The sequence below is a fragment of the Mustelus asterias genome, chromosome 5 (assembly GCF_964213995.1).
Source record: "Mustelus asterias chromosome 5, sMusAst1.hap1.1, whole genome shotgun sequence".
Taxonomy (NCBI): Eukaryota; Metazoa; Chordata; class Chondrichthyes; order Carcharhiniformes; family Triakidae; genus Mustelus; species Mustelus asterias.
Genome location: NC_135805.1, coordinates 74,041,390 through 74,105,824, shown reverse-complemented (window position 1 = coordinate 74,105,824; position 64,435 = coordinate 74,041,390). Strand labels below are relative to the sequence as shown.

Sequence of the window (64,435 nt, the reverse complement as noted above, 5' to 3'; positions counted from 1 at the left end):
GGAGTTTAAGGTCCAAGAGGGTGATTCATCTTTCCATTGAGGATACACCACATGAAGTCCTGTTGTTTTTTTGGAGGTGTCCACAGTGTTTCTAGCGGCTGAGCAGCATTCAGATCTTAGTTCCACTGAACCCACTATTGCCTAGCCCAACTCCTGTTGTCCATGAAAAATCTTCCACAGAAAATGATTTGCCTGAGTCCATTTCAGATTCTGTAGAGGATTACACTATACTTTCCAGGGTTGAAAGTCAATTGCCACCTACACTTCATTCCCAGCTGAAAGTCTTCTTCCCTCCCAAGCTGTATGTCAGCACAGAAGTTGCAGAATCTTTCGCACTTCTGGTGCTGCAGAATCCTGTACAACAGTCTTTTACCAAGTTGATACTCTACAGGAATTAATCTCATTACAGAAGATAAGTTTGTTTTGTCTCCATACTCTCAGCAATTATTCCCACTCTCCATGGTGGAGCATCCTCACATGGAGAAAAGTGTGGCTCTCTTATCACTGTCTACAGAACTTCCAGTCCTCCAGAAATATCATTAGAAAATCCTCTCTTCTTTACTGGACAGTTCATTGTTGGTTGTTTTTTCCTTTGTCGTCTAAGTTCATTGAAATCTCAGATGTTCAATGACTTTCAGTCTTTGATACAACAGTGGATGAAACAGCTGTGATCATCTTTCCTGGGTTTGAAGATCATTCCTCTTCTGAAGCTCTTTCCCTGTATGTTCAAGCTCCTCAGAGTGTCCTGAGTTCTTCTCTTCTGGGCCCAGACAGTCCAAAGATCGATCCTCTTCCGGTTTCTCTCTTGGATCAACCCTTTGTTGAAGAGTCTTTGTTGTCCTTGAAATTCGGTCATCCTGGCACCTAACCGTTGTCTCCTGGCAATGTTATTCCATTCTGCAGATGATGATGTTCTACTAGATTCAGAAGAAAGCCTTCATGTTTCCAAGATGTCTTCCCTAAGAGCTGAAAATACTGTGGGAGATTGAATCTCCTGGGTCTGTGACTTTTGGATTGGAAGAGTAGGAGTTGAAGTTGGGTAAAATCTGTAGTTGTGAAAAAGGGAGTTACAGAAGTGCAATGTAAATAGTTAAAGACACGGGGCAATCTTCCAGTCTTGCCGTGCCAATCCCGGAAAATTGCCTGTGGGCCTGAAAACGGGTTTCATGCCCACCACAAAATGGTTTGCTATAGTCCCAGTCCCTTTCTGCTGGCCCAAAAAGGGTCCAAGGTCGATTAGCATATTTAAGGAAGCATTTAAATATGCTTAGCCCGGATCTTCCAACCCTTGGACACAGCGCGGGCCCGGCAAGAATCACTACTGGTCTCCACTAGCAGAGACCTGGTGTGATGATCAGGTCGGGGGGGCTCAGAGGCCTTTGAATCTCCTGACCTCATGTAATCCTAAACATCCCAGCCAACCACCAACCAGCCCACAAAAAAATCTTAATTTCATAGTCTTTAAAATCTTAAATGAAAATAAATTCCAAGACTTCTATAAATCCTGGCAAACCATTCAAATTTTTTGTGACATTATTCAGCAGTCCGTGGGGATGGTGCTGTTAACAATCATAGCCTCCACATCAAGATCTACATTTTTTATATACCCTGCACATATCAATACTGATAAGCCAGTGATGCTTCACCTCCTTATTGAGACATATGTTGAAGTCTTCATCACAAATTTTAGACATTTCTTCCACTCATCTGCATTTTGCACAGCCATCAAATTTTCTGTGTGCAAGTAAATTGGTGTTTTCAAATGGTTTTATTTTACTTAGCTCATCAGTTTTATAGACTGTCCAATACATGTTCCTATATCCATGCACTTTACCATTTTAAGTTTTTAAAAGTATTTAAAAGGTTTAACTTCTCCTTCCTACTAACATGTATTACTTCACGCTTCTATGCATTAGACTTCACCTGCCACTAATTCCACCTGCTTGTCTATGATTTACTGAAATCTATCACTATAGTCTTCATATTTTGAAGTATTTCCAAGTTTTGTGTCATCGGCAAATTTTGAAATTGTGGCCTGTACACTCAAGTCTAGGTTCTAGGATCTAGGATCAAAAAAAGCTGTGGTCCAAAAGCTGACCGCTGGGAAACACCATTCTGCATCTTACTTCAGTCTGAAAAATAGCCGTTCACCATTACCCCCTGTCTTCTGTCATTCAACCAACTTTGTATCCGTGTTGCTCATTATTCAATGAGCTTCAACTTTGCTAGGAAGACTAGATCTATAATCGCTGAAGTTTTGAAGAATGAGAGATGATCTAATTGGAGCAAATAAAAGTCAAAGAATTTGACAGGGTAAATGTCAAGAAAATTTTGCCCCTGATTGGTATTTCAAGAACACAGTGGTCATAATCTCAGAATAACGGGTCGGCCATATAGGACTAAGGTGACGAGAAATTTTGTCACTCAATGGGTAGTGGACCTTTGAAATCCTCTACCTCAGACAGCCTCAATGCTTATTTGTTAAGCTTCTTCAATAAGAAGTCTCACAACACCAGGTTAAAGTCCAACAGGTTTATTTGGAATCACAAGCTTTTGGAGTGCTGCTTCTTCCTCAGGTGAGTGGCACTGCTCCTTCCTCACTCACCTGAGGAAGGAACAGCGCTCCGAAAGCTCATGATTCCAAATAAACCTGTTGGACTTTAACCTGGTGTTGTGAGACTTCTTACTGTGCCCACCCCAGTCCAATGCCGGCATCTCCACATCAAGTTTCTTCAAGACAGAGGTCAATAAAAGTTTTTCAGGGACTAACAGAGTTAAGGGATCAGTGATAGCGTGAGGAAGGTGAAGTGGCAGTAGAACATCAGCTTTGATCTTGTTGAATGGTGGATCAAGTGCAAAGGACTTAATGGCCCAAACCAGCTCCTATTTCTTATGTTCTTACATTATTTTCTCATGGTTTTAGCTTGCTTACTTTCTTGCAAGAATTTAAAAGTAAAGCAATTCAACAAGCTTCTGGTTCCAATTATTGGTTCATCATGTTTCCAAGTTCAAATACATTCCTGGAAACAACAGTTTGATTCACCCATAATTGGATTTGCTTTGAATGAGAATTAAAATGTTATTTAATCTCTGATGGCTCAGTGAATTTATTTAGTTTGAACCAGCAAAGTATCAGTCACAACATTTAGTCCGTGCTGAGTTAGCTGATCTCTGCTGAAGTGACAGTGGTGGTATTATTCTACTGCAGTTTCCTGGCAATGAAACATAGCTGTCAATTGCTTGCAAATTAAACCAGCTTCCGAAATGCTGAGCCTATTTTTATAGCTGCTTTTAGCTATAGCCTTCAAACATCCTGCATTGTCTGAGACATCCAGATTTCACAGTCCCACTGTGCTGTACAGAATACCGACAGTGCAGAAGGAGGCCACTCGGCCCATCAAGTCTGCGCCGACTTTCCGAGAGACCATCTTGACCACGCCTATCTCCCTAACCCCGCTAATCTCCCTAACCTACACATCTTGGGACACTAAAGGGCAGTTTTTGATTTGATTTGATTTGATTTATTATTGTCACCTGAATTAGTGTACAGTGAAAAGTATTGTTTCTTGTGCGCTGTACAGACAAAGCATACCGTACATAGAGAAGGAAAAAAGAGAGTGCAGAATGTAGTGTTACAGTCACAGCTAGGGTGTAGAGAAAGATCAACTTATTACAAGGTAGGTCCATTCAAAAGTCTGATGGCAACAGGGAAGGAGCTGTTCTTGATTCAGTTGGTACATATCCTCAGACCACCGTGCCAGCTCTGGATCTTCTTCCATCCAGCATCTAAACATTTGCCTTTCCAGCAGGGCTGATACAGGGACAGAATCATGAACCTTATGTATTTTAGGAATACTGAGGCTCATTTCACTGCCCTGGGTAAAATTTCACTGCTCTTCACAGATCAGGAATCTGATGTGGGCTTTGGCTGTGAAACCACATGATGTCTTGCCGCTCAGGTACCAGGCCAAAGGATATCAATGGGAAAGAACAAAAATTTTGAGGGGGAAAGCGAAACAGCCTGAAAGCATAGTTCAAATGAGAACCAATGACATAGAGAGGGAAAAGGTTAAGGTCCTGAAGTCAGAGTTTTAGAAGCAAGAGATGAAGCTAAAAAGCAGGGTCTCATTGTAATCTCTGGATTACTTAAAGTGCCATGTGCTAGTGATTATAGTAATCCCTCACTTAATGTTATTGTGTTCCTGAAAAGTGCGACTTTAAATGAAGCATGTTTAAGAAAATCAGATTTCCCATTACAACCAATGTAAAAGCTCATCAGAAAAGAAACATTAAAACATTGTACAGCATAGGAATAGTAGGACAAAACAAGTTAATACATGGCTGGAGAAATAAACAAATAATTGTTTCAGATTGCTGTGCCATTGGGACCAGTCCTGGTGGATGATAATGAAAGGTATTGGAGCCATGTGAGAATATGGAGGAGGTGTTTGAACAAATTTGGTAGGGGACTGAGCACCAGGATGAAACATTGGAGAAGAGAAACAAGCTCATAGTGGGTTGGGTGATGCAAGTTAAGACAGAATAAAGGGGAGGTCAGAAATAAGAGGGATCGCATAGGGACAAAAGCGAGACAATTTAAGTGGGCTTCAGGTGTAGGAGATCTAGGGGGTGAGGTGGCATTGTGGTTATGTCACTAAACTAGTAATCTCGAGGCCCAGGCTCATGCATGTCAGGCTCCAGAACCTCCCTACGGAGCCTCATCCCCTTCACTCTGCACAGAGGGGTTTCCAGTACAGGTTGTCTATCACACCCTCCACTTACTCATCCTGTTGGCCATTTGAATACTCCATGGCATTCCATCCTGCCAGCTGGAGGAGGTGGGATCCCTGATAGAAAGTTCTCTATAAGATAGACCTCGACAAGTATACATGAGACCTCCTGCTACTGCTGGGCCTCATCGGGATTCGAGTGTGTCATTCTTGCTGGAAATGTCACTTTAATTTGATTAGCTAATCTTCCTTTAAAGATTTTTGTGTGTTCTTTTTATAATCCATTATGACAGACCTTTCAAAAGCAGCACTTAGTTCCTGTTTATTGACAAACTTTGTTAGATCAAACAGGTATGCAAGTTCAGTCACTAAACATATCTGCTGCTGAAGCTTCTTTGTAGCCAATGCCTGCTGTCTATACTTTTCCAATTCAATCAAATCAAATCCAATTCAGAGTCTCAACAAGTTGAGACATTTCAGATCTATGCAACTCAGGAACATCCCACTTATAGTTCTTTTGAGTTTGACAGGATTTCTTTCAATTTTAGTTACTTATAATTAAGAAAGAATGTACAAAACAGTAACAGACCTTTCAACCCAAATATAACAGACTTTTGAATGTACAAGCACAAGAAATATTAAATTTGAATATAAATGTGACATACACTTCACATATTAGGCAGAACTTTCAACTTTGGCATGGTGTAGAACTGTTAGCATATGCTGATTGTACACTCCATTGATTTTTCTTTCCATTCAATTCAGTATCAGAGCCAATTGCAGCAGTTTAAATTGGAGAGATCATCACACAGATGACCTGAGAACCAAACTGTGGAAATGAGATAAGTGTTTGTGGATAGGACCAGATTAATCCATTACAGACTTCAGAGCTGAAGAACAAAGAAGAAGTAGGAAACTCTGAGCAAAATGAGGATAGTGAGAAAGCCTGTGCCACCTTCTGTGCCTTGACAAATTACAATTCTGCTGCATGTTTACCAAATAAAATCCATGATTCCCTGTCATGAGTTTATTTGCAACAAACCACATATGGATCAATATGTTCACTTACACACACCAAGGGGTGAAGAGTTGGGGGCTGGAATGGTTTAACTTCCAACATGTTCCTGTTAGTTTTGAGTCTGCCAATGAATATATGAGGACTTACAGATTTTAATTACTAGGCCTCACCAACATGCTGCAATCAACTTGCTGCTCAGGATGGGCACGAAGTTTGGGGAAAATGACATTCAAATATGGCAAGAGGGTTTAAAGAGTTGCTGGTGAAAGGAAAAGCAATGAAAGGTCAGGGGCAAGGTAGGTCTAAAATTTCCCTTTGGCATCAGAGAAGCACTGCTTTATCCATGATCCTCTTCACTTTGGCCTTTACCTGGTAGGAAAGCTAAAGCAGTTTCCCATTCAGGCTGAAGTTACAGTTGCTGTCAGGACCCTTTGTTGTCATCAGATCCCAACCACCAATTGTGAATTAGAAGTGGCCTGTCCAGAAGCCTCACAATTGGAAACTGAAAGATCCAGATGACTTCTTAATGGCAGGTTAGTAACCCAAGCATTTTAACTACTGCTCCACAAATTGTTGCTAAATCTAGTGTCAATTTTGTTGAAACAAACATTTGGTTCATTTTCAGAAATGATATGCTGTAACTTTTACATTTATTCGGGGAAATAAACAAAATGTCTTGTGGGAGTGCAAACAGTTTTACCAGGTACCAACACAAATGGACTCCAGGACCGGAATTCTCCCAAGCGCCTTTTTTTAGCATAATCAGCTCCCGTGCCGGAAATCGGCGCAGAGCTGATTATCATACGGAAATCTCCATATCCATACAATTAGCAAGCCCGGGATGGTATTCTCCAGGCCTGCTAGCATCTTCCCCTCCGTCGGGAGTGGTTCCCTTCAGCGGGGTTTACAACTAATGGTCTAATGGCCTAATCCATATGTTCGTTTGTCCCTAATTCATATGGCTTTGCCACTATCTCAGCTAATCTGCTGCCGAAATTACCTCTGGGCTCCACAATTCCAGTGCACTCCTAGCTGGCCTTCTTCATTCTAAACTTGAGGTAATCTAAGGTAAAAGCAAATTACTGCAGATGCTGGAATCCAAACCAAAAACAGAAAATGCTGGAAAATCTCAGCAGGTCTGACAGCATCTGTGGAGAGAGAATAGAGCTAACATTTCGAGTCTGGATGACCCTTTGTCAGAGCTGTGTGGCTGAGGTAATCTAAAACTGCTGCCTTTATATTCACTCGTTCCAAATCCTGTTATTCTATCACACATACGCTTGTTGACATCCATTGGTTCCTGGTCAAGCAACGCCTTTGTTTTAAAATTCTCATCCTTTTTCTGATATATCTCCAGGCCTTGTCCCTCCCTATCTCTGTAATCTCCTCCAGTACCACAACCCTCCAAGATAGCTGCGATTCTCCAGTTCTGGCCTCTTGTGTGTTCCCAATTATAATTGCTCCACCATTGGTAACCATGCTTTCAGTAACCTAGACCCTAATCTCTGGGATTCCTTCCCTATGTGGAGATGCCGGCGTTGGACTGGGGTAAACACAGTAAGAAGTTTAACAACACCAGGTTAAACTCCAACAGGTTTATTTGGTAGCAAAAGCCACACAAGCTTTCGGAGCTCCAAGCCCCTTCTTCAGGTGAGTGGGAATTCTGTTCACAAACAGGGCATATAAAGACAGAGACTCAATTTACATGAATAATGGTTGGAATGCGATGCAATAAATGCGATGGAATAAATGCATTCCAACCATTATTCATGTAAATTGAGTCTCTGTCTTTATATGCCCTGTTTGTGAACAGAATTCCCACTCACCTGAAGAAGGGGCTTGGAGCTCCGAAAGCTTGTGTGGCTTTTGCTACCAAATAAACCTGTTGGACTTTAACCTGGTGTTGTTAAACTTCTTACTGTATTCCTTCCCTACACATCACTGCCTCTCTACCTCACTTTCCTCCTTTAAGACATTCCCTAAAATTCACCTCTTTACCAAGCATTCGGTCATCTGACCTGATATCTCCCTGGTGTCACACTTTGTTCCTGTGAATGACCTCAAGATATTTCATTAAAGGTACAATATAAATTTAAAAAATTATTGTTGACAGGCCTAAGAGAATCAGGAAGCCAGTTAAAACTTTAACAAGAGTGAAATAAAAGCGTTTTTAAAATTAAGCAAAATGCTCCATTTTAATTTAAGCAAATGCAGGGCACGGCACAGACATCCTGAAAGAGCACCAGAAGGGGGCAGGATTTAATAGTGTCTAAATCGTAGATGTTGACCCTGCATCGAAACAACAGGCAGGGAAAATGAAAGGAAAAATTGCCGGGCTTCTGAAGCTTTATCTGCTGCTTTCAGGCGGCGACTGGGCTCTTCCGTGTTTTTGTTCTGCTTTGCGGAAGCTCACTAATAAATGCCATGAGCACAGTTTTCCACTATTAGAGAAAGGGGAGGCGAAGAAACTCTTAATTGTCCACCTTCAGAATGAAATGAATGTCAGCCTGTGTGTGTGCATACAATATACATTAGATGCAGATTCTTACTGCACTGCACCAAATAGAAAGACAATTTGCCAGTTCTTTTTTAACATATAAAACTTGGTAACATTGGACTGCGGACTCTGAGGCCGCCAGACTCTTGCAGCAGGTATTTAGTGCTTAGGGTTAAACGCTTGCCACGTAGCGTTAGCAGCGGCACAGGCAGCTGTAGGTAAATAGGCATTGGCTTTGTAACTATAAAGATGCAAGCAGATAAACAGAAAGATATTGAACGCAGCCATTACACTATGTCACAGTATCTACAGAGTCATTGAGTGCTGATGTTCTCGACTTCCCTGGTGGTCTAGTGGTTAGGATTCGGCGCTCTCACCGCCGCGGCCCGGGTTCGATTCCCGGTCAGGGAATTACATATTTTGTTTCCACAGAATTTTAATAAATGCCACGTTTCCAATTATCAGGTCTTTTTTAAATTCCACTAATTAATGTGACGTCCAACATTCGTATCTTTCTTGGAAATCTAGTGAACCTGGTCTTCTGCCTGCTGTTAATGGGAGTTGTTACCCTACCATTTCGCATTTTAGTACAATCGCTACTGTACAGTGCATACTCACCGCGTGTATAATCTGCTATTCTGTTAGTTTCATTTGGCTGGTAGGACAGAACTAAAAATACCAAAAATATTAAACTACAAACAATTATTCAAGTGGACAGGACATTTCCTGCAAATTTCAAATGTTAATTTATTATAATTGTCTTTTATCTCCTTTCCCCCGTTATTGCATTAGTTTACTTGTCATTTATATCGCTTGCATATTTTTAGTTAATTTTGCATTCATTTGCAACAAATTACTTCCCTAGACACCACTTTATTTATTCTACTTCATTAGAATATAGCTAAATTCATAGAATCAGCATAGAAGGAGGCCATTCGACCCAATGTGTTGGTGCTGGCCCTCTTAAGGAGAAATTTAACAACACTGCCCAGTGTTTTCCCCATAGCCCTGTAAATTGGTCCTTTTCACATCATGACCTAATTCCCTTTTGAAAGCCTCCCCACCATACTCTTAGGTAATTTAAGATCCTAATAGTCTTAGTTGGTCGGATGTGTGAAAAAGGATGTTGGTTTTTTTGACAATTACCTTTAGCAGGGTGCTAAATTGGGGGAAGGCTGACTATAGCCGGATTAGGCAGGAATTGGTGGATGTTGATTGGGAGAGGATGTTCGAGGGTAAGTCCGCATCTGGCATGTGGGAGTCTTTTAAGGAACTATTAATAAGGCTGCAGGATAGGCATGTGCCTGTAAAAAGGAAAGATAGGAAAGGTAGGATTCGAGAGCCGTGGATAACCAGGGAAATTGAGGATCTGATTAAAATGAAAAGGGAGGCGTACGTTAAGTCCAGGCAACTAAAAACAGATGGAGCTCTGGAGGAATACAGAGAGAGTAGGAAAGATCTCAAACGGGGAGTTAGAAGGGCAAAAAGAGGTCACGAGATGTTCTTGGCAGGCAGGATTAAGGAGAATCCTAAGGCATTCTATTCATACGTTAGGAACAAAAGAGTTGTCAGGGAGAAAATCGGACCTCTCAGGGACAAAGGAGGGGAATTATGCTTAGAACCCAAGGGAATAGGGGAGATCCTAAATGAATACTTTGCATCGGTATTCACGAAGGAGAGGGGCGTGTTAACCGGGAGTGTCTCGGAGGGAGGTGTTGACCCGTTAGAGAAAATCTCCATTACAAGAGAGGAAGTGTTAGGTTTTTTAGGGAACATTAAAACTGACAAGGCCCCAGGGCCTGATGGCATCTATCCTCGACTGCTCAGGGAGACGAGAGATGAAATTGCTGGGCCTCTGACGGAAATCTTTGTCGCTTCTTTGGACACGGGTGAGGTCCCTGAGGATTGGAGGATAGCGAATGTGGTCCCGTTGTTTAAGAAGGGTAGCAGGGATAACCCAGGAAATTATAGGCCGGTGAGCTTGACGTCCGTGGTAGGGAAGTTGTTGGAGAGGATTCTTAGAGACAGGATGTATGTGCATTTAGAACGGAACAATCTCATTAGTGACAGACAGCATGGTTTTGTAAGAGGGAGGTCGTGCCTTACAAATTTGGTGGAGTTTTTTGAGGAAGTGACAAAAACGGTTGATGAAGGAAGGGCCGTGGATGTCGTCTATATGGATTTCAGTAAGGCATTTGACAAAGTCCCACATGGCAGGTTGGTTAAGAAGGTTAAGGCTCATGGGATACAAGGAGAAGTGGCTCGATGGGTGGAGAACTGGCTTGGCCATAGGAGACAGAGGGTAGTGGTCGAAGGGTCTTTTTCCGGCTGGAGGTCTGTGACCAGTGGTGTTCCGCAGGGCTCTGTACTAGGACCTCTGCTATTTGTGATATATATAAATGATTTGGAAGAAGGTGTAACTGGTGTAATCAGCAAGTTTGCGGATGACACGAAGATGGCTGGAATTGCGGATAGCGAAGAGCATTGTCGGGCAATACAGCAGGATATAGATAGGCTGGAAAATTGGGCGGAGAGGTGGCAGATGGAATTTAATCCGGATAAATGCGAAGTGATGCATTTTGGAAGAAATAATGTAGGGAGGAGTTATACAATAAATGGCAGAGTCATCAGGAGTATAGAAACACAGAGGGACCTAGGTGTGCAAGTCCACAAATCCTTGAAGGTGGCAACACAGGTGGAGAAGGTGGTGAAGAAGGCATATGGTATGCTTGCCTTTATAGGACGGGGTATAGAGTATAAAAGCTGGAGTCTGATGATGCAGCTGTATAGAACGCTGGTTAGGCCACATTTGGAGTACTGCGTCCAGTTCTGGTCGCCGCACTACCAGAAGGACGTGGAGGCATTGGAGAGAGTGCAGAGAAGGTTTACCAGGATGTTGCCTGGTATGGAGGGTCTTAGCTATGAGGAGAGATTGGGTAGACTGGGGTTGTTCTCCTTGGAAAGACGGAGAATGAGGGGAGATCTAATAGAGGTATACAAGATTATGAAGGGTATAGATAGGGTGAACAGTGGGAAGCTTTTTCCCAGGTCGGAGGTGACGATCACGAGGGGTCACGGGCTCAAGCTGAGAGGGGCGAAGTATAACTCAGACATCAGAGGGACGTTTTTTACACAGAGGGTGGTGGGGGCCTGGAATGCGCTGCCTAGAACATAGAACATAGAAAGCCACAGCACAAACAGGCCCTTCGGCCCACAAGTTGCGCCGATCACATCCCCACCTCTAGGCCTATCTATAGCCCTCAATCCCATTAAATCCCATGTACTCATCCAGAAGTCTCTTAAAAGACCCCAACGAGTTTGCCTCCACCACCACCGACGTCAGCCGATTCCACTCACCCACCACCCTCTGAGTGAAAAACTTACCCCTGACATCTCCTCTGTACCTACCCCCCAGCACCTTAAACCTGTGTCCTCTCGTAGCAACCATTTCAGCCCTTGGAAATAGCCTCTGAGAGTCTACCCTATCCAGACCTCTCAACATCTTGTAAACCTCTATCAGGTCACCTCTCATCCTTCGTCTCTCCAGGGAGAAGAGACCAAGCTCCCTCAACCTATCCTCATAAGGCATGCCCCCCAATCCAGGCAACATCCTTGTAAATCTCCTCTGCACCCTTTCAATGGCTTCAAGATCTTTCCTGTAATGAGGTGACCAGAACTGCGCGCAGTACTCCAAGTGGGGTCTAACCAGGGTCCTATAAAGCTGCAGCATTATCTCCCGACTCCTAAACTCAATCCCTCGATTAATGAAGGCCAGTACGCCGTACGCCTTCTTGACCGCATCCTCCACCTGCGAGGCCGATTTAAGAGTCCTATGGACCCGGACCCCAAGGTCCTTCTGATCCTCTACACTGCTAAGAATGGTACCCTTCATATTATACTGCTGCTTCATCCCATTGGATCTGCCAAAATGGATCACCACACACTTATCCGGGTTGAAGTCCATCTGCCACTTCTCCGCCCAGTCTTGCATTCTATCTATGTCTCGCTGCAACTTCTGACATCCCTCCAAACTATCCACAACACCACCTACCTTGGTGTCGTCAGCAAACTTACCAACCCATCCCTCCACTTCCTCATCCAGGTCATTTATGAAAATGACAAACAGCAAGGGTCCCAGAACAGATCCCTGGGGCACTCCACTGGTCACTGACCTCCATGCAGAGAAAGTGCCTAGTAGGGTGGTGGAGGCAGGCACGCTGACATCGTTTAAGACTTACCTGGATAGTCACATGAGCAGCCTGGGAATGGAGGGATACAAACGATTGGTCTAGTTGGACCAAGGAGCGGCACAGGCTTGGAGGGCCGAAGGGCCTGTTTCCTGTGCTGTACTGTTCTTTGTTGTTGTTCTTTGTTATCTGTGCTCTCTGCTTTTTGATCCAATGGGAAATTCCCTATTTACACTGTACAGATCCCGAATGATAAGAACAAAGAACAAAGAAAATTACAGCACAGGAACAGGCCCTTAGGCCCTCCAAGGCTGCACTGGCCATGCTGCCCATCTGAACTAAAACCATAGGGACCATATATCTCTATTCCCATCCTATTAATGTATTTGTCAAGACGCCCCTTAAAAGTCACTATTGTATCTGCTTCCACTACCTCCCCCAGCAGCGAGTTCCAGGCACCCACCACCCGCTGTGTAAAACTTACCCCATATGTCTCCTTTAAACCTTGCCCCTTATACCTTTGACTCTTCCACCCTGGGAAAAAGATTCTGACTATCCACTCTGTCCATGCCCCTTATAATCTTGTAGACTTCTATCAGGTCGGCCCTCAACCTCCGTCGTTCCAGTGAGAACAAACCAAGTTTCTTCAACCTCACCTCATAGCTAATGCCCTCCATACCAGGCAACATCCTGGTAAATCTTTTCTGTACCCTCTCCAAAGCCTCCACATCCTTCTGGTAGTCTGGCGACCAGAATTGAACACTATATTCCAAGTGCGGCCTAACTAAGGTTCTATAAAGCTGCAACATGACTTGCCCAATTTTGGATCTTCATTTATCATAGAATCCCTACAGTGCAGAAGGAGGCCATTGAGCCCATTGAGTCTGCACCAACCACAATCTCACCCAGGTCCTTTTCCCACCCCACATATTAACCCTGCTAATCCCCCTGACACTAAGGGTCAATTTAGCATGGCCAATCAACCTAACCCGCACATCCTTGGACTGTGGGAGGAAACTGGAGCACCCAGAGGAAACCCACGCAGACACGCAGAGAATGCGCAAACACCACATAGACAGTGACCTGAGGCCGGAATTGAACCCTGGTCCCTGGTGCTGTGAGGCAGCAGTGCTAACCACTATGCCACCGTGCCAGCCTTCTCAAAGGAAAACAGTTTCAATTTTTCTTGTAACTGAAGTTCCTCATTCCTAGAACATTTTTCATGAATCTTTCCTGTGCCCTCTCTAATGCCTTCATATCTTTCCTAAAGTGTGGTGCCCAGAACTGAACCAGATACTCTACTTAAGGCCAAGCCAGTGTTTTGTGCAGGTTTAATATAATTTACATGTTTTTGTACTTTATACCTGTACTGATAATGCCCAGGGTGCATTATACTCTATTAACCTCTCTCTCAATTTGTCCTACCATACTCAATTATCTATGCACATAGAGTGTAATATTTACACTACCCAAGGCCTCTTGCACCACCCAAATCTAAGGAAAATTGGAAAATTCTGGCCAATTCCACCACAATTTCTACTCTTACCTCCTTTAGATCCTTGGATGCCTCTCATTCAGTCCTGGTACTTTATCAACTTTACGCACAGAAAGCCCATCCAATACTTCCCCCTGATTAATTTTAAATCTTTAAAATGGCTAAGCAACCTTTTCTTTCACCATGACCTATGCAGCATCTTCTCAGTATCTATAAAGACAGATGCGAAGTTTTCATTTAATACCTCAGCCGTTTGCCCTGCCTCCATACGTAAATTCCCTTTTTGGTCCCTAATCAGCCCCACTCCTCTTCTTCCCAAGCTTGATATGCCTATAGAAGACTTCTGAGTTCATTTTATATTAGCTGCCAGTCTCTTCTCATATTCTTTCCTTGTTCTCTTGTTGTTTTTTCAATCGAAATCAAAATCCTCTAAATTCAATCTGGTCCTCAATTGTATTATCCACCTGACTGCCATAAGTACATTTTTCCTGCTTCATCTGAATCTCTAACTCTTTTCAGTGTCATTTTGATATTTGCATCTGAAGTGAATGTTTTTTGGTAGTTTAAATTAAAAATATTTCTTTCAGTGCGCCCCAGAGTAATAGCAGGCACAGATACACTTGATGCAATCCAGTAAACCAGCCAATCCAACATGTGGGGGTTACCTGGAGGTCCAGGTGGGATTGTGATTTGAACCCTTTTATCTACAAGGGGGCATGCAAATCAACTATGCATTGTTTCTAAGGGGGTTCTGGTGATCCCCACGTCCCCAGCAAGGCCGCCTGCTTGATGGACCAGTAGAATGGGCATACATGTGAAATTTATTGCATAGAAGTGTGATGTAATACAAGTTGGTTTGGAGAGGGTCAGCATTTATTGCCCATCCCTAATTGCCATTGAGAAGGTGGTGGTCCGCTGCCTTTTTGAACTGCTGTAGTCCATTGTTGTATCACACAGTGCTGTTAGGGAGGAAGTTCCAGGATTTTGACCCAGTGACAGTGAAGGAATGACAATACGTTTCCACGTCAGGAAGTGCGTAGCTTGGAGGGGAACTTCCAGGTGGTGGTGTTCCCATGTATCTGTTGGCCCTTCTCCTTTAGATGAATCCAACCGACGGAGAGTTTCCCCTTGATTCCCATTGACTCCAATTTTGCTGGGGATCCTGGCTGCTACACTCAGTCAAATGTGGCCTTGATTTCAAGGGCAGTCACTCCCACCTCCCATGTTTGAATCAAGGCTGTAATAAGGTCAGGAGTTGAGTGGCCATGGCAGAACCTAACCTGAGAGTCAGTGAGCAGGCTATTGTTAAGTAAGTGCTGCTTGATTACACTTTGATGATTCCTTGCATAACTTTACAAATGATCGAGGGTAGATCGATAGAGCAGTAATTGGCCAATTGGATTTGTCCTGCTTTTTGTGTACACCGTATACCTGGGCAATTTTCTATATTGCCAGGTATACCTGTGGGATATATGTGCAGAATGTGACAGGGCAGGTTAAAAGTGTGCAGGGAACTCCAGGCTTTATAAATAGAGGCGTAGAAGACAAAAACAAGGAAGATGAATCTTTATAAAACTTTGGTTCAACCTTAACTGGAGCATTGTGTCAAATTTGGGGTGTTGCATCTTGGGAAGAATGTGAATGCTTTAGAGAGAATGCAGAATAAATTGATGAGAATGGTTACACGGATGAGGGATTCCAATCAGATGGATAGATTGGTGAAACTGGGATTGTTCACCTTGAGGAATGTTGAAAGGAAATTTGATAGAAATCTTAAAAATCATGAAGGGTACATAGATGGAAAGTGTTCCCATTGGCAGAGAAGTCCAGAGCCAAAGGTCAGCTTCAGAGGCGATTGATAAAAGAACCAACAGAAACATGAGGATAAGTTTTTTCATGCATTGAGTAGTTACAATTTGGAATGGAATATCTGCGAGTGTGGTAGAGGCAGTTTCAAATGTGGCTTTCAAAAGGGAATGGTTAAGCAAGCTAAGAGAGAAAAATGCAGGGCTATGGGGAAAAGGTGGGGGAGTAGTAGTAGCTGAGGTGCTCTTGCAGAGAGAGCTGGCAAGGATTTGATGGGTCAAATGACCTATTCTTATGCTTTTAAATGGTTTATGCTTCTATTCTAACTTTCTCTTATGTCAGCCACCCCAGATGTATCCACAGTGGTCAGTTACACATGGTCAAATTCCCCTCCAACTTGATGTTCAAGTATGCTGAAGGCACCACCATAGTGGGTCAGATCTCAAACAATGACGAGATTGAGTATAGGAAAGAGATAGAGAATCTGGTGAACTGGTGCGACGACAATAATCTCTCCCTTAATGTCAACAAAACAAAGGATATAGTCATCGACTTAAGGAAATGTAGTGGAGAACATGCCCCTGTCTACATCAATGGGGATGAAGTAGAAATGGTCACCAGCTTCAAGTTTTTAGGTGTTCAGGTCACCAACTACTGTCTTGGTCCCTCCATGCTGATGCTATCATTAAGAAAGCCCACCAATGTGTCTATCTTCTCAAAAGACTAAGGAAATTTGGGATGTCCGCTATGACTTTCACAAACTTTTACAGATGCACCATAGAAAGCATTCTTTCTGGTTGTATCACAGCTTGGTACAGCTCCTGCACTGTCCAAGACCACAAGAAACTACAAAGGGTCGTGAACGAAGCTCAGTCCATCACTCAACCAACCTCTCACCCATTGACACTGTTTACACTTCCCGCTGCCTTGGAAAAGCAGCCAGCATAATTAAGGACCCCACGCACCCTGGACATACTCTCTTCCACCTTCTTCCATCGGGAAGAAGATACAAAAGTCTGAGGATCCTGACCAATCAAATCAAGAACAGCTTCTTCCCTGCTGCCATCAGACTTTTGAATGGACCTAACTTATATTAAATTGATCTTTCTCTATACCTTAGCCATGACTATACCCCTATCCTTCTCTATGTATGGTATGCTTTGTCTGTACAGCACACAAGAAACACTCTTCACTGTATACTAATACATGTGACAATATTAAATCAAATCAAATCAGAAAATGTTAGATAATCAAGTAACCTTTGATAGGGACTGCAAAGATTCAGGGTGGAAGCATCTCAGGACTTACACTAAGATTGCTGGCTCACCAGATGTTTTGGCCCATTGTATATTAGATTTGGATATCATTCAGAAGTGATACAAAATCGATCTGTGCATTTTCTTGTTGCATGACATGAAGTCTTCCTTTATGATTTAATTAATCATTCATTCATTTCAAAAAATTTTATTTATTTTCAAGACGTATGATCATGGAAGTGAAAAATATAATGAAATTCTATCCTTTGGCGTGAGATTTGTTTTGAAATTGTAAGCTGAAAAACATTACTTTGTATTTTAAAAGTTCTTGATTAAATAGCCTCATGATTGCTTGAACAATTAAAAAAAACTAGGAGACTTATCATTTTGGGATAATGTATAAAAATACCTAAAAATACCTCATTATTATTGTAATTATACTTTGGGGTCTAATTATACTTTGAGGGTTGTGGGGGTGAGGATAGGGCGGGGTGTGGGGGGAGTTGGTGTTGAAGGGACGGGTGTCCAATTCCTTAGAGTCGAATGCTGAGTAATTTGATTCCTCTTCAACTAACAGAATAGGTATTACCTTGACAATCTGGAATACAAGTGGATTAAATCCTTAACACTCCTTAACAAATTGGTATGATTTGCAGCAGTTATTGCTGGCATTCCTGTTGTTGTGATACTTTCGTTCACTAATTTATAGTCATAGAGTCATAGAGGTTTACAGCATGGAAACAGACCCTTCGGCCCAATTTGTCCATGCCGCCCTTTTTTTAAAAACCCCTAAGATAATCCCAATTGCCCGCATTTGGCCCATATCCCTCTATACCCATCGTACCCATGTAACTATCTAAATGCTTTTTAAAAGACAAAATTGTACCCGCCTCTACTACTACCTCTGGCAGCTTGTTCCAGACACTTACCACTCTCTGTGTGAAAAAATTGCCCCTCTGGACACTTTTGTATCTCTCCCCTCTCATGTTAAACCTATGCCCTCTAGTTTTAGATTCCCCTACCTTTGAGAAAGATATTGACTATCTAGCTGATCTGTGCCCCTCATTATTTTATAGACCTCTATAAGATCACCCCTCAGCCTCCTATGCTCCAGAGAAAAAGTTATTCGAAGACCTGATTCCTTGGCCAGCTAAAGTCTAAAGAAAGCCAAACCTTTAATCCTGCAGTGGTCACAAAGTAGACTGTATTGCTCTGAAAAGTGGCCCTGTGTATGAAAGCCAGTAAATGAAACCAGACATGTAATCAGGAACCAGCAGAGGCCATAGCGTGTTCACCAGAGCTACATGTGAACCATCCAAATCATATCTAAAGTGAAGAGGATACCAGTCTGACTCCAGCATAAATTGTACAGCCATTTTGGAGCCACTCAGATTTAATATTTGCTCCAGAATACTTTCCTGTGGGCATCTTGACCTACATTAAGCTTAATTATAATATGGTATTTTGGTGTTAAATCTAATTTCCATTATTATTTTTTGGAGGAATGCAGGAAATTCTATTTGAGTAGCACCAAGCCAAATTGGTTTTGTTTAAATTACTTGCAGGAGATGTATATTTTCTTGTTTTAGCTTTTAACCTTAGATCAGTTCTGTTGTTTAAACTGGAAAATTCTCATATTTTATGGGTAAGAAATGTTACAACAAAGCATTTCAGCTCAGAGCAGTTTGCTTTCATTCCTTGTGTCATGAGTCGGATTCTTGAACTACAGATTCGGGTACTACAAGTAGTTGCATCACATTGGTTGTTGGTTCAGTTCAGTTCCAACAATGTACAGCCTACCAGAGTTGTCAGGTACAACAGCCTAATGATGGAAAGGCCACTATCTCAGGTACACTGGGCCTAGGTAATAAGCTTAACCTGAAAATGAGTCCTGGGCAGGTTAGGTGGCACGTACACTGATGGCAGTCAAACACACAGACAGGAAAGGAAAGAAAATCTGTTTCTAGGGTCTTGATTATAATGTGTGTATTAATATGTACAATCCATTGACTAACTGAATTGGTATTTCAATGCAGAGGTAACTCGCAATGCATCTTCTACCACTCTTAGCGCATTGACCTCTTAAAAAAGCTTTACCTAAAAAAATCCTAAATGTGTAGTTACTAGTTTGAACCCATGTCCCTTCTACCCTTTTAATTTAAAATAATTTTCCAGATTTACATTTTGAATACAATTTAATATCTTATAAATCTCTAATAAGATTCCCTTTAATGGATTTTCCTTGTAACTTTAGATTTAATTGAGAACAGACAGCCTCAATAAAGGAAACCCACTCAAAATAAACTTACATAATTTTGTTTTATAAAAACAAATCTCAATCTCAGCTGGCTACTTTGCTACTATATCCCAAAATCCCTTCTCTTGCCAGAAACAAATATTGGGAATAAAGCACTATTTACAATTAGTCAGCTGTATACTACGAGTACCAGAGTAAAAAGTAAAAAGTTGCCATTATCCCAGATGATTATAGGCTGCCCTTTGAGGATGCTGTTGGTATTGCTCTGCATCATAAACCAGCTGTCCAGCCAACTGAGGTAAATCAACCCGTAGTACAGGGTAGCATTTTGATAGAAACATAGAAACTAGAAGCAGGAGTAGGCCATACAGCTCTACGGGCCTGCTCCGCCATTCATTTTGATCATGGCTAATTAGCGAATTCAATATCTTGATCCCCCTTTCCTCCCATATCCCTTGATCCCTTTAGCCCCTAGAGCTATATCTAATTTCTTCTTGAAATCAGACAATGTTTTGGCATCAACTACATTCTGTGGTAGAATTCCGCACGTTCACCACCCTCTGGGTGAAGAAATTTCTCCTCACCTCAGTTCTAAAATGGTTACCCTTTATCCATGATGAAAAGTACAAACTATCATGGTGGGATGGTAGCAGGCCCTAAACCATAGAAAAAGTGCTTTGAATTGACACCAATGTGTGCATTTTTCTGTAAGGAGATTGGCTCAGATATAAGGGACACAAATTGTTTATTAAAGCACTCACACAGCATAATTTCAATTTTTAAATAGTTGCAATAAATTTCTGTGCCATCTTTCTTTGCTGGATATGACAACTAAATATTCCTTACACTATGCCAAAAGTTCTATCTCTTTAAAAACAGTGGCCCTGAAACTCAATGGTGGTGCAGCTGTTTTATGAAGTGGCCACCTAAGGGCTCAATATGGCTGTTGCCTTGTTTACGCTCATGCTGTGCCAGACGTGTATTTCCCACATTAATTAGGGCTGCTCAGTGGACATTCAGTGGGCATGTCTGGCATGTTCCCCTTTGCCGAATTGGACTGTAAATGGTTGTAGCTTGCGCCATGCAGCATGTGGTCAATTTCTTCAGGTGCTGGAGGCTTCCACCTGAAAGCTAAGTTAAACTTTTCTTAAAAGCAAAATGCAGCAATTGCTGGAAACATGCAATAAAAAGAAAATGCTGGAAAATCTCAACAGGTCTGGCAGGGTCTATAGAAAGAAAAACAAAGTTAATGTTTCAGGGCCATGTAGAAGAGTCCTACGAACTCGAAATGTTAGCTGTTTCTCTCTCCACAGATGTTGCCAGACCTGCCGAGTTTTTCCAATATTTTCTGTTTTTATTTAAAAGTTCCTTACTTAGCTTGTGGTAGGAATGATTATCCTGACCCTGTATTAAAATAGCAAATCACCGCAGCCTACTGTTCAATTTTGGGCCAGAGGCTTGTCACCCAATCTTGCTGCCCTCCTTTTACCTCTAAACCAACCTGTGACCAGTGAGTTGCCTCTTGGACCCGGAATCATGCCCGAAGCTTGCTGATAATAAGGAAATGAGGCCAGTGAATGAAGTTGGTATTCCAGCTGCAAGCCTCTTCAATGTGTACTGCACTAGCATTGCACCCAATTCAGATGTGATCCAATTCCTTGGCCAATTTGCCTGCCTATGCTGCTCTGTTTGTGCCTCTTCACAAGGTTGTTATGGACTGCTGAAGAAGTCATTGACTCAACTTTTTCTCTTTGCAGACTGCTGCCAGACCCGCTGGGTATTTTCAGCACTTTCTTTTTTTATTCAGATTTCCAACATCCACAGTATTTTGTTTTTATTTAAGGAATACTGAAATTAGGTATATTTCCTCCAATTTTAATTTTATTAGTCATCATTCCTTAGTTAAAGGAAGGGTAAGCAACCTGACTTCATCCCTGCCAAGTATTCAGCCAGCCATTCAGAGATGACAAGCTGGCTTCCATTTTTGACTCATTCTTGTGAGAAAATAACTCCCCCTACTGGCATATGAAACCCTACAAAGCATCCTTGCATACTGATGGTATCCTGGTTCAAGGGAGTAACAAGCTACTTGCAGATCCCCATTCCACTTAAATGTAAATCTGAATAGCTGAATCCCTTCCTTTCTGCAATGGGAAAGAGTTCTACAGCACTCAGAGGCTTGAGTGGAACCGCAACACCAAATAAAATGAACAAGACAGAACAATACACAGAGGTTGCATGCATACCCCTCTTGAAAAAGAAGGAATGTAAGAAAAGGGATAACCAGCCATGGATAACTAAGCAAATAAAGGAGAGTATCAAATTAAAAACCAATGCATACAGAGTGGCGAAAATTAGTGGGGAACTAGAAGATTGGGAAGGCTTTAAAAAACAACAAAGAACTACTAAGAAAGCAATAAAGAAAGGAAAGATAGATTGTGAAAGTAGCTAGCACAAAATATAAAAACTGATAGTAAAAGTTTTTACAAATATATAAAACGGAAAAGAGTGGCTAAAGTAAATGTTGGTCTCTTAGAAGGTGAGAAGGGGGATTTAATAATAGGAAATGAGGAAATGGCCGAGGCCTTAAACAAGTTTTTTGTGTCGGTCTTCACAGTGGAGGACACAAATAGCATACCAATAATTGACGGTCATGGGACTGTAGGGGGTGAGGACCTTAAAACGATCACTATTACAAGAGGTAGTGCTGGGTAGGCTAATGGGACTAAAGGTAGACAAGTCCCCAGGTCTGGATGGAATGCCTCCCAGGGTACTAAAAGAAACGGCAGAAGTAATAGCAAATGCCTTAGTTGTAATTTATCAAAATTCACTGGACTCTGGGGAGGTGCCAGCTGATTGGAAAACAGCTAATGTAACGCCACTGTTTAAAAAAGGAGGTAGACAAAAGGCAGGTAACTACAGGCCAGTTAGCTTAACATCCGTAGTTGGGAAAATGCTGGAATCTATCTTTAAGGAAGAAATAACAGGACACCTGGAAAAGAATGGTTCAATCAAGCAGACGCAGCATGGATTCATGAAGGGAAAGTCATGTTTGACTAATTTACTGGAATTGTTTGAGGATATAATGAGTGCGGTTGACAGAGGGGAACCGGTGGATGTGGTGTATTTAGATTTCCAGAAGGCAGTCGATAAGGTGCCTCACAAAAGGTTGCTGCATAAAGGTAGGGAGATAAAGGTACGGAGTTGAGGGTAAAGTGTTAGCATGGATTGAGGATTGGCTATCTAACAGAAAACAGAGAGTCGGAATAAATGGGTGCTTTTCCGATTGGCAATCAGTGACTAGTGGCATGCCGCAGGGATCGGTACTGGGGCCTCAACTATTTACCATATACATAGACGATCTGGAGGAGGGGACCGAGTGTAGGGTAACAAAGTTTGCTGTTGACACAAAGATGAGTGGGAAAACAAATTGTGTGGAGGACACAGAGAGTCTGCAGAGAGATTTGGATAAGCTAACTGAGTGGGCAAGGATCTGGCAGATGGAGTATAACGTTGGTAAGTGTGAGGTTATCCACTTTGGAAGGAATAATAGTAAAATGGACTATTATTTAAACAGTGAAAAATTACAACATGCTACTGTGCAGAGGGACCTGGGGATCCTTGTGCATGAATCACAGAAACTCAGTTTGCAGGTGCAGCAGGTAATCAAGAAGGCAAATGGAATGTTGGCCTTTATCGCGAGAGGGATGGAGTATAAAAGCAGGGAGGTCATGCTGCAACTGTACAGGGTACTGGTGAGGCCGCACCTAGAGTACTGTGTACAATTTTGGTCCCCTTATTTAAGAAAGGATATATTAGCTTTGGAGGGGGTACAGAGAAGGTTCACCAGGTTGATTCCGGAGATGAGGGGGTGAGCTTATGAGGAGAGATTGAGTAGACTGGGCCTGTACTCACTGGAGTTTAGAAGGTTGAGGGGAGATCTTATAGAGACATATAAGATAATGAAGGGGCTAGACAGGGTAGCAGCAGCGAGGTTATTTCCACTTACAATGGAAACAAGAATTAGTGGGCATAGCCTCAAAATACGGGGGAGTCAATTTAGAACAGAGTTGAGGAGGAACTTCTTCTCCCAGAGGGGCATGAATCTTTGGAATTCTCTGCCCAATGAAGCAGTAGAGGCTACCTCGTTAAATGTGTTTAAGTCACAGATAGATAGATTTTTAACCATTAAGGGAATTAAGGGTTATGGGGAGCGGGCGGGTAAGTGGAACTGAACCCACTATCAGATCAGCCATGATCTTATTGAATGGCGGAGCAGGCTTGAGGGGCTAGATGGTCTACTCCTGCTCCTATTTCTTATGTTATGTTCTTATGTTCTTTCTCAACTTTGCATCTCGCCTGAGGTGTGGTGACCTTCAGGTAAAATCACCATCACTAAGCTCTCCCCACTCAAAGAGGAAGGCAGCCTATGGTCATCTAGGGCTATGGCGACTTTACCTTTACTTCAGACACATTAAGGGTGCCTTTGCTTTTCACACATTTGATACCTACGGTGGGCATATACCAAAGACAGCAACATAATGGCACAGATAAAAAATGCTTCATGTGAAAAGTGTTCTTAGACTATAGTCTTGATCTTGCAATATATATTTGTACTTCATTTCCATTATTCAGTGTAGCTATCTAACTATAACCAAATGTGATTTTAAAAAATAACCATTTAGATCTTATTTTCTTTTTGATGATTAACAACTGAAGACATTTACAAAAAGATTACCATTGTTAACCAGTACCTGAAACCAATTAGGGTAGATCTCTTAAAGTATTCCAGAGAATGGTCAATAAGCAGCACATTTTTTGTAAAACCAGTGTATATTTATAAACATTTAATGCATAACGGGTTACAGAATGCAGGTAAATAAGCAAAAAGTGTCATTTTGTATTGTATCGTCTCCTGCATACAGTAAACTTATTTATTACCACTGTCTTCTCCACACAGCAGAGAATTCAAGTGCAACATATTAACTACAGTGTTTCATCTATACACAAGTACTAATTTCTGACCTTATGGATAAACATATTCTCACCTCATATTTTACATTTTACTTAACAGAGTGAATAAGTTGCATTTGGGACAGAGCTCAAAATTAAATGTCATTTGCTTAGCCTTGGGCCAGTATGTTTAGCAACAGATTAGTGACAGCAGGAATGTGACTGAATAAAAGAACAAAATAACACATCTTGAGGATGATCTAAGATTGTACTTGCACATCTTGGAAGCTTCTTGTATAAGCCTTTTCTCATTACAGATTGTCTTCCATGCACAAACCTCAAAGCATGGAGACATTAAAAAAAAGACTATTCTAGAATTATGGCAGACCTCAGTCTTCAGCTCTGGACTATTCTGTTGCATCAAGTACCTTGCCTTATGTCTCGGGCCCAGTATTAGCTACGGTTTGCTTGCCAGGAAGAAACTGAAGTTGACTGCAGACAGAATTTATTTGATCCAGAAAAATGCCATTGGCCTAAACCCTGATCTGTTAGTTCCAAGTTAAGCTTAATTGGACACATCATTTCACAGTGCCTACTTGTTTTTGCATAGCTTCCATGTCAGCCAGGTGCTATATCATTTCCAAAAGCAAATGGTGTAATCTCAGCTTGTTTAAGAATTATTGTGTGACAACATTTACCGGTTCAATGTGCAATCATCTAATAGTTAGTATTTGAATAATAACTTTCATGCTTCACCTAAAGAATTTGGGGAGCCCCTTCTCCAAAAGAATTATCCTGCAGTAATAATTGAAAAGTTTTATTAAACTAGCATTAATACAAGTATTCTATGCACACAAACATTTGGAAGGTGAAACTAAAATGCAAGAAAGCAGATTTTCTGGCAGGATTCTATTTGCCTTAATTTATCAACAACAATGTTAAAAAAATCTGCATTTTGGTATTTTGTTTGTCATGAACTGCCAATTTTACTGCTGAATAAATTGTCATCCACTTCATTGCCCATATGTTTTAGTTTGATATTATTTAGACTAGTCACTGGGGAAATGATAGGAGGTTGCTACATTCAAAGCAGATAATTAAAATAAAAGAGTGCCGGAAAAGTTCCAAAGAAAGGTGGTGAAAGGCATTTGGGTTTCCAGATACCATTGTATTAACTTAAAGCTTCAAGGCAGAATGAATTATGTCAACAGATCGCATGATGTACTCAAGAAGCTGCAGTATAATAGATGAAGATGGCGGAGTACAGTACATAAAATTAATGAAAATCACATGACATAACTTTTTGCCTGCTCACTTATCCAGACGTGATTGTGATAGAGAGGACGTGGCACTTCGAAGAGGACAGAATGCACACAGCTGTAAATGATAGGAGCGATATTCATAATCACCAAGACTGACACAGATTGTAATCTGATTTAAAGATATGAAGTTGTATTAGTTATCAGGGATTATATTAGTATAGGTCATTTCAAACTAAAATGAAGAATTGCCATTCTAACTGCATGTAATAAATGTGAAGAAGCACAAACAGAATTCTGTTCACTCTATTTTCAGTTTTGTTAATGTCTAGAATGTTTAGAATCCAGGCAAACAGATCTTGGATTTGGATATGCAAAATACGCACAATGGACAAGTGGACAAAGAAGTTAATATCAGGTACTGTTAAGTGCTGTTCTGCTCTTCAGTTTTCTAATACATGAATTGAACCAAACATTTCATTGGATTGTATGAAGTGTCCAATTCAGCTCCGAACTTTAACAAATAAGCCCTTTTCTAATCCAGCGAGAAAATACAGTTGCAAAGATATCGCCATGTATGCTAAATTCACTCCTTGCAATGGGATCGGTGTCCAGTTTGCTGCTAACCATTTCCAAACCAAATTCACGTCAACATCTGTTCAACATTTAGAACGGGAGGCACAGCGGTGTGAGAATGGGATTACTGTTTTTAATGCTACAGGTATGTACGACTTTTGGAGAAACCGCTCGATTCATAGGTTTCAGTCTGCTCCACGCAGTATCCCATCCGTTTGCTTTGGGTGGCGATTGACTGCTTTCGAGTTCCCGTTAACGCCAGAAAAATCTCGAGAATCCCAGCAGAGAAAATTAGGGGTCAGAAGCCTCAGCCTGAGCTCAATTTGAATTATTCCACCGTTCCACCAAACATCTCAGTTACAATGTTCATGGTGCAGTTGGAAAGTCCCGAAAGGGAAAAGGCTTACTTATTTCCAAAGAAAAACCTTGCCTAATTTATAGGAGGCATGTTGCACGGTCCTAAGAGCGAGGTGCTTCCAAAATCAGCGAGGGTTCTTTCACTCATCTGTTGTGTTGTTGTGGAGGTCATGAGGTGTGGTCAACTTGCTGGCGACACCAGAAGACTGTTTACTGCTTGTCCGGCTTCAATGGGCATCAAACTGGAGATCCACCTCTTCAGGGAGATGCTGTCGATTGGCGACAATTTGCGTAAACAAAATAGTCAACATTGGGGTACTTAAAAGCAGAAAGCTCCCGAGTCAAATGGCTGTCGACTTGTTGGTAACAGTACTGGTGGCTCTTGCAGTGGGTTATCAGCCAAGGTCCTGCAGAGAGCAAGTGTTTCAAGCGATTACATTATTGTTTTCATCATTTTGTCTTTGCTTGAGCTGTCAGGTGTCAAATAGTTCAAAAGCACTGAGCAGGTGAACGGGTTTGCCGGCAGGAGTCGGGTGCATTGGAAGGAAGGGGCGGCGGGTGGAAGTTTCCTGCAGCGAGTGCCGGCACCGCTGTGAATGTCCCCCTCCTCCGGGGCTGGGGATAGGGGGAGCGGGAGGAGGGGGGGGGGGGAGCGGGAGGAGGGGGGGGGGGGGGGGGAGCGGGAGGAGGGGGGGGGGGGGAGCGGGAGGAGGGGGGGGGGGGGGGGAGCGGGAGGAGGAGGGGGGGGGGGGAGCGGGAGGAGGAGGGGGGGGGGGGAGCGGGAGGAGGAGGGGGGGGGGGGAGCGGGAGGAGGAGGGGGGGGGGGGGGAGCGGGAGGAGGAGGGGGGGGGGGAGCGGGAGGAGGAGGGGGGGGGGGAGCGGGAGGAGGAGGGGGGGGGGGGGAGCGGGAGGAGGAGGGGGGGGGGGGAGCGGGAGGAGGAGGAGGGGGGGGGGAGCTGGGAAGACAGAGCTGGCCTCAGTCTTTCTCACTCACTCAGTCTGTTCAGAAGGCTCCTATCTCGGTGCCCCAGGGTCTGTAAGGTTTGCCCACCGCGCTGCCGCTGGCCCCGGCGGCGGATTGCGGGATGGCAGCGATGCCAGGCGGGCTGACGGCTGCACCGCCCGGGGTCAGCACAGCGGCAGCGGGGAAAGTGCCCAGGGAGAGCGGGAAGCTGCGGGCGGCGGCGGCCGCGGCGGCGGCGTGCACCGTGGCCGAGAGGGAAAGGAGGGAGGTGGAGAGCGGGGCCATGCGGCCGATCACTCCCCCGCCGCCGGCACCGCCTGCCGGGGCCGCCCTCAGCGCGGTGTCGCTGTGAGCCGCGGCCGCCGCCGCCGCCGCCGCCAGGGTGGCAGTGAGCAGAGCCGAGCCCCCTGCTGGAGGCGGGACCGCCGCGGTACCTGGGTGTAGGTCGGAGGCCGAGGCCAGCAGCCTGTCGCTGGAGAGCCCGTGGTGCTGCAGCAAGGCGGAGGGTAGCTGGTGGAAAGCGGCGGCCCAGTGCTGCTGGTGAGGCTGTGGCTGCTGCTGGCTGTGCTGGAGCCTCTGCTGGTGCTGCTGCTGCTGGTGATGGTGGTGATGATGGTGGTGATGGTGATGAGCCACCGACGAGGTCATCACAGCCGCTTCCCGCTGAGAGGCGTAGGTGTTGAGGTGAGAGACCAGGCGGAGCCGCAGCGGGTCCGAGGTGTCGAGCCCTTCCACCGAGCTCAGGTAACGGGCCACCTCGGCCAGGCACTCTCGGAAACCGATACTCATGAAGTCCATGGCGAGGGCGTGAGCGTCCAAAAACCCTGCAGAGCCCAAACAAAAATATCCCGGGCCAGTTAAGCTGATGTAGAAGAAAGGAGACTCGCCTCGCAATATTGTACAGACTGCACTGTTAATATTACAGGAACATTGCCAAATTCCAATACTTTGACAAAATATACAAAAGTCTGAGATCACGTACCAAGCGACTCAAAAACAGCTTCTGCCCTGCTGTCGTCAGACTTTTGAATGGACCTACTTCACATTAAGGTGATTTTTCTCCACATCCTAGCTATGACTGTAACACTACATTCTGCACTCTCTCCTTTCCTTCTCTATGAACGGTATGTTTTGTCTGTGTAGCGCGGAGGAAACATTAATTTTTACTGTATATCAATACATGTGACAATAATAAATCAAACCAGACAACATTGAGGGTGGCATGTCTTATGGAGGGCTGCATAAATGAAGTGTTTCACGATCGTTTATATATTTTTGATTTGATTTATTATTGTCACATGTATTGATATACAGTAAAATTATTGTTTCTTGCGCGATATACAGACAAAGCATACAGTTCATAAAGTAGAATAGGGGGAGAAGGAAAGGAGAGGGTGCAGAATGTGGTGTTACAGTCATAGCTAGGGCAAGATCATAGCTATAGAGCAAGATCAATTAGGGTAAGTCCATTCAAAAGTCTGATGACAGCAGGGAAGAAGTTGTCATTGAATCGGTTGGTACGTGACTTTTGTATCTCTTCCCGACGGAAGAAGGTGGAAGAGAGTATGTCCGGGGTGCATGGGGTATATGAACATTTTGGGGGGCAATTTAAAGCGTTCGTTCATTGATTTTATTAATGGCCTTTTGGAGGCAGTAGCAAATATTTGAAAATGAATTCTATTGGCCCATTTAAACATTTGCATCTCGCTGTGACCGCGAGATGAAGACTAAACTAGGTTAGATGAATTAATTATCTGCAGCAAGTTATCTCTTGCCAGACCAGACAAAAAGGATCTGTGAGGTTTGTGTGCCTCAGTGTGACTCAGTGTGAACATGAGGTGGCAGTGCGGAGACGTTGCTGGAGGCCCTGTTTGGTGTATTTGTGTTTGTTTTGTCTCCCCGGGCAGGTCTGACTGCTTTAAGTAAAAAAAAGCCCAAACAATCTCTGCATGCGGCTCCCTGGTTTCACAAAGCACTCACTCCCGCAGTGTTAGGAAAGCAAACAGCAGCCGGGGTCAAGTGCTGCCTTTGTCCCGCCAGCTCTTTCCCACGAGCTCAATGATGCTATTAGCATTTCCACTGCACTCAGCCCGGACCCGCCCACAATTGTCAATGTGCTGTTTGCTTAGGCTCCCTCCTTCAAATCGCCCCTGAAGAGGCACTCAATTAACTCCTTACCTTTACCTCCGGTCGCCCGGAGCATCTTTAAATGGTCCACTGTCATCTGAAGTATTTCCGCTTTCTCCAACTTGGCTGAACCCTTGAGAAAGAAGGGAATTGTAGCAATTATTTTGCCGAATTATCTTTCAGATTTAATCTGACCACGTTAGCATTGCCCTCAAGTCAGTGCAGTATTTCACTCAAGCAGCCAGAAAGTAGGGAATATAACACCCCGTCACTAATTAAATCCATTATGAATGTACAATTAGTTTATCGCTGTTATATTGGTGGGGGTTGCAAATAACATTTTGAAAGCTATTTGATCGAGAGCAAAATCGAATACAAATAAAAATCAGCATCGAGTACCTGCTTCTCAAAAGCAGTAGGAACAAGTCGACGGAGCTCTGACAAACTGTTGTTAATACGATCTCGACGTCTTTTCTCAATGATCTGGGAGAAAAATGAATTGTTCAGTTAGGGAGGGTTAAATATTTGAAGGAATAATGGAAGCGTGTACACTGATAGATAAAGCGACGACTCACCCCTCTCCTTTTCTTTCTGGCCATAATTTGGGAAGTTGTGGACGGGGAGCCAGCCCTTATGAGCGCATTGTTGCCCTGACTGTTGAAACAAAAAAGTCGGAACCGTCAGTCTTATTCTCGCTCTGGACGAACCAAAAGCAATGCAGGAATTCGATTAACAGGTGTCACACAAGTACGCGCTACACCAAGTTGCAAACCACCCTAAACTCACCCTCCGTAGTTATTTTCGCTGCCGACGTCTATGGTTTCATCAATGTCACTTTCTGAAGAACTTTCTTCACAAGGGCGCTTCATTGCCGCGGGAGAGGAAAAAAAAGTCGCAGCAGTTGTTGTCAGCGATTTGGATTTTGAAGCGGGGTCTTTGAGCTCAAACCACAGATCCAGCGCGCTGTTGGCAGCCTGAACTCAGTCTAATGCTCTTTCCCACGGTATGAGCTATATCAGTGTTGCAATGTCTCGCTGAGCTCACTCTGCACCCCCCCCACCCCACCACCCGCAGCAAGATGTGATTGACAGGTCGCCCCGCCCCTTTTCCAAGGAGCCTCCTCTCCCATTGGTGCAAATTAGCCATGACGCTGCCTCCCTACGTCAAACACGCGGGTCGAGGAAAGCGTGGGAAAGCTCAGCACCAGAGCTCACTTAAAAGGGAATGGACTGTTAGAGCAGCTTCCAAACCTTTTCCCTGGGAGGGGAAACAGTTATATGTAATGTTAACAGATGTTGCAGCATGTGCATCAAAGTTGTAATGCATCTTTTATAAGAATACTTAAACCTGTAAAATGTAAGTTCATGCATCGCCATGTTCCATTCACCCATGTTTTATTCTTGGGAAATATTAAAACGTCAGTAATTAAGAGACCTGGCTTGTTCATCTGCTGAAACGTGGCTTGGTATTTGGACTGGGCCCTGCTTAATTTAAGCGGCGGGTGACTAATGGAAAGATCTCCTAATGCTGTGCGGGTTCCACTTTACTTTCCACCGTTCATAAGACACAATGGGCCTGGATAACGTCTTCAGAGAAAGATTGTCGTTTAGTTTTCCATTTATAAAATCACAGTTCTATTAAGGCTGAATGTAAGGGAAACGTAACAGTTTAAAACACGAGCTCAGTATCAATATCACAATATCAATATAAAACTGGGCATGTATTCCACTCAGTCCCAAGCCCCGGAGTCAAATCTCAGAGGCGATTATAAACGGATATGTATGTACCGTGTAAGCCAAGCTTGGCTGTTTAAAGTGTCTATAGACAGTGGAAGACAGAAGCACCCATTGATTTTCTTTTTTTTTAAGAGCCGCTTTTGTACTTGGTGCATGGTTAAGCTGTGGTATAACCGTGTGAACAGAAACAGGACACTATTCTTCAGCACTTCCCCTGTAATTTGAACTTTCTGAATTACACGCTGTCTGCACAAGGGATGGTTTGAAAAAAACATTACAGCACCCTCTGTGCATACCTCCAACCAAGGTGTTCTGGGCAAAATAAAAAGAACAGGATAAAACAGTAGAGGCATTGTTGCTCAGTTTAAAGACAGCCGGACTATTGTCAGAAACATACCCACCATTTTATTCATATGCTAATTTACCTTGTTATTACTTTCTTATATAACATGTTTAGAATATATACATCACTGAAAAGAAAAAAAAATCTGAATAATCAACATGTCCAAATGAACCGTTATAATTATTTGGTAACATTAACTTCGCGTTGTCTTACAATGTTTGAATTGTCTTACCGCGTTGGAAAATATAAATAACTGCCACAGAGACAATTCCAAGGTGGAACACCAATCCACCCACAGCGAATACTTGATGCGCATCGTATAGCTTCGTCAGACGTTTTCCTCCGGAACAGTCAATCCATATTTTTTATCACATCTGTCATCTTGACCTCATCTCCCAGACAGTTCCGAGCCGATGTGTTTTTGATGTCTGCATTTACTCGGTTTGCGGGAGTTCTGCAAAAACAAAACTTCTGCAAGTTTATCTCTTCATAGATATGTGTCAGGGGGTGCAGATTGATCGGACTCTTCGGAAAAGTACCCGAGCAAAAAAGTGATAAAAAGAAAATATCCACTGGCGACACTCATTTGTTGAAGAATTAAGGCATGTTGTCCGGCTACTGCTGAATGTTTATGAAATCATTCCGTCGTGTAACTTGTCTCGACTGTTTATGTATGCTATTAACTGCTTCGGAATTAACCACTCTGGCTGCAATTATACCTGGACAATATAAAAACGACGTTTCTAAAGCAAATAGAATAAATGGACACGAATCTTTAAAATATCGGCTCTCAATTAAATGAGCTGTGTGCCACAATGCATTAAAAATTAAGAATGAACTTGTTTCGTAAAAAAAAGCTTCGTGAAGCATACAGATATAAATGTGGTTTCTGCTTTTAAATTACTTCAATTACAAACGATTGAAAAATAAATCAATAATGTTACATTTCCATCCTTGTAACCTTGAGCTCAATTGCTTCAAGAATAGTGAGAGCATTAGCTTTTAAAGATGCGTCTGTGTTTAATACCAGAAGATCGTGTCATTTCATGGATCAATACTTAGTGGAGTCAGGATCAAGAGATGTGTAATTGTTTTGACGGTAACCCCGGATCCAACCTGTTGACCTCGTGATATTTCGATACCAATGTAACGCAGTGATTGCGAATAGGCGATCCAAATGCGCTATTTCTGAGCCCGAGGGATGTTTGTATGTTGAACGTTGGGCATCTCCCGTGTTTTTGTTATGCTGATGCCACTGATGAGGTGGAGCTTGGCCTATTTCACACCTCATTACTCTGCTGGTGTTGCTTTGTACAACGTTTACACAAAGTTTAGGCGCAGTGGCTAACACTGTTGCCTCACAGCGCCAGGGACCCGGGTTCGATTCCAGCCTCGTGTGACTGTGGAGTTTGCACATTCGCCCCGTGTCTGCGTGGGTTTCCGCCGAGTGCTCTGGTTTCCTCGCACAATCCAAAAATGAGCAGATTAGGTGGATTGGCTATTGCAAATTGTCCCTTAGTGTCCAAAGATGTGTAGGTTAGGGGGATTAGCAGGGTAGATTCATGGGGTCTGGGTAAGGTGCTCTTGTTGAACAGTCGGTGCAGACTCGATGGGCTGAATAGTCTTTCTATACTGTAGGGATTCTATGATTTACAGACAACAGGAGGGCGGGTACCAAGCCGATTGTTCACTTGTATTTTCTTTTCCCACGAAGGTCTGCCAAAGGAAATATTTCTCCCATTTTAATGTTTCAATGTATTTTTGATTTCGAGACAGGCGCAATCCTGGCTACGTTAGCGCTCTTTCCATGAATGTTGATATATCTGATGTGATAGCAAAGAAAGAATCAAGAGTCGTTATTAGAACTAAATTGGAAGGCAGTTAGCTAATAATAGCGAGAAAACAAGATAAATACCTTAAATGTTCCTGCTGGGATAATAGATAGAACATTTGACATTTTAAAATAAATGATCGAACATACTGCTCAAAATCATCTCTGTATTAGAAAAAAATAACTGAAAGACTTCAAAGATTGGAGAATAATGTCGTTTTGCGTTCCAATTATGACATTCTCTCTCAGTGATAAATAGCAGTGTTTAGGTATTCATATAAGCCCCGGGGTGCCACGATTAAACGACTTGGGTCACACATTCGATAACAATGTCCTGACAAACTGTAACTCATTCCTTTGAATATGTTAACTCTTTCTCACAGTGTGCCTGCACACTTTCTTTAAATAATTGCATTCAACCAGGAATACTTCGGATGGATAAGACTCCTCCCAGGCCACAAATACATGGTACAATGTAAAAACGGTTATCGGTTAATGAGGACAGGTATCAGCAGATGGAGTTTACCAGGGTGAAAGCTATGTTTAACATAATCTTTGTAACTTAATCTTCATTAATCAGCACGGACCCTTGCTCTTCCACGTCCGCTAGACTATCGCAACACATATTGCATTTTATCCTGCGTATGTAGAATATTTACTTCCTATGCATATGAGCAAAGCCACTTATACTGAAAAAAAGCATTATATATATAGTTTTCCAAATTGCCAAAAAAATGATATACGGCGCAGATGAAAAGTAAGCAACTACACTGCGCAATACCTCAGCAATACTTTCACATTATAATTGCATTCAGCTCAACAGAAAAAATCCTGTTGCATTTGGTCAGAAACATTCGCCAAATTCCTCAAAATTAATGAGAATGGATGACAACATTGTATTCGTTGATTATAGAACCTAACCTTGTACTGATCTGGTCAATACGAGGTTATTAAATAAGAAATATCTGTAAAAACAGAGGGCGTGGTGACGGGCCTTTCATGATTTGGCACCGGTTTCTTGCTTTGTATAGAAAAGCACCGCATGCATTATCAGTAGCGCACACACAAGCAAAAAAACTCAAGAAATATTTATTTCAATAATTTGCAGTATATGAATCAAACATTTGATACATGCGCTTCCTCGGGATACACCAAGATCCTCAATGGTACTTGCAACAAAATCCAATATTTCGAAACCTAACTGCTAAAAGCTCAAAGGTGACCATGAAGGAAGTCAATAAGGACACACATTTTCCTTTAATAATCACAAGCCAAGTCATCACACGATGTATTAACATGATGTCAACAAAAGGCATCTTCATATCAATGTATTGGGAGAGGTTGAAGTCAAAATAAATTTAGAGTTTAAGAATAAAGCTATACACGCATTGATTGTCTGGAAATATATTTATTTGGTACATATTTAGCCACCTAAGAAATGGCCCTTTAAACGGTCTTAGTGTTTTGAAATCTTACTCTTTGGTGTGAATCAGGTGCAAAGTGCTTGGATACGGGCGTTACTAATGGCCGTGGATTAAATTTATGATCCGTAGTAAGGGTTCAGCAGTGGTCTCCGGTCGAGAAGACACGTGTTGCTGTTGACTGGTCACTGATTCTACAAAAGACGACTGTTCCCAGAATAACTGTAACAATGACTGGCAATTACTAAGATCTCAGGGCAGTTCGGGAGTCAACGTATCCTCCACCAGATCCGTCGCTAGCTCTTAAAAAAAATCACCGTAACTTGAGGGTCAAACAATCTGACACAAATCGACTTTTTCTTTGCGCTGATCACAGCATGTATTAGTTTACGGCTCACTATAAAGTGTTACATTTCCAATTTGTTTTTTTTTTAAGAACAACAAATTCATAGCCACGAGCACAGACAATCCCGTAATAAAAATCACGCTGCAACCTATAGGGGGGCAGTTAAGAAACTAGGAGCTGGAGCAATATGTTGATCTGCAGACTGAAGTCAGAGGTAAAGGTGGACCTCGTCAACCTTTCATGTTGAAAACCTATGTAATTTAAAGAAAGTAATGCCGGAGACGAGGGCAGATGTAATTGGAATATAATATTTACATTTGTCAGGCATCTTGGTGACTTTAGCAGGTTGGAGCCATTTTATTGTAAAAAAAAAGTTAGTGATATGGCAGCAAAACTCAATCCATTAAAATATTATGACAAGGCCTTTGCTACTTGTTCTTTGTATCAATGGATCTATTATTTGTGCATATATAAATTAGATATATATGTTTACGGCTGCAACAATAAAATCACAATCTTATTAAAATGGATAAGCATTTTATATTGTAAAATTTGCAAATTGTGACATAGATCAAAATATTGGACTGCACTGGTTTGTTTTTTTAAGAAGCGGTTATTACACTTCGATGTATGGAGAATTAAGTGTTTGTATTGAGTGATCAGTGTTTGCAGTGGTATTGTTCTGTCGCTGGAGTTCGGATGGAGAGTTTTGCAGAGCTGGGATCGGTGCCAGAGTCTTTCCTCTTTCCCACAGCTCCCCCTGACTGCAATGTAACTCTATAGCCGTGTGAGCGCCGTGCAGAGCGTGCGCGTCACTCAGCGGGACCCGCCCAGCGAGGCCCTGGGTCAATCACATAGTGCCGCACATGCATCTCAGAGCCATCAAAGGGCCGCTGCACAATATACACGCACACAGCAACCCAACCAACTGCTGCACTCCCTTCGCCACGCACACAGCAACAGATCAGACTACTGTTGTGCAATATAAAGACACCCAGCAACACATTAAGCGACCATTGTAAAATGCAAATTCACAGAGCACATCCTTAAACTGCTGAAATACAATGAACACCAGCTTTCGACCGCATAGTATAAAGGCACACACCCAGCCACATTACTGTTATATAGCACACAGCACGCAACAACTCAAGACATTTGTTATACTGCACACCATAGAAGGATATTTTTCTTGTGTGGGGTCAGGAGCAAGCTTCCATAGAAAACTTGGATTTTTAAACTTTTATTTGCTTCATTTTCTACACCGGGTTTAGATTTTTAAAATATATTTTCCAGAAAGTATATTACTTTATATAGATGGCATATCTAGCTATGCTACATCCCAAACTAGAACAGTGAATCAGACGTGTTATGGTAATCAGTTAAGTATCTGTAATACACTCTGCACCACAATGAAAAATAATTTGCATTTAGGGTAGTCCTTTTCACAGCCTCAGGATGTCCCAAGCCTTTTTGTGATATTGATTGAGAGATAAATGAGGCACCAGGATAACTTTGCTACTCTTCTTGAAACAATGCCAGAGAGTCATTGTACATCCGCCTAAAAACACATTAAAGTCTCTTCCCGATCAGACAGCATTCGCAAGTCGGGGCGGGGATGGGAGAGAGGATCGCTTGAACACAAAACTTTCAGACAAGTTAATAGTGCTCGCATTGAGCGGAGACTGACACTAAGGCTTTTTGTTGAGCTTAGAAATGGACGCTGATGATATTAGTATGCTATTTCTTTAGCCACTATTTGAACATAATGCCTGTGTTAAACCTCGAGACAAAGTGACACAGGCACACATTTAGAAAAGGCAAGATCAGGCCTGATGTCAGGAGGCACTTCACACAAAATTGAAAAGACTTTTGGATGGGGGAACAGGCAAAAAAATGTTGAAGTCATTCTGGAGCAAGTTAGACGTTATGATATGGTGATTGTGGGCTTCTGTGGAGTGTTAAAGTAGATGGGCCAATTGGGCCTCCTCATCTCTGCTTATTTTTGTAATCCTTGTGATCTTTGTTAAAATAGTATAAAATGAATGTTAAATGAACACATAAAGCAATTATTCATTAACATGTAGCAGCAAATTCTAGGTTTTGGTCTCAAAATGAATAACAAACATAATAGTTAACATAGATAACAATAAATAGATAACAATAAACAGAAAATAGTTACTGATCACAATATTTGTGTCTGAAACTTACAATGCAATGTGCATGTCATCTTAATCTGTCATCTTTTGCCCATTTGCAATTCTGGAACCAGAATGCGATATGCTATTTTGGATTCCTCAGGGGACATATGATACCAAATTTACACAAGTATTAATTGGATTAGACCAGTTAAGCCAGAGTTAGAATATTGTGCAATGAAACACTTCGAAGAACAGTCACATTGGACTTCAAATGCTAATTCGGTTTCTCTCTGCACAGATGCTGCCTGACCTGTTGCTTTTTTCTAGCACTAGAAAACATTATTTCAGATGCCCAGCATTTGCAGTATTTTGCTTTTATTTTCGAATATAGTGTCCATTTTAAGTCATATTCAAGAAATTTGTGCTTAGGAAATATAAAGGCTATTGAAAGGGTGCAGAAGAGATTCACTATTACAATAGTAAAAAATTAGTCAAAATAAGTTGTTTAGGGCCCAAAAAAGGAGGTCCTGTGGAGGCAGAATGCATGGCTACTAAATTAACACTCACATGATGAAGGAACAGCGCTCCGAAAGCTCATGATTCCAAGTAAACCTGTTGGACTTTAACCTGGCGTTGTGAGATTTCTTAGATATGGGTGCTAGAGGACTGGAAGATTGTGAATGTTATATTTCTGTTCAAAAGAGAGAGGGATAAATCCAGCAACTATAGGCCAGTCAATCTAACATCAGTGCTGGAGAAAGTTTCGGAGACATTAGAATAGGACAAAATAAATTGGTACATGGAAAAACTAAGTCAGTCAATGAAAACAGCACAGATTTGTAAAACAAATTGTGTTTGACTAAATTGATTGAGTCCTTTAATGAAATAATTAACAGGGACGATGGCCATGTCAGTTGATATTATGTCTGTAAACCTTCGAAAGGCATATGATCAAGTCCATAATTGACTGATTTGCAACATTGAAACCCATAGGATTAAAGGGCAGTGGTTGTGCGGATATGAAATTGACTAAGGAACAAAATCAAAGGTTGACCCTCCACTGGAAATCAACCAGGATTGGGGCTTAAGCAGGTAGCAAGCAGATTGCTTTGTTCCAAAGTTCTGATAGTGTAAGAACAAAGAAAAAAAAATCTACTCTGATGTTTATATATGTGGTTTGCTTTTTAGAGCATGAGGTCGAATTTTTTAGTGAATAGAAATAGGTTTTCAGTGTATCTGTTGTAATTTTTTTGTTACACAGGGTAAAGAAAGGGAGGTGCTTATATATCGCACATTTCTAACCTTAGGCCATCCCAAAGTACTTTAAAACAATAAGGTTCTTTTGAAGTGTAATCACTGTTGTTTTGTAGGAAACACAGTAAGATGTTTAACAACACCAGGTTAAAGTCCAACCTTTTAAAAAAAAATTCTTTTAAAGTCCAACAGGTTTATTTGGTAGCAAATGGCACTAGCTTTCGGAACAGGCTGTCCCTTCATCAGGTGGAGTGGAGAAATGCTCACAAACAGGGCATAGAGAGACACAAACTCAATTTACAGAATCATGATTGGAATGCAGTCTTTACAGATAATCAAGTCTTAAAGGTACAAACAATGTGAATGGAGGGAGCATTAAGCACAGGTTAAAGAGATGTGTATTGTCTCCAGACAGGACAGTCAGTGAGATTCTGCAAGTCCAGACAAGCTGTGGGGGTTACAGATAGTGTGACATGAACCCAAGATCCCGGTTGAGGCCGTCCTCATGTGTGCGGAACTTGGCTATCAGTTTCTGCTCAGCGACTCTGCACTGTCGTGTGTCATGAAGGCCGCCTTGGAGAATGCTTACCCGAAGATCAGAGGCCGAATGCCCGTGACCGCTGAAATGCTCCACAACAGGAAGAGAACAGTCTTGCCTGGTGATTGTCGAGCGGTGTTCATTCACCCGTTGTCGTAGCGTCTGCATGCTCTCCCCAATGTACCATGCCTCGGGACATCCTTTCCTGCAGCGTATCAGGGAGACAACGTTGGTCGAGTTGCAAGAGTATGTACCGTGTACCTGGTGGATGGTGTTCTCACGTGAGATGATGGCATCTGTGTCGATGATCCGGCACGTCTTGCAGAGGTTGTTGTGGCAGGGTTGTGTGGTGTCGTGGTCACTGTACTCCTGAAGGCTGGGTAGTTTGGTGCGGACAATGGTCTGTTTGAGGTTGTGCGGTTGTTTGAAGGCAAGAAGTGGGGGTGTGGGATGGCCTTGGTGAGATATTCGTCTTCATCAATGACATATTGAAGGCTCCAGGAGATGCCGAAGCTTCTCCGCTCCGGGGAAGTACTGGACGACGAAGGGTACTCTGTCCACCGTGTCCCGCGTTTGTCTTCTGAGGAGGTCAGTGCGGTTTTTCGCTGTGGCGTGTTGGAACTGTCGATCGATGAGTCGAGCGCCATATCCTATTCTTATGAGGGCATCTTTCAGCATCTGGAGGTATCTGTTGCGATCTTCCTCATCCGAGCAGATCCTGTGAATACAGACGGCCTGTCTGTAGGGGATGGCTTCTTTAACATGTTTAGGTTGGAAGCTGGAGAAGTGGAGCATCGTGAGGTTATCCGTGGGCTTGCGGGACAGTGAGGTGCTGAGGTGACCATCCTTAATGGAGATGCGTGTGTCCAAGAATGCAACCGATTCTGGAGAGTAGTCCAAGGTGAGTCTGATGGTGGGATGGAACTTGTTGATGTCATCATATAGTTGTTTCAGTGATTGTTCACCATGAGTCCAAAGGAAGAAAATGTCATCGATGTATCTAGTGTATAGCATTGGTTGAAGGTCCTGTGCGGTGAAGAAGTCTTGTTTGAACCTGTGCATGAAGATGTTGGCATATTGAGGTGCGAATTTGGTCCCCATGGCTGTTCTGTGTGACTGGATGAAGAACTAGTTGTTGAAGGTGAAGACATTGTGGTCCAGGATGAAGCGGATGAGTTGTAAAATTGCATCTGGAAACTGACAGTTGTCGGCGCTGAGCACTGAGGCTGTTGCAGCAATGCCATCATCGTGGGGGATGCTGGTGTAGAGTGCCGAGACATCCATTGTGACGAGGCGTGCTCCTGGTTCAACTGCTCCATGTGTGCTGAGTTTCTGTAGGAAGTCCGTAGTGTCGCGACAAAAGCTGGGGGTTCTTTGTACAATGGGTTTCAGGATGCCCTCAACATAGCCGGAGAGGTTCTCGCATAGGGTCCCATTGCCCGATACGATGGGACGGGCGGGTGTGTTTGCCTTTTGGACTTTAACCCGGTGTTGTTAAACTTCTTACTGTGTTTACCCCAGTCCAATGCCGGCATCTCCACGTTTTGTCGGAAATGCAGCAGTCAATTTACATGTTGCAAACTCCCCACAAACAACAATGCGATAATGACTGGATAATCTTTTTTAGTGATGTTGACTGAAGGATAAATATTGGCCAGGGCAACATGCTCTGCTCTTTTTCAAAAGGGCATCATGGAATATTTTATATAAACCTGTGAGATTAGATGGATCTCGGTTTATTATCTCACCTGAAAGTTATCTCGAATATAGTGGTATACGTGTGTAGGGAAGCAATCCTTATTTTTAATTCTGTGTTTAATGTTGGCTGGGAGGGTCGGGGGCGGGGGGTGGGTGCGTGGTGGAATGGTGATATGGATGGGAGTTTATCTGTTCTTCTGGAGAAGTCAAATATTGTTTTTATTTGATATTGGGGCAGCAGACCTGGCTAGTCTCCTTGCAGTGGATTTGTGGGATTCAGTAGCTTAATGCTATAATAACCTTCACACTCCTGTAAAGTGCTTTCTCTATATTTGATATTGGCTGCAAACCAGCTTGGAGCAATAAGCATAATTTTGTGAAGACAGGTCTTCTTGAGCATGCCCAGGTAGGTGTATCAGGCTCTATTAATGTAGATCCTGGGATAATCACCAGTGTGGATGTAACACTTAATTTGTGATGTCCTGCATTAATTGTTTTTCGCATCTACATATGGCCACGCTATAGGAACCTCCAAAGGAATTCCCATTTTCAGCACTCAGCAAGGTTCAATTGCAATGAAACTTTAAAAAATATTGGTGAACAATAAAAATCTTGCTGTGCAAAAATTGAACCTTTGCAGAGAAAGTAACATTATAACTTATACAATTATTAAATTCTAACGGGGTTAGACAGGGTAGATTCAGAAAGAATGTTCCCAGTGGTGAGGGAGTCCAGAACTAGGGGTCATAGTTTGAGGATAAGGGGGTAAACCTTTTAAAACTGAGATGAGGAGAAATTTCTTCACCCAGAGGTTGGTAAATGTGTGGAATTCACTGTCACAGAATGTAGCTGAGGCCAAAACGTTGTCTGATTTCAAGAAGAAATTAGATATAGCTCTAGGGGCTAAAGGGATCAAGGGAAATGGGGGGAAGGAGGAGGATCAGGATATTGAATTCGATGATCAACCATGATCAGAATGAATGGCTGAGCAGGCTCGAAGGGATGAATGGCCTACTCCTGCTTCTAGTTTCTATGTTTATATGGAACAATATATCAACATACATGCTTGGTTGAAAAATAGCTATTGTCACAACTTTTCAAAATAATTTCCAATTTTAAGAATCTAACTTCTGCATGTTGACGAACTAGTTATATATATATCTTACGTAATAGTGATGAGCTCTGCATGAAGCTCAGCAAAAAAATGACATTCAGTGTGAGACCCCTTTTATACAATATAGATTATCTCCGCTTTGAAGGGATAAATTTTCCACTTTGTGCTCCTGCTGAGGATGGACATCAATAAACCCGGTGCCACATAATTTTTATCTCTCATTTTACTCAGCAATTAGTGCAGTGCATGGCAGAATTTCTGATACTCATTCTTGGCAGAGAAGATTTTCCAGATGAAATGAAGATGGAAAATTGTACTTCAAGTCTAAAGAGTTGCCACACAACTAAAATCTGTCAGATTTGATTTCTGCTGGAGTTATGGGATCACAATTCTAGTGAAATGTGGCAGAAGCTTCTGTTGACCCCTCGCCCATCCAGCCGCATCTGTTTTGTCTACCAGGAGTGATATTCTGTGTATAATGCATCCATCCAAACATGGAAAATTATGAAACACTCAAAAAGTCAGGCAGCATCTATGGAGATTACAGGCATGTTAACAATTGAAATGTGGACCCTTAATTTACATGCTGCTTCTTGGCAACATCATCCAAAGAAATTAGACTGAAGTTTACGGGAAACCATGAACCTGGTTCCCTGTCTAAAAAGTCGTGGGGAGCCCACCATGGCCTTGAAGGTTGCCACACAACAATTTAAAACTTGGAGCAACATTACTTGCTTTAAGGTGAGACATCAACCCTATCTCTTGAAGAAGTCCCACCTTAGAGGGCAGCTGGCCAACTGGATAGCCAGCAGCTCTGGAGTCCCTGCAACACTAAATGGGCATGGTGGCCACTGTAGCAATTACATGGCAATTCCACCATACTGAGGAGCCCAGTAGGCAGGCTGCCCATTGGATTTTAGAACCTGCTAGTGGGGCAGTGTAAAATCCAGCCCATGGGGTCAGGCTCCTCATGTTATACATGATGACATTACCTCTGGGGACACTGCTTTGCCTTTGTGCTGTCAGCCTTGTTTTTTCACATCCATTCTAGATGAGCTATAATTTCCTCCAGTGAAGCATTTGGAAGACCAAAGCTGATATCCCTGTTTTCCCTTGGCAAACCTTTTCCACCAATTTCTTTCTGCTCCCTCGCCATTGTCTCAGGTTGAATTAGACTGTTCTCAACTTTGGAATTGTGTTTGACCTTGAGCTGAGTTATTAATCCCATGTCCTCTTCATCACAAAACCATCCACCATCTCAACAACAGTAAAGTCTGCCTCACCCTATCTCAGCCCATCTGCTACTGAAATCCTCATCTCTGCCTTTGATACCTATATTCAAATCCTTGTGGTGTTTTGCCCAAATGGTGAACCAAATTGTCAGCAGTGTGATTTGACTCTCAGTTTTCCTTTTCACTCATTTGAAACTTTTTAGCCTTTCTAGGCCAGCCAGCTCAATACATCAAAGAGACTCTAATTGTCTCCAACTTATGAATGTTTGACTGACAGCGTCTGATGCAGTTATTGCTAACATGGTTTTTATTTAATTTGTGATACCATTAAAATGTAATGAAGTTCAGGTTTCCAACTCTATCCATCAGCTATGTTTTTCACTACAGCATTTTGATATAACACTACCAAAAACAAATTAGTTGACTATTTAACTCATTATTGTTTATACAATATTCCATTGTGCAAATTGGCAGCTAGATTTACCTGCACATCAACAATGACTATTCTTCAATAATCTATTGTAATTTGAAGCTTTCTCCCTGATATAACTCAAAGTTTTTTTCTTTAATGAATATCAACCAAACCCTCAGGAAAGGATTATAATAAACAAAGTGATGAAGTGAAGGTATTTCTGAGCAAAAATCAGATCCATATTATGTGTGAACTCTTGATGCGCAGGTTTCATGCAGCCAGCTGCAGTCCAAATCCCAGGACTTGCTGAAGCTAATAGCTGGCCAGGCTGCAATATAAAAGCAGTAAATGCGTGGCTTACATAAACATCCAACACAACTAATTAATAGTTTTCCTGGCCATCAAAGCAAATCACAGCAAGTTTGCTTTCAGTTTTCAGCTGGCTACATGAATCCATATCTGAAAGTGACATCGCCAGTACAGATCCTAATACAATATAATCAGCCACTAACAGCAGGAAACAGAGGAGCACCAAGCCAGTGGAAAACTGGCAGAAATAGTGTAGTGTCTCTGAAAACATGGTAAGAGAAAAAAACCATTTGGTGAACAATGTGTGGTCAATAACACAACATGCACAATTTATTTTTAATTTCCTTCCTCTGAAACCCCACCCCCACTCCAGCCAACACCCCCCACCCTCCCCCCACCAACAATATACAGACACACATTTAATCCCCTGAGGGAATAAAAAACAAATTCCTAAAGGCAATGAAGTGAGACTCTGGAATAATCATCCATCTCAACTTTGGCATGAAGCCACCCTGAAGCAACATCCCCCCAGGTGAATTGTGTCCTGAGCCGATGACTGCACTTGAATCAAAACTCCATTAACTGTTTCTCCTGGAAGTCTGGCTCCCAAATCCATAACAATATGGGGTATAAAGTTGTTTTCCAATTTGCTGTATTGAGAGAGATTTGAAAATTATAAACCTGTGTTCTCCATTTCTGTGCTTCTCATATTTTAGGCTGCAGTTTTACAGCTACTATCATGTTGATACATAATGGTTTTGGGCATGCTAAACCCAAATTGGTAGTATAGCTCATTAGTTAGTCCCTAATCTGTCTCTCAAGTGACTCCCTCAGGAACCAATCTCACACTGGCTTGACTTTACATCATGCACAGTGAACTTTATTGTTGTGTTTTCTAACAGTCACATTTCAAATGCTTGGTAATAAAATGACTGTTGAAAGAAAATTTTAATTGAGTCCAGTTAAATTTGATCAGATATACTTTACAGCTATTGAGGTGACATGTTCATAAGAGGCAGATGGCTGTACTGATAGCAACACAAAAAAAAAGTCCTTGCTTCACGAGGATAGGTTGTTCATGTGAATAGCAGCAGCCAGAAACTTCCTGCTACATAATATTGCAGTGGAAATTAAAGCTGACTGAGGTGGAAATCTGAAGTTCATTAATTTTCAATATTATCACAGTTTACTTAAATACATATGAAATAAAAACTACGTAAGCAATAAATGCACCAACACTTGTCAAACAAGCATTAATAAGCAGGATGGAGATATAGCATTCTAAATTTGCAGAGTTCTCAGTTCTATACATATTATATGAATATGAATATAGAGATATCTTATCTAGGCAACATTCTCCATCACACGAATTCTACTAATTACAAAGTTTTTCACATTTTGGAGAGACTTTTGAGTTTCATTTCCAATTTATATTATAGGGCCGATTTTACAAATCTGTCGTTCCAGTGTGAAACCTCTCTCACTGAAACATTGCATTGGTACATTGGGGGTGTGCTTCCCGTATTTTGCCTTTATGGTGCCAAAAGTTTGCTAGCAGTTTATTAATTCAACAAAAAAGTATTAATTCCATTCAGAAAAAAAATTATTATTAATGTATCAGTTGTGAAAACATTACTTAAAGTTTGTGTGTTATCTTGGAAAGCTGCAGAAGTAACTTTTGAAAACCTCCAAAGTTGAGGCAGCACCAAGCCTCACACATCAACACGATTTGCTTCCCTTTGACCCGAAGTGTACACTAGGGGCAGTATAACAATTCGATCTCACCAACATTACTCACTCATAGATGTTTGTATTTATATTTTTGTATCTGTGTGAAGTATTCAACATACAAATGGAATAAATATGTTCATATTACTCAAACAGGCATTAAAGAGTGAAATCATCATTTTTTTCCCGCATAGTTCCACCTTAATCGACCTAGATAATATAATGATGTGCTGTGATGTGACTGATACTAGTTCAGGCACATCAATCTGCACATTGCTGTCACAATGAGCCTGAGCTTTATTTTGGTGCTGCTTTTATTTGAATGTTGTCAGCACCGTTGCAGGTGAGACAGCTCGTCAGTCGGGGCAGGTGGAAAATTGTCCAATTAGCTGATAGTTGAACCTTTCTCGGGAATTGTCCTTCCTTAAGCTGGTAGCAGCCCGGTGATTACTTTGATAAAAGCAAACTACTGCGAGTGCTGGAATCTGAAACAAAAACAGAAAATGCTGGAAAATCTGGCAGGTCTGACAGCATCTGTGAAGAGAGAATAGAGCCAACATTTCCATCTAGATGACCCTTCATTTTCTGTTTTTGTGCCAGAGATTACATTTGTGGCCTCAACAAAAGCACTCCTGTTTCTCCTACCCTCTCCCCCCAAAAAGTGAAAGTTGAAAATATCTTCAGCCATTTTTTGACCGGCTGCTCAAGACCCAATGGTTAGGTAGCCCAATGTCAGTACAAATGAATAGAGTGTTGTCAACACAGGCGCTGCCCATTTATACCTCAAAATTACAATTGAGGTACTATGTATGTCATGGGACCATTATTTTTATATTACCAGTGGATTCAGGACGTTAATGGCAGTGCCAGATTGTCAGTATAATCATGGTGGTAAGTGACTTGCATTCATCAGTCAGAGCATTGAGCACAGGAGTTAGGACATTTTGTTACAACTGTACAAGACATTGGTAAGGCTACATTTAGAGTACTGCGCACAATTCTGGTCGCCCTGCTATAGGAAGTATGTTACTAAACTGGAAAGGGTGCGAAAAAGATTTATAAGGATGTTACCAGCACTGGCAGGTTTGAATTATCAGGAGGGGCTGGTTAGGCTGGGACAATTTTCCTTGGAACATAGGGGGATGAGGGGTGACCTTATAGTGGTTTATAAAATCATGGCCGGCATAGATAAGGTGAATAGCCAAGATCTTTTCCCCAGGATAGGAGAGTCCAATACTAGAGGGCATAGCTTTAAGGTGAGAGAGGAAACATTTAAAAGGGACCTGAGGGGCAACTTTTTTCACACAAAGTGTGGCACGTATATGGAATGAGCTGCCAGAAGAGGTGGTAGAGGTGGGTACAATTACATTTAAAATATATTTGGACATGTAAATAGATAGGAAAGGTTTAGATAGGACAAGTTTAGGGATATGGGCCAAACACAGGCAAATGAGACTAGTTCAGTTTAGGAAACCTGATCAGCATGGACGAGTTGAGCCAAGAGCCTGTTTCCATGTTTTCTATCACAGACTCAATCTGACTCCATTTTCAATTTACATTAGATGGAGGTGCTCATAGGTGCAGTGTACCATCTAATCAATGTCTATAGTTTTCTTTAAATTTTTCTTAAATTTAAATTAATTTAAATTTTTAAAAAATTAATCAAGTCTTAAAGGTACAAACAATGTGAGTGGAGAGATTCGGCCTCTGATATTCAGGTAAGCGTTCTCCAAGGCGGCCTTCATGACACACGACGGCGCAGAATCGCTGTGCAGAAACTGATAGCCAAGTTCCGCACACATGAGGACGGCCTCAACCGGGATATTGGGTTCATGTCACACTATCTGTAATCCCCACAGCTTGCCTGGATTTGCAGAATCTCACTGGCTGTCCTGTCTGGAGACAATACACATGTCTTTAACTTGTCTTAATGCTCTCTCCACTCACATTGTTTGTACCTTTAAGACTTGATTAGTTGTAAGTATTCGCATTCCAACCATTATTCTGTAAATTGAGTTTGTGTCTTTATATGCCCTGTTTGTGAACAGAATTCCCACTCACCTGAAGAAGGAGCTTAAGGCTCCGAAAGCTTGTGGCTTTTGCTACCGTATAAACCTGTTGGACCTTAACCTGGTGTTGTTAAACTTCTTACTCTGTTTATCATAAGCAGCACAAACCCAATTCAGCCAAGATTTTAGTTGTATCCATCAGTTAAGCAAATATTTGCTAAATGTGGCCCTGAATAAATGCGCAAGACATAAATTTTAAGCCATGCAATTTACAGTGCCATTTTATTTGGGGATTTAAGAATTATTTTGCTATTATACATGCAATCATTCACGTGAAAAATGTGTTCAAAAAACATAGGCTTGTTTAATGCCACTTCAATACTTTTTAGTATTTTAAAGAAAATTAAATTTTCTGATCACATTGAAACTTCCTCTGATAAACTGTATACTTCTAAAATTAATGTTGTTCACCCACTGAGTTTTAAAAAATGGAATTTTAAATATAATGGATCAATTGCATAGTTATTCTAAATTTTTGAGTATTAAAATGTATTTATTATTGGCAACCCCTCTGCCAACAGATGGGTACATTCTTGTTCCATTCTGTTGTCAAATTGAGATCGCTCGACTATTGGAAATAGTAATTACAGGAGATCTTTTAGGGAAGTTAATAAATGTGTATTTTACTACTGAGAGTACAATGAACAATCTTCCCTTGATTAAAGAACAAAAAACAGTACAGCAGAGGAACTGACCATTCAGCCCACCAAGCCTGCTCCGACACATGACGCCTTTCTAAACTAAAGACCTTTTGCCTCTATGCGGTCTGTATCCCTCCATTCCCTGCCTATTCATGTATCTGTCAAAATGGCTCATAAACTTGCTATTGTATCTGCTTCTACCACCTCCTCTGGTAGCGCATTCCAGGCACTCATCACCCTCTGTGTAAAAAACGTGCCTCTCGCATCTCCTTTAAACTTTCCCCCCTTTTACCTTAAAACTATGTTCCCTAGTAAATGGCATTTCTACCCTGGGAAAAAGACTCCAACTATCCATTCTAACCATGCCTCTCATCATTTTGTAAACTTCTATCAGATTGCTCCTCGGCCTCCGATGTTCAAGTGAAAACAAACCAAGTTTAAATTCACAGAGGTCGGGTCGGGTGGGGGTGTTGGCCGGAAGGGAGCTGGTGATTTTGACAGGGGTAGGGGCGGTGTTGTGGGATGCATAACTGTAGTTTGTGTGAGTTAATGAAATGATCGCTTTTGCATTGGAAGAGTTAAGGCACCAGTGAGGTGTGGATCACTGCTCCTTCGGCCGCACGGTCGGAATTACAGCTGAAGATTCCCTTCTCGCCCATACAGATCCGTGTCTTATTGCCAACTTCAGAACTCAGACCCCAACTAAACAAACCTCTCCGCCCTCGCCTCCTGTTGATTATTCCCGGGCCGATCAGAAACATATTTCACATCCTCTCATTTTGATTCTCCTGAAATTGGGAGATCTCAGTTTTTGAAAGAGACTGAGATATCACAGCTTTGAATGACCGCTCGATCTTACCCTTAGCCGCTCAGAAGTATTGAAACACATTGAAATAAACGCGAAATTGGATGTGATTCCACCCCCCCCCCCCGCCCCGCGACGCTGAGAAATGTGGGCGAAAGGGAAATGGTTCACTTAGAGGTATCGTTGTGCGACACTTCAAAACGTGCCTCTCTGCATGTCTTTTATGAAAGAAAACATCAAAAAACGTTGGAAGAGTTTTCGGGCAGAATGCAGAGATTGTTTTCTGCGTATTCATGTTAAAAACATTCTTTTCATGCCCTCTCATATATAAAAAAGAGAAAAAAAGGTCGATCCGCGTCTTCGGCTGAGTGAGTAAAGGCTGTACCCCTTGTGTGCCACTCAATCAGCAGTTCCCAAGGCTGGTTGCATGGGAAAAGCTGGATGGAAGTGGTCCAAAATCAGCATTACATGCATTTATTGTTCTCCCAGCACTGATTAGAGAGCACACAATGAAAACAGCGGCTCTATTTTCTAACGGTTCTCCTAACCTCACGCTGCCATTAGTGACTGCAGTTCCATGCCAACTTTCTCAGTGACTCCCAGGCCATATCTGAGCGATATTATGACTCGTTAATTGATGCTTAAGGTCACCGGGAGACACGCAAGTGCATCCTATATCAGGAAATGTAGAATGTCTCAGGAGTGAAATATTTGGCTTTCAAGACAAGTCTGGCTGTGACTCGGAAATCATGGGAAGTTAGTTTAAAGCAGACAGTCTCCAGGCGCCACACTGCCCAGTGTCATATATAATGTAAGGGAATAATAGAGGCTTTCCTGCCATTCACAACAACATATAGCACTTTCATAAATCTCCTGTCAGGGGCTTAAAATTGGGATTTAAAGCTGAAGTATTTATGCTTCACTTCTCAGTCTCCTTAAAGCTGTACTATCCTGTTCTTCCAAAGATTTGTCCATTCCGTCAATACCAGATCAATCAGTCAAGTCAGTGATCTCCCCAGGCCGTGTGCTGCTTTAGGAGTGGGGCCGACTTCATCCAGTAAGTTGATCGGATAATTTAGGTGTAAACAATATGTGACCATGAAATCAGCGGGAAATAAATGATAACTAGCATTCTAATGCCAGCGTTTCTGTTTTAACCGACTGTGATAGCAAAAAAGTGAAAATAAAATCTCGGATGAACTGTTTAAATTATTTTTGTTTTACATACTCTTATCTAGTGCCCAGGATTATCAGAACACGTTTTTTTGAGGTGTGGTTAATATGTGTTGCAAAATATGTGTGCGCCATATAAATACAAGATGTTGCTGAGTGTGTTTGTGTCTCTGTGTGTGTGTCTATCTGTGTGGCTGTATGCAGATAAGTATTCAGTCAGTCTTCCTGCTGTTCAGCCAATAGCAGCTAATACCAATTTTTGGCCACGGTTATTTCATTACTAGCCAGCACTGGTGGTCCTTGCGGCCAGATTTCATCTGTATCAAGCAAAACCGATTTATTTTGTGAAAATATAGTTTGAAAATACATTTCAGCTGAAACATTTCACATTGGCTTCACAAACTGTCTCACTTTCAAAAATGCAGTGACTGATGCTTTGAAGGCAAATGGTCAGCTGGTTTGCTCCAGTAGATGCCACAAGGAGAATTGAGATGATTTGGAAGGTTTTTTCTGCTGTATTTATTGAGGGAAGAATGTTGGCCAGGCAAGGGGAATTGGCACCTCTTCATCAAAAACTACAATGCTTTTCACCTTGTAGGTTGTGACCAAGCCCTCTCCTCAACTCATAGCATGGGTACTGTAGGTCCATTCCCTGATAATCCCTCCTTACCCGTCTGTTCCTTCTCCCTGATATGCTCATGGTGTTGTACATTATTCATGAGAATTTATGATGAGAAGGAAAGATTTGCATTTATATGGTGTTTTTCATGACCATTGGTCATCTCAAATTACTTTACAGCCAATTAAATATTTTTGAAATCGTGAGTAAGGTTTTCTGGCCCCAAGACTGGAAATTCCCATATGAGCTCAATGGATCTTTACTTGGTTCACCAAATTTTCTGTCTCACCCGCTATGATTCCCATGGCAGGTGAAACGAAAAATTTTCCCTGTTGCAATGTTGGAAACACAGAAGCCAACTTTACATACAGCAAATTTGCACAGAAAGCAATGTGATAATGACCAACCAATCTGGTTTTATGATGTGGCATGAGGGATAAATATTCGTCAGATAGTAGGGATGATTCCCCTGCTCTTCTTTGAAATAGTGCTGTCCACCCAAGCAGGCAGATCAGACCTTAATTTAACATATCATCTGAAGGACAGCACCACCAACAGTGCAGTATGTCCTCAGCTGGAGCAGTATGTCTCACCTGGAGAAGATATTTGGTAGCCGGTTTAGCTCAGTTGGCTGGACAGCTGGTGAGTGATACAGAGTGATGACAGCAGCGTGGGCTCAATTCCTGTACCGGCTGAGGTTATTCATTAAGACCCCACCTTCTCAACCTTGCCCCTTGCCTCAGGTGTGGTGATCTCCAGGTTAAATCGCCACCAGTGTTTCGTCATCTGGGACTATGGTGACTTTACCTTTATGCCCTCAGAACTGCACTGGAGTGTCAGCCTTGATTTTGTGGCTCAACTCTTTGCTTGAACTGAGAACCTTATGATGTAGAAGCAAGAATGATACTAACTGAACTCACAGCTGGGATGAAAGGAAAGCATCAGGTACCAACTAAAATTATCTATACTCATGTAAATCAAAATAGATTGTGGGTTGAGGGGGAAATGGGATGTGAGAAGGATGATCAGGCACAAGGGAAAGAACGTAAGAAATAGGAGCTGGAATATACCATTCGGCCGCTGGAGACTACTCTTCCACTCAGTATGAACATAACTGATCTACTGTTGCATCTCCACTTACTGTCCATCTCCCAAAAATATAAATCTCTCCAGAGGTGATGCAAGAGTATTAGGTACTGTATTAGGTGAACCTTCGGCTTTACCCTCCCCTTCCCACTCTACAATTATTTTTAGAAAATAAATATTCTGCATTATTATGAATGAAAGTTCATTTATAATTACAGAGTTATTTTACATGGAAAATGAATACATTATGATATAGATTGTGCATTCTTATTGTTCTTCACTTTTCATTGGATACATACTGGAGGAAATGCACATTATAATGTATAATATGGCTCATGTAATATGTGTTCCTGCAACAGTCACTAGATGATTTTAAGCGTAGTTTACACTATTGATAGAACATAGAACATAGAAAGCCACAGCACAAACAGGCCCTTCGGCCCACAAGTTGCGCCGATCACATCCCCACCTCTAGGCCTATCTATAGCCCTCAATCCCATTAAATCCCATGTACTCATCCAGAAGTCTCTTAAAAGACCCCAACGAGTTTGCCTCCGCCACCACCGACGTCAGCCGATTCCACTCACCCACCACCCTCTGAGTGAAAAACTTACCCCTGACATCTCCTCTGTACCTACCCCCCAGCACCTTAAACCTGTGTCCTCTCGTAGCAACCATTTCAGCCCTTGGAAATAGCCTCTGAGAGTCTACCCTATCCAGACCTCTCAACATCTTGTAAACCTCTATCAGGTCACCTCTCATCCTTCGTCTCTCCAGGGAGAAGAGACCAAGCTCCCTCAACCTATCCTCATAAGGCATGCCCCCCAATCCAGGCAACATCCTTGTAAATCTCCTCTGCACCCTTTCAATGGCTTCAAGATCTTTCCTGTAATGAGGTGACCAGAACTGCGCGCAGTACTCCAAGTGGGGTCTAACCAGGGTCCTATAAAGCTGCAGCATTATCTCCCGACTCCTAAACTCAATCCCTCGATTAATGAAGGCCAGTACGCCGTACGCCTTCTTGACCGCATCCTCCACCTGCGAGGCCGATTTAAGAGTCCTATGGACCCGGACCCCAAGGTCCTTCTGATCCTCTACACTGCTAAGAATGGTACCCTTCATATTATACTGCTGCTTCATCCCATTGGATCTGCCAAAATGGATCACCACACACTTATCCGGGTTGAAGTCCATCTGCCACTTCTCCGCCCAGTCTTGCATTCTATCTATGTCTCGCTGCAACTTCTGACATCCCTCCAAACTATCCACAACACCACCTACCTTGGTGTCGTCAGCAAACTTACCAACCCATCCCTCCACTTCCTCATCCAGGTCATTTATGAAAATGACAAACAGCAAGGGTCCCAGAACAGATCCCTGGGGCACTCCACTGGTCACTGACCTCCATGCAGAGAAAGACCCCTCCACAGCCACTCTCTGCCTTCTGCAGGCAAGCCAGTTCTGGATCCACAAGGCAACAGCCCCTTGGATCCCATGCCCTCTCACTTTCTCAAGAAGTCTTGCATGGGGGACCTTATCGAACGCCTTGCTGAAGTCCATATAGACCACATCCACCGCTCTTCCTTCGTCAATGTGTTTGGTCACATTTTCAAAGAACTCAACCAGGCTCGTAAGGCACGACCTGCCCTTGACAAAGCCGTGCTGACTACTTTTGATCATACTAAACTTCTCTAGATGATCATAAATCCTGTCTCTCAGGATCCTCTCCATCAACTTACCAACCACTGAGGTTAGACTCACCGGTCGGTAATTTCCCGGGCTGTCCCTGTTCCCTTTCTTGAATATAGGGACCACATCTGCAATCCTCCAATCCTCCGGAACCTCTCCCGTCTCCATCGACGATGCAAAGATCATCGCCAAAGGCTCCGCAATCTCCTCCCTCGCCTCCCACAGTAACCTGGGGTACATCCCATCCGGTCCCGGCGACTTACCAACCTTGATGCCATTCAATAGTTCCAACACATCCTCTTTCTTTATGTCCACATGCTCGATCCTTTCTGTCCACCGCAAACCAGCAGTACAACCACCCAGATCCCTTTCCACCGTGAATACCGAGGTAAAGTATTCATTAAGCAGCTCCGCCATTTCTAACGGTTCCGCACAAACTTTTCCCCCTTCACCTTTTAAGGGTCCTATGCCTTCACATCTCATCCTTTTACTCTTGACATATTTGTAGAAAGCCTTGGGATTCTCCTTAATCTTACCCGCCAAGGCCTTCTCATGACCCCTTCTCGCTCTCCTAATTTCCTTCTTAAGCTCCTTCCTACATCCCGTATACTCCTCTAAATCCTTAACACCTCCTAGCTCTCTGAACCTTCTGTACGCCTCTCTTTTCTTATTCACCAGGTTCATCACAACCTTCGTGCACCACGGTTCCCGTACCCTACCAACACCCCCCTGTCTCATCGGAACGTTGTCATGCAGAGCTCCAGACAAACATTCCTTGAAAATCCTCCACTTTCCTTCGGTACTTTTCCCCAAGAATGCCTCCTTCCAATTTACCCGTCTAATTTCCTCCCTGATGACACTGTATTTCCCTTTACTCCAGAGAAACACTTTCCTAGCCTGCCTGATCCTATCTCTTTCCAATGCTATCGTGAAGGAGATAGAATTATGATCGCTATCCCCAAGATGCTCACCCACCGAGAGATCCTCCACCTGTCCAGGTTCATTAGCCAGCACCAGATCAAGTACAGCCTCTCCTCTAGTAGGCTTATCCACATACTGTGTCAGGAAACTCTCCTGGACACACCTAACAAACTCCTCTCCATCCAAACCCCTAGCCCTAGGGATATTCCAATCTATGTTTGGGAAATTAAAATCTCCCATCACGACAACTCTGTTATTCCTACATCTCTCCAGGATCTGTTTCCCCATCTGCTCCTCAACATCTCTGTTACTATTGGGCGGCCTATAGAAAACACCCAGCAACGTTACCGACCCCGTCCTGTTCCTAACCTCCACCCACAGAGACTCCGTAGTCAATCCCTCCACGGCGTCCACCTTCTCTACAGCCGTGACACTATCCCTGATCAACAGTGCCACTCCCCCCCCTCTCTTGCCTCCCTCCCTGTCCTTCCTGAAACATCTAAAACCCGGCATCTGAAGCACCCAGTCCTGTCCCTGAGACATCCAAGTCTCCGTAATGGCCACCACATCACAATTCGAAGCAGCAATCCACGCTCTAAGCTCATCCACTTTATTCACTACACTCCTGGCATTAAAATAGACACATCTCAGACCTTCAGCCTGAGCACTTCCCTTCTCCATCACTCGTCTAACCTCCCTCTTACCCTGTTTACATTCCTTATCTATTTGCGAGCTAACCTCCTCGCTCTCAGTCCCCTCATTTCGATTCCCTCCTCCCAACCTTTCTAGTTTAAAGTCTCTCCAGTAGCCTTAGCCAACCTTCCCGCCAGGATATTGGTCCCCCTGGGATTCAAGTGCCACCCGTCTTTTTTAAACAGGTCACACCTGCCCCTAAAGAGGTCCCAATGATCCAAGTACCCAAATCCTTGTCCCTTGCTCCAGTCCCTCAGCCACGCATTCATTCTCCACCGATTCCTGTTCTCACTCTCCCGCGGCACAGGCAGCAATCCCGAGATTACTACCTTTGCATTCCTCTTTCTCAGCTGTCTACCTAACTCCCTATATTCTCTTTTCTCTTTATATTATTGATAATCATTACAATAGAGTGGGCTCAGCTAACTTACATTCTTTCATGTTATTTACTTGTGCATAGTTTTGGAATAGTCGTGTAGATGTACAAATTTGCAAAACTCACATATACAGAATGAGGAATACAATATGAAATTTTGGGAAAGACTACAATGTAGATACATAAAAGTCGATGTCATTTGTGCGTGTGGATATTTATCAATAGATGTAGACCTTTCATTCCCACTGCTGAAACTTATTTGTTTACTTACGTAATTTAATGAATTATTAGTTCAGTTTTGTGCCACACCCCTCCCCTCAAATTTCTCTGCTCTAGGTGACTGCTTAGTTTGCCGAGTGGTTGCTCTGGCCATGCTGTCTTCACTGGTACTCAAATCTAAGCCTCAGTACTGAAAGCAATAAAGCCTAAGTACTAGACCATCAGGGAATGTTAATGCCAACAATTTCAATAGTTTCAGCCCTGTTGTTAGTCAAGGCCAGCCACATCAATGATGGTTATCGCTATGTCCTCCATGGGGATTCCACACTGATGACGTCCTACTGCCTCCAATTATTTGCCAACTTGTCCTGCAAGAAAAGGGAGTGTGGTGCAATTGGTTTGGATGATGTGGCTGTCATGGATGAATATGTGGTAGTGTGTTCAAGCTGTGGCATGTGGGTGAGTGGCTTGCAGCAGTACTAAATGTGTAGCTATGAATATTAGGTATGAATTCAGATTGAAGGAGATTATTGGTGAGTGATGGTGTGTGGTGCAGTAAGAAATGTGTGCAGCTGGTGAGACAGTATGTAAGGATATGCTTTTGAAAATAGATTGTGTGAGGTAATGAACTTTTTGCCAAATCTTTAGGGCTGATCGTGTTTCAGATTTCAGATCATTTCTGTTTTTGGATATTGCATATAGGCCTATTTACATTACAATGGCCTAAGCCTAGATTAGCTTTGGGGGAGATCTTACCAAAAAATGGCAGAGTATTGGTTCCAGTGAGAAAAATGGTGTGTTTCTCCTCAGAGAAGCACACTGGTTTTCTCCCTAGATCTGTCACAAAAAGAAACAGTTGGGCGTGTTTCACATTGTCATGTAGCGGGACCTCAACACCCCGGCAAAGAGATTAGGTAGCCACGTTTAAAGGGCTCCCCCATCAAAGCAAAAAGTAACAGCCACCACTCTCATCCCCCCATGAGGCTCCCACTGGGGTTGCCCCTGGCACTGCCCTGGCACAGATTAGCACTGTCAGGTTGGCACAGCCCCAGCACAGGTTGGCACATGGGCATAGTGCCAACCTGGCAGTGCCAATCTGTGCCAGGGCAGTGGTAGGAGGCATTTCCAGGCCATTTCTAGGCAACCAACATCACATCAATGTGGTTTGAAAAGAAAGCGGGGGCACAGTATCTGGAGGGGGGTTCTTTAATCATATGGAAATATATGTAAATATATGTAAATCAGGTAACACCAATGAATCCAATTACGTCATTGGTGATGGGTGGCGAAAATCAGAAATCGTGATCTCACCAGCGAGATTCATGACTTTCGGGTTCCGCCAGATTTGTGCCTCAACTCTAGATGACCCTTCCTCAGAGCTAAGAGCTCTGTGTGCCCCCCCCCCCCCCCCGACACCACCCCCCCAACACACACACAAAACCTCATAGTATAAATCTCTGCTGATTCTCTGCCTCTATGCTCTTAGCTCTGACGAAGGGTCATCTAGACTCGAAATGTTGGCTGTTTTCTCTCTCCACAGATGCTGTCAGATTACTGAGATTTTCCAGCCTTTTCTGTTTTCCGCCCTGAGTATAAAGTGGATAAAATGACCAGAAATGTAAGATGTATCACTGAATAATAACTGCAGGGTACGTGTAATAAGTTCCCACATATGGCACCATCAGTAATTCTGCTTTTAGGAGAGGATTAGGGGCTAAAGATCTGGGTGTTGTTGATGAGATTCGTGTTACCTCCAGTCAGGGACTTGCTGCACGAAAGGTCGAGTGTGGTTGATGTGATTCGTGTTGGCTCGGATCATGTCGGCTCGGGTCAGGGACTTCCCGTGCCAAACGCTGGGTGTGGTTGGCGAGAATCATGTTGGCCCGGGTCATGTTGGCCCGGGTCATGTTGGCCCGGGTCATGTTGGCTCGGGTCAGGGACTTCACGTGCTAAAGGTTTAAAAAATTGCAGTTTTTGGATCTGTTCAGTTTTTTGATTTATAGATGAAGGTTACTCGAACCAGATTGACTATTATGAGTATCTGGTCACACTGCCTTTGTAACATTTGTCTGGAAGGCCTCTTCATTGCCTATGGATAGATCATATCTTCCTCCTCACCACCTGCTGCACCACCTGTGCAGCATTGGAAATTCTTGGAATCTGCTGTCTGTCATATTGTGTCATTAGTCAGTACACCCAAGCTCAAAACCACATTTAGAATTATTTCCAGCTCCAAATTGTTCTTCCCCTTTCAGAGCTTCAGACGATCTTGAACGTGTGCTAGCCTCTCATGGTTTTGTACCTCCTGTTCAGGCATGCAGCTATTCAACAGCTGGCTCTGGCTCTTAGCACTGGCTCTTCACTTCAAACATTTAGGTTAGCATTAGAGGCAATTGGGTAATACTGCATCATTATCCCCGTGTCTGTTGTTGCATTCTGACTAGCTTTGCCCTCTTGGTGTTTTTCTTCTCTCCTTAATTTCTCTCTAGAACATTTAGTAACAAGCAAAATGAATTTTCCATTTATTTCAGTGGTCTTGCATCAGCTTTCATAGAAGTGCTTTTGAAATAATAATTACTTTTTTCAGGTTCATCGAAATTGGTATTTCCAGTATCATGTGTGTAAGGACAGTTGGAAGTGATGTCAACATGACACAGATTAAAATGTCTCATGGGCCAGCTGTATTTTTCCTTGATTTAATATAATTTTCTTATGATATATGTTGTAGAAAGTGTATTATAGTTTCAAATGATCAGGGATGTATTGGTTTATTACAAACTGTCTGGGACCACTGACTAGTCTCACATTACTTTGGCTATGCAATTTAACTAAAATTTAACAAGCTCTCAACACAGATTCAGTTTTGATTTGATTTATTATTGTCACATGTATTAGTATACAGTGAAAAGTATTGTTTCTTGCACGTTATACAGACAAAGTATACCATACATAGAGAAGGAAAGGAGAGAGTGCAGAATGTAATGTTACAGTCATAGCTAGGGTGTAGAGAAAGATCAACTTAATACGAGATAGATCCATTAAAAAGTCTGATGGCAGCTGACTTTTGTATCTTTTTCCCAATGGAAGAAATCATTGAAACCCTACAGTGCAGAAGGAGGCCATTCGGCCCATCGGGTCTGCACTGACAACGATCCCACCCAGGCCCTATCCCCACAATCCCACACATTTACCCCACTAATCCCTCTAACCTACACATTCCGGGACACTAAGAGGCAATTTAGCATGGCCAATGCACCTAACCTGCACATCTTTGGACTGTGGGAGGAAATCGGAGCACCCGGAGGAAACTCACGCAGACACGGGGAGAATGTGCAAACTCCACACAGACAGTGACCCAAGCCGGGAATCGAACCCAGGTCCCTGGAGCTGCGAGGCAGCAGTGCTAACCACTGTGCCAGCATGCCACCTTGGAAGAGAGTATGTCCGGGGTGCGTGGGATCCTTGATTATGCTGGCTGCTTTTCTGAGGCAGCGGGAGGTATAGACAGAGTCAATGGATGGGAGGCTGGTTTGCGTGATGGACTGGGCTTCATTAATAGTGCATTGTTAGAGAGTTTAAAAGAGTGAGAATAGAGATTTAGAAGCATAGAATGAGACTAAATGATAGAATGAGAGGGTACGCTGGGCACAGCTCGCAAGAAGTCACCTTGCTCCGGTGCCATCCAGGAAAGATTCGTTCTGATATTTAATATTTCATTACCAGACAGCATTTACACGGCCTTTAAAATTTGTATGAATAGCGCTTTGTTTTGTCAGAGCGCAGAGATGCATGAAAATCTATCCCCCGTTTAACAGCCTCCAAAAAAACCTACTGGGGAATCCACATAGGTCGAACTTTTTCTAACCAATGTAGATCATGCAGTGTATCCCCAGAGAGAAATAGCCCACACATGCAGATCCAGAGGCCTCCAGCACAAATTGGCACAGCCAAGGCCCAGTGACCCAGAAGTGTGCACCAAGTTGCTGCTAGCATCCAACTGGCTCACACTGTGCTACCTACCAGCAAGGAGCACCGGTAAGCTGCTGCTTGCCTAGCTGGATCTACCCAATTTAGAAATTATGTTGTGGGATTATGCATAACCAAGTAATATGATTCTGAGCCCGTGACATATCTACCTCTTCAGGTTCCATTAGTGAGCCAGGATGACTAGTCAGTCATCAACTCCAGTATACTGTGGCCTTGTTCAAGTATTAGATTGCTGAGTCCGATACATAGTTCCAAAATCCTATCGCCAAGCATAATATTTTGGAGCTAGTTCACTCCCAAAAATACTCCACTTATCCCTATATGCAAAGGATATTTGCGACTTGGTCACTAAACAACGACAGCATTGGGTTTCAGCCTGGATTAGCAAAGAACATGTACCACAAGCTCTTGGAAGTGGCAGGGTAAAGAATACAATTCACGATAAAATGTGTAAAATGTATTTCCCATTCTCATCTTGACTATAACATGGACGTGTACAATACCCTTTTGATAACAGTTCCACCAATTGTAGTTGAGAAACTTCAGCAGCAGTTGTTTGCCTTTCTGCAACTCAATCATGGCAGGTACTGAGCACCGAACTCTTACTTTCATACCTGACTTCCAAACATCATGTATTACAGCAGCTATTATCCCAGGTCTTAGAATTTCCTCATTAGTTCTACAAATAGATATCTGCCTTCAGTGTGATAAAGGGTCAACATAGGGCAACTTGTGATGTACCGATGACTTTGATGCTCTAGATGTTCAATTCCAGTATCATCACCAATCTCACTATCACCAACTATTTAATTCAGGTCCTCATTCAGGTCCTCATGTGAACATTGGCAAAAGTAGACATGTTTTGTGAGTCTGACTACCTCTTCAAGGTACTCAGTGTCAACTTGCAGTTATTCTTCCCTTTTTTTTTGCTATAAATCTACTTTATAAGACCATAAGACCATAAGACAAAGGAGCAGAATTAGGCCACTCGGCCCATCGCATTTGCTCCACCATTCAATCATGGCTAACATTTTTCTCATCCCCATTCTCCTGCCTTTCCCCCTTACCCCCGATCCCCTTATTAATCAAGAACCTATCTATCTCTGTCTTTAGGACACTCAATGACCTGGCCTCCACAGCCTTCTGCAGCAAAGAGTTTCACAGATTTACCACTCTCTGGCTGAAGAAATTCCTCCTCATCTCTGTTTTAAAGGATCATCCCTTTAGCCTGATGTTGTGCCCTCTGGTTCTCATTTTTCCTACGAGTGGAAACATCCTCTCCACATCCACTCTATCCAGGCTTCGCAGTATCCTGTAAGTTTCAATAAGATCCCCCCTCATCCTTCTAAACTCCAATGAGTACAGACCCAGAGTCCTCAACTGTTCCTCATACGACAAACTCTTCATTCCAGGGATCATTCTTGTGAACCTCCTCTGGACCCTTTCCAAGGCCAGCACATCCTTCCTTAGATATGGGGCACAAAACTGCTCACGATACTCCAAATGGGGTCTGACCCTATACAGCCTCAGAAGTACATCCTTGCTCTTGTATTCTAGCCCTCTCGGCATGAACACTAACATTGAATTTTCCTTCCTAACTGCCGACTGAACCTGCACATTAACCTTAAGAAAATCTTGAACAAATACTCCCAAGTCCCTTTGTGTTTCTGATTTCCTAAACATTTTCCCATTTAGATAATAGTCTATGCCTCCATTCCTCCTTCCAAAGTGCATAACCTCACACTTTTCCACATTGTATTCCATCTGCCACTTCTTTGCCCACTCTCCTAACCTGTCCAAATCCATCTGCAGCCCCCATAACTTTGTCCTTGATCTCATTCATGGAGCACAGGAGGTCATTCTATTGTTTACTTGGTTAATTCTGAACTGTGAAAAGAATTGTTTTTGACGTAAATTAAGCTAAAAGCTCCACAAGTTTGGAACTTGCTGATGTTTGTGAACAGACTAAAATCCTTGTCACCACTTATTTAGCCTGATCCAAAAGACTTCATTCAAATTGAAACTGACATCCACCAAGACCCCAGAAATTGATTTTAATCAACAATTCAGACAGATGTTCCTTGTAACTTCCTTCCTCAATACTTTTGAAATCCCCTCTTAGGTCACGCAAAGCCAAAATACAGCACTTGAGGGAACTCACTGCCACATCCCATTGGTTAGACTATTGTTCAAGATTAGAGCATATTGAGTCCCAGCTGAGGCACCAACAACATCTACATAACAGAACATGGCAATGTAATGTAAAGAATACATGTGGTCACTTACAATACAAGTTCTACTATGATGTTGCATGTTACTATGATGCAAATTCTACAATGAGGCAAAAAAAAGGGCGGCATGGACAAGTTGGGCCGGAGGGCCTGTCTCCATGCTGTAAACCTCTATGACTCTATGACTCTCTGACTCTATGTGGGGGTTTGGAGGCAGGGGTTAGATGAAATCACCTTTAAATAGATCCTTAAAATTAAATCCGTCATTTGATACACCATATTGAATATTATTTTATTATAGTCTGGCAATTTAGGCAGTGACAATTAATTTTTGACCCATATTTCATAGCAGCCCCAGGTATAATTTGGCACATCCCACATAAACAGCAAAGGATAATGTTTGTGTCATTGCAGAAAGTTTGTGAAGAAGCATTTTGCAGTTGGTTACTAGGAAATCCTAAGCCAAGTTTACATATATTTGATTCCTAACTAATGCTACATACTCACTTAGGTTTATCATTTTTATTTTCAATTGACATCAAATAGTGCAGTGCCACCCTTCATCCCCAAATTGCTGGCTGCCAAAACTCTATTATTTGTAAAGTTTGAAATTATCAAGTCAGTTGTATTTAAAAGTATTTTCCAGAAATAAAATAAACAATTGTAGAACTGGTGGCTACAAAGTCTCCCACAATAAGGAAGATGGTTCATTCCATTCTTTCCACATCAAACCTACAGTATCAGCTTTAGCTTCCACATGATCTTTTCCAACTGAGATCCTTTTCTCACCTCCTGAGGGAATTTATCTTTAGTTTTTTTCCCCAGTTTTAGCACACAAGCTCACACTCACCAATCTCTTTGCTGTAATGTTAAAGTGTGCAGGTCACTCCTTATTGTCATTTTGTCTCCAATCTGCCCATCTTGCTGAGCTAACTGTACCCACCTGCTGCCTCCTACAGTTTCCCTCAGAATTTGGTGCATCCCCACCTCCCCTGCCCCCTAATTTGTTATCAACAGAACAGCTTTGGAGAAACTTACTGACTCTGAACTTTGGAAGTAGAGCCTTATTCAGAGGGCCAGTGTTTTAAATGAAAGGACCATTGTACTCTTTGAGATAGGCATTGGTGTTTATTGTGCCGGTTGTTTGGTTGCAAATTGGGAGCAAAGCATGTCAGTTAAGCAGTGGCATGACCTATGCCCAAACTACAGGGACATTAGTGCCACTTCTAATTTATGGGGCCCTTTTGTTAGCCATCCTCCAGTGTCCCAGTTCCAATGTAGAGAACGTTTCCCTCCAATTCCCACCCTATACCCTGATAAAGTTAACAAATCAATGCTCAAATTCAGATGAAAACATTACAAGATGGATTTACAATCTTTTGTGAGATTAGTCAGGAGATCTTCTGAGATTGTTAATATTTATCTTTGGTTCTGAAAGACAATAGATGATTTATGAGTTGATGACAGTATCACAGTGAAGAAATTGATGGATACCCCAAAGTCCAGTAGATTTGAAATGAGACAAAAAACCTTTCTTAAAGAGGTGACAATGCAAACCCAGGCAACTATAGATACAATAATATCACAACAGTACAGGTTAAAACAATAGAAACAATCTTTAGGACTAACAGAGAATAATGCAATAAATGACAGCTTATATGATTCAAAGGGGGTGGTTGATCCTGGTTAACCAATTTTCTTGATTTATACAAGCAAGCAACATCCCAAAGGGACTGTTGAAGCTTTGAAAATGCGATGTACAATGACCTACACAAAGGTTTTGACCAGTTTCTCCCTGAAAAATGATAATTTAATCTTAAATCGGAGGAAATCCTAGCAAAACATGGGATTGGATAAAAATTTGTCTGCATGGTGTTCAGCAGTTAATAGTAACCAGAGCAATGGCGGTGCAGTGGAAGGAGCGATTCAGTGGGTAACATCTGTGGCTCAATGGTAGCATACTTGCCTCTGAAATAGAAGGCTGTGGGTTCAAATACCGGCTTCAAATTCCATTCCAGAGATTGAGCTTAACATTGAGGTTGATTGCTGTATCAGAGAGGGAATTCTGTCCTTTAGAATCTCTCTGAATGTAAAAGATTCTATGCCACTATTTGAAGGGGAGTCCTTCCTAGTGTCCGAGCCAATATTTATTTACCCTTCCACTAATATCACTAAAACAGATGATCTGCCCATTATCACATTGCTGTTTTTGGGAACTGCCACACGATGCTTATTACAGCAGTGATTACACTTCAAAAGCACTTTACCAATTGTACAGCACTTTAGGATGTCCTGAGGCCATGAAAAGCATTAAATAAATGAAAGTCTTTCTTTCCCAATGATA

At 42.5% G+C, this 64,435-nt stretch overlaps 1 protein-coding gene and 1 non-coding gene across 2 annotated transcripts; one reads left to right on the top strand and one right to left on the bottom strand.

Moving 5' to 3' along the window:
- The first annotated feature begins 8,584 nt into the window (after positions 1-8,584).
- trnae-cuc (transfer RNA glutamic acid (anticodon CUC)) lies at positions 8,585-8,656 on the top strand. Its single transcript has one exon. It is a non-coding gene; the product is annotated as a tRNA-Glu (tRNA).
- A 15,410-nt stretch (positions 8,657-24,066) lies between these two features.
- Positions 24,067-30,478, bottom strand: hey2 (hes-related family bHLH transcription factor with YRPW motif 2). Its single transcript, XM_078212813.1, has 6 exons — positions 30,269-30,478; positions 30,058-30,136; positions 29,882-29,965; positions 29,534-29,615; positions 27,386-28,179; positions 24,067-26,798 (listed from the first exon to the last, which is right to left on the bottom strand). The coding sequence occupies exons 1-5, from the start codon at positions 30,349-30,351 to the stop codon at positions 27,395-27,397; spliced, it is 1,113 nt and encodes a 370-aa protein (XP_078068939.1). The 5' UTR covers positions 30,352-30,478; the 3' UTR covers positions 24,067-26,798; positions 27,386-27,394.
- Positions 30,479-64,435: the final 33,957 nt, after the last annotated feature.

Excerpts from the sequence above, each read along its gene's own strand:
- hey2 (XM_078212813.1), bottom strand. The coding sequence starts at position 30,351 with ATGAAGCGCCCTTGTGAAGAAAGTTCTTCAGAAAGTGACATTGATGAA. Across the intron at positions 29,966-30,057 it reads CCAGAAAGAAAAGGAGAGGG|ATCATTGAGAAAAGACGTCG; the intron begins GTGAGTCGTCGC and ends TTTTTCTCCCAG. Across the intron at positions 28,180-29,533 it reads CCGGGCGACCGGAGGTAAAG|GGTTTTTGGACGCTCACGCC; the intron begins GTAAGGAGTTAA and ends TGGGCTCTGCAG.